This window comes from Somniosus microcephalus, chromosome 2 (genome assembly GCF_052327205.1).
Source record: "Somniosus microcephalus isolate GS21.2 chromosome 2, FLI_Smic_1.0, whole genome shotgun sequence".
Classification (NCBI taxonomy): Eukaryota; Metazoa; Chordata; class Chondrichthyes; order Squaliformes; family Somniosidae; genus Somniosus; species Somniosus microcephalus.
Genome location: NC_140988.1, coordinates 157,416,130 through 157,488,218, shown reverse-complemented (window position 1 = coordinate 157,488,218; position 72,089 = coordinate 157,416,130). Strand labels below are relative to the sequence as shown.

The following is a 72,089-nucleotide window of genomic DNA, read 5'->3' as shown; positions in this document are numbered from 1 at the left end:
AGACTCGGGGAATTCCCCTTGGTGCAGGGCGCCATTGACTGTACGCATGTGGCTTTGCGGGCCCCTCTGGAGCATGGCGAGCAGTATCGCAACAGGAAGGGCTACCATTCTCTGAATGTGCAGCTGGTCTGTGACCACAAGCAGCGCATCATGGCAGTCAATGCCAGCTTCCCAGGCAGCAGCCACGATGCCTTTATCCTGCGGCAGAGTACTGTGCATGACATGTTCCAGGCACAGCCTCCCCCAAGAGGATGGCTACTCGGGGACAAAGGCTATCCTTTGTGCACCTGGCTCATGACCCCGCTCCGCGCGCCCAGGACCGCTGCTGAAGAGGCCTACAACGAGAGCCATCAAACCACCCGCAACATCATCGAGCTAACTATTGGGGTCCTCAAGCAGTGGTTCCGCTGCCTTGATCGCTCCGGAGGAGCTCTCCAGTATTCGCCGGACCGGGTCTCCCAATTTGTGGTGGTTTGCAGCATGCTACACAACCTGGCTATCCGCAGGACTCAGGCACTGCCACCTGACGTTGGACCAGCACCTCAGGAGGAGGAGCAGGAGGAGCATGAGGAGGAGGAGGAGGAGGAGCAGGAGTATGTTCCCAGGAGGGAGCGACCAGGGCCAAGGGCCGCACGACGCCACCTTATTACACAGTACTTCTAAGCCCCCTGTCAGGGAATGGCCAGGGGCCATGAGGGAAGATGAATGCAGCCGCTCCGCAACCCCTCAGCCGGCGAAGCCAACAAGCACTAAGAAGAACAACCATGGAGACTGCATGAATAAAGATAATTTTTTATTACACAAAAATGAAAAGCCCTTCCCACATGAATCCCCAAAAACAATAAACGGGCCCCACAAAAAGCCCAACAAACGACTCACTCCCACAAACTGGGGAGGAGTCACTCCACCTTTCTTCAAACCGGGCCTCAACGTCGGCCTAACGCAAAAAATAAGCCCTCCAACAACACAACCATGGGCAAAATAAAGATGGCCACCGCCATATAAAAGGAAAGCTGCGCACACCCTCTACTGAGTGGCCCGCGAGGGCGAGACCTTGCCCAGCCTTTTGCCTCCCCTGCCCGGCCTGCTGCTCCTTCACAAGCTCTGCCCAGTGGCTGCTGCGAGGCTAGGGGAAGGTGCCTGAGGCTCAGATGCCCTTCCGCCAGATGCCGCTGGGGGGCGGCCTACACGGCGTTTGGGCCTCGAGGGGCCGTCTGCTGAGTGGCACACCTGAGCCTGGCCACCATCAGCTGCAGCCGCTTGCCCTTGACGCCCCAGTGGGGGAATGGCGGCGACGGATGGCGCAATGTGGGCCAGCTGGCGTGTGGGATGCGCTGGCTGGTGCTGTGGCGCGGTGGCACTCGGCCGGGCCCGCACTGCAGGATCCGCAACAATCAGCCGAGGGGCGGCTTGCTGGGATGGTCCAGCGCGGCGGCTGCCCTGGCGATGCCTGCCTGAGACAGCGCGTGTGGCAGCAGTGAGTGCCCCTGTGGTCCTGGTGTGCGCGCGCATCACAGCCGTCAGGGTCTTGACGGCATCAGTCAGCATGCGGCCACTCGCGGCAGTTGCTGCCCCGAACTCGCGCACACTGGTCGCCAGCGACTCGATGGCCTCAGGCATGCGCCCCACCACGCTCATGAGCTCCGTGTGGCGCCGGTCCGAATCCTCGGCCATCTTATCCAGCTTCCGCACCTCCTCCGAGGTGAAGATGTCCGGACTGGAGTCGCGACTCTCCCGCTGGGGAGGAGGGGGCCGAACTAGGGGACCCTTGCCGCGTTGGTGGCGGCGAGTGTGCCGAACAGCAGCACTCCCCTCTGATCCTTCCCCCCTTTGGGGGGAAGGCCGCGGGCCACGCGCACGGCTCCTGGGTGGCTGGACGCCACTGGTCCCAGAAGCTGCATTGCCCTGCGACAGTTCCTCCAGGCACTCGTCCAGTGAGGAGGTGTCAAGCATTTCCTCCTCTCCTGCGGGATGTGACTGTTCCCCCGAAGGTCCGGCTTGCTCCTCCTCCTCCTCCTGGTCGGAGGTGCTGTCACTGGCAGCTTCAGGGTCCTGGTCGTCACCAGCTGAAAGCAGGAATGCACAAGAGTAGCTTCAGAGTGAGCAGACAGCGTCAGCGAGGGAGTTAGGACTGGTGGCATTCAGCGCATTGGTGGGACAGTGGCAAAGGAGGTAGCTCGGATGGGCCAGTGCGATGCGAGAGGGCCAAAAGGCGAGGTCCTTACCATTGCCGGGCAGTGGAGGGTCGGATACTCCGCACGCTGTGGGGACAATCACACGGGCTCCCATGAGCACACACACGCGCTCCTCCAGCCGAGTGAGCTTCTGCAGCTTGGCGCGGCCACCCCTGGCACGCGCCTGGCGATTAAACGCTACTTTAGCCTGCAAGAGAAAGGACGGGCTGTAAGTGCGCAGTGAAGCCCTGATGTAGTGTGCACTGCCTCCCATGGTGGAATAGCTTGGACAGAGTGAAGCCCTGATGTAGTGTGCACTGCCTCCCATGGTGGAATAGCGTGGACAGAGTGAAGCCCTGATGTAGTGTGCACTGCCTCCCATGGTGGAATAGCTTGGACAGAGTGAAGCCCTGATGTAGTGTGCACTGCCTCCCATGGTGGAATAGCGTGGACAGAGTGAAGCCCTGATGTAGTGTGCACTGCCTCCCATGGTGGAATAGCGTGGACAGAGTGAAGCCCTGATGTAGTGTGCACTGCCTCCCATGGTGGAATAGCGTGGACAGAGTGAAGCCCTGATGTAGTGTGCACTGCCTCCCATGGTGGAATAGCGTGGACAGAGTGAAGCCCTGATGTAGTGTGCACTGCCTCCCATGGTGGAATAGCGTGGACAGAGTGAAGCCCTGATGTAGTGTGCACTGCCTCCCATGGTGGAACAGCTTGGACAAAGTGTAGAGTGCCGAATGGCCATGTGATGCTCATGACTGTCCCAATGCTGCTGGCTGAGGGCTGGCCAATAGGACTTTCAGCTCCCTTTGCCCATCATGTCAGGTGTACATGCAAGAATGAGGAGGAGACTGGAAAGGCTACTCACCTTCACAATCCTGGTCAGATCGTTGTATTTTTTACGACATTGTTTGTGGGTCCTGGGGGCATCGCCAGTGAACGTCACCCTCTGGGCGATCTGCTTCCAGGCTTTGGTGTAGTCGTGGTGGGTTGGATTCCTCCCACTCTCTGGGAACAAGATCTTGCGCCTCACCTCCAGAGCTGTGACCATTATGTCCAGATCACCCTCTGAGAAGCGCAGGGCACGCTGACGGGCCTTCTCTGGCGTTGCCATGACTCCCTGGGGCTGAGCAGCAGTGTTGAGGCCTCTTTGCAAGGCTGCAGTGTGCAGGGCGTGGCAGCAGACCAATTCGTCCCTTCCCCCTTTAAGAGCTGGTCGGCGCCACGGGGTCTGCTGTCAGTCCAAAAATGACCGCACCCGCGCTGCGCCCCGCCTGGGCGCTATCCCTCTGGACCGCCGGCTTAGCGCCTAAAGATAGGAGTGGAACGCCTCTTTTAGCGCTCCACCAACCTCTTAGGGCGAAGCCACTGAATTTCCGGCAACGGGGCGCTACTTTGGGGCGGGCGCTAACTTCGGGCGGGCGCTAAGGTTAGCGCCCCAAAACTGCCTATACTGAAAATCTGGCCCTAAGGTCAGTGCGGTGTGGGCACCAGGACCAAGGTTTAGAGTGACAGACGATAATGATGACGTTGACTGGGGAGAATTAGAGAAGGAAGCCACAGATTACGACAGACAGGACGATGACGGGGGTTGGGAGCCCCCACCTAAATATGACGCAGAGGAACCATCAGCCCCGCCATTGCCCAAAACTGGGACGAAGGGCGTAATGGCCATGGCCCCTATTACGACGGAGATTAGACAAGTGGGAAATGGGCAGGCTCAGACTACAGTACAATATGTCCCGTTCACCCCAGCTGAGAAACAGATGATGACAAGGGACCTCCCGACCTCTAAAACAAACCATGCAAACACCGACTTTTGGAATAAGTTAGAGGAGATGATAGATGTACACTCACTTCAGGAAGATATACACGTCCTCATAAAGTCCAAGGTACACCGGCAAACCTGGTTAGGGATGCCCAACTTAATCCTTAGTGGAAATTGGAAGGATGCACGGGGATTGAATCAGCTAGGAAGATATAATCGTTTAAAAAGAATAGTAAAAGAAGGGTTAGGCGAGGCCCGATCTAATTGATCGGCGGTCGTGGGAGTAACCCAGAATAGGGGCAAAAGTGCCCATGAGCATGCGGAGCGAAAATATAGTACCTACTGCGATTTCTCAGGATTAGATGATCCAGGCAGAGATGATCCGATGTTCCTAAAAATGTTAAAGGAGGGTTTGAGCCCCGATCACCAGAAGGTCCTTGAGTTAGGGCTGCCAGTGGGAACAAATTATGACGAGATCATTGAGTGGGCCACAGAGGTAGATACGAAGGGAGGGAAAGACTATTAAGGCTGGCCAAGGGCACTGCCATAGGCAGTGAGGATGTGGGACCAGCCCAGGACAGGATTAGGCGGTTTATTAAGGAACTATGCAAACAACTGCATGATCTGAGACAGGAAGTCAGGGATATGGAATTGGAGGAAACAGAGGAAGAACAAAATTTACCAGTAGTAGGGGAGAGGGTGATGGTAAGAGTCTTACCCACCAGACCAGGATGGGCACCTCACTGGCAGGGACCCTACGAGATCCTAATGACCAGCAACACTTGCGCATGCGTAAATATGAAAGGAAAAGGTCGGTGGAAACACTGGACGCAACTTAAGAAATTCGAAAGCACATTAAATAATAAGGACTAAACCAGTGACTACTGGCGTCCACTGTTTATCTCCCTCTATAGGACTCAGATATGGATGACCTTACTGATATGCCTGGCCACGGTGACCACAGAAGGAACCACATCGGTCGACCGAAGGGAGCAACAAGGCCTGTATTACAGGAACTCGAGCGATGTCACTTGCGATCGGGAACGTGGGGCGTTAACTGTCACGGTTGATAAAACAGTGTATTTAAATTGTAGCTCCGGGTTAACGGGTGTAAGCATATCTGACAACAAGCCAGGCGGTACAGGGGATGGGGTAACACGGGGATGGTTGTTAAATGGACAAACATGAGCACGGTATGCTTCGGGAAGAAGAGTGATGATACATTGACATGCGTACAGGGAGGAACCTGGTAGATGACGTAGCCACTGCTTACAGTGCAGGGACATCTGCAGTTAATTCCCTGGCTATAGTGGAAATCGATAGTAAGGTGAATCATCTAACATCCAAACTAAGGGACCTCATGTTAAAGGCAAATAAGTTGGAGGGACAACAGGGACAGACCGGAAAAGACTTGGCTAAAACCCCATTAGAGTCCATGCAAGTTTTGGAAAGCCATGCCCCATACAGTTAACCACATCACCGCCACCCTGTATAGTCACCGCCACCCTGTATAATGTAACCAATCAGGCCTCTAGGGAACGAATGTGCGTGGCCTACGGGGCATGGCTAATGGGGGCGGTGCGACATAATCTAGCACAGCTCCACAATGGAGATGTGCTGGATTGGATTACGGATAGTGCACTGCAAGACTGGGTGCCAGAGAGCGGCAATTGCTCCTCGTGCACCCTACGAGGACTTATAAGGGTCTACCCGACAACTAAACACTGTGTTACCACTCACCTGAGGCTGATAGGAATGGTATTAGCTGTACCCAGTCTGCAGGAAAGGGAATCCAAGCCCCTCTACGAGGTAGAGAATGTCGGGATTATAAGAGATGGCAATTGGCTCAGGTACCACCACGCACCCAGTTATGCAACCCAGAAAGGTTCCTTCCTGACGGGGATCTCGCTAGAGGGATGCAGAAAAAGGGGGAGTAACGTAGTCTGCCCACATCCCGTGGGGCCGGGGCCAGGAGCCATGTGCGGCTTCAACACAACCCTAAACTGTACCCTTGAAATTTTCAACACACCGGGGAAAAAGAGAATACTGTGTGACCACCAGTGAATCTCAATACCAGTATGGTAACATTCAGTGCCCAGTGACCAGCTCAAGTTTCTGCTTCCGCCCCCGGGCCCCAACAACGATCAGACATGCAACCATAACCTACCTACGGTCACCCCGCGAGGAACGGGTGAGTCCAACTGAGGACCTAAAGGACAGCATGCTCAAATATGTACTCCCTGAGGGGAAGGACATCCCAAAACTACCAGAACACCTACCGGAACTGAGGAAAGAGGCCGGGGTGATAATTAAGCAGTATCACCGAATTGAGCAAGAGGTCAAACAACTGGGGAAGGATGTGGAGGCCAAGCTGGAAGATGCCTCATGGTGGCAGACACTTTGGGACTGGGGTATTATGGTGGACATACACCCCTGGATCAGAATTGCATCTCATGTATTGGTGGTGGTGCAGGTGCTAATTGTCATCATACTTATGTTTGAGTATTGTACTCGATGTAAACAACGCCATAACCGAACCATTGCTAAAACCATTGTTAAAACAAAGTATAGATTGGGAGAGAAGCAGGGAATGTTAGAGGTAGTTCAAGTAGCCACACCTGTGCGAATGCAACCAACTGCCTGGCCAGCAGTGATTTGGTGAGGAGAAGTTACTTGCTCATCTTGGGCTATCACCAAGGGCCAAAAGAAGGGACTGAAGGGGTTAAAAGTGCAATTAGCTGCTTAACTGACTAGCTGGCTGATGTAATAAAGGAGAAGTCTGGCCGAACAAAGACAATTGGAAAAAGCATATTACATGATGATTGGGGGAGTGAAAGAAGGCAAAGAGGCCATACATTGAACAATGGGCTGACAATGTGATTTGCGAAGATGTGATTAAGTGTACATGACTTGGACAATTAATTGGCCAAGTCCCGAAGATGTGAAGGAAACAAGATGTAAAATTGTATGTAGGCCAACTGCTCGAATGTAAAAATTAGACTCCCATCTCAGCTCAGACTGAGAGGGCCTCTCCCTGCACGTGCTTGAATAAAGATCACTTGGAACCAGTACACGCTGGTCCTCGTGTGCTCTGGGGCAGAGGGAAATCCCACAACAAGGGTAAAACAAAAATAACTCAAATATCTTAGTGGCAGCCTAAATAAAACCTGCAAAAACATACAAAAACAGATTAAAAAGAAAATCTGAAAATAAAAGAGACAATGCTAATAAAACACAAAAGGTCGATTGGCATCTGAAAGACAAATTTAAGGTGCAGACCTTTGTCAGAACTAGTATAGGGAGGAAAGAGAGCCTCTTTATAGAGTTGACCAAAACAAAGAACAGTGACGACAACAACAGTACAGATGTAAATACAATCCAAAGCCAACATTTATTAATCAATAGAAATCCTTAATTCATTAATTACATTTTCTTTGGAGTCAGGATATTAATGGACAAGTTTGAGCTGAAATTGTTTTCCTCTTTATATTACTCCCATTATTCTCCATTTTTGACTTTGAGTGTTTCTTAAAACTAGGGCGACTAGGGATTGGCAATTAATGTTGGCCTTGCCAGTGACGCCCAATCCTGAGAATTAATTTAAAACAAAGGAGAAAGCACGGAACAAGGAAAGGCCATTTGACAAATTGGGGTCAATTTTCAACATTGCCACCTGGGCGGTGACGCAACAGAATGGATCGCCTGCCCATTGCAGAAACCGCTTGATTTCCGTTCCATTGAAATTGATGTAAAGGAAATTGGGCAGCTTCTGTAATAGGCGGCTAATCCCCATCAAGTCCACTGTTTCTAAGGCTATCGACAGTCTGCCTTATCATTGGCTTTGCAACACGTATTTATTTTCCTGAGCAACAATGCTGAAAATGTTCTCCAGACTCAGATAATCAAGCATATGTCCACAATATCGATGCACAGTTACACCATCATTATTCAGACTTGGCTGGCTCCTTTCTGCAGATGATATTTCCATAGTCTCAACAGTACAGAACTACTATGTTTCAATGAGTATTTGATCATCTCAGTCTTTACTTAGCCCTGTAACCAAAATTCCAATTGCTAACAAGCTCTATTTTGATGGAATTAATCACCACGTTATTTTAATTTGCTGCTATTTTGCTACTATGATAGCTAGGAGAATCTGTAGTCATAAACCTATCTCTCTGACAATAATGACATTTTTTTTTCTTGTTAAGAATTCCAGGTAAAATGGTATCGATTGTTTGCGGGTGGGAGAAGGTCTTAACCCGCGAGGGTGAGCCTGTTTTTTTCAAGTGAGCTCTGTTCTGACTGGAGTAGGCAGTCAGAACGGCTCAAATTACACTTTGCAAAGTAACTGATAACGTAGGCAGGGAGGATCTAATTACACATTTCAGAGAGACTGCTGGGTGTGTCTTGTCCTCCAAGGGGACCAATCAGCAATCAGGACTTTTCATCCAAGCGGACCAATCAGAGCTTTTGCTGTTGTGAATAAACAGGTCCCTGATAAACATTAATGCAATAAAGCTGCTCAAACTTCAGGAATCGCTACCGCAGTTTTTAAAAACTTGCCAATTTTTCTCTACTCCTCCTAGGGTTATGGTACAGTGCCTCCGTGGTCATTCTTTCGTGTGTTAAGCAGGCTACTCAGCTGTGGGGGTATCACAGCTGAGCCTGATTCTATCCTTACACACGCACTTTCAATCAGTGGTCATCAATTAGTGAGCAGGAATAGAAACCCAGACTCATTTTCCCCCTTATGCAGAGTCTTAATTGTAGCATTCCTACTTACAGTTAGGCTGCTGAGATATTAAGGGGAACTGATAAGGTAGATGGAGAGAAACTATTTCCAGTGGTTAGAGAATCTAGGACTAGGGGACATAGCCTAAAAATTAGAGCCAGACATTTCAGGCGTGAAGTTAGGAAACACTTCTACACACAGAGGGTGGCAGAAGTTTGGAACTCTCTTCCGCAAACAGCAGTTGATGCTGTAATGATATCAGCAAATAGAGATGGTATTTGCCTGTTCGATTATGATGCCTTAATAGCATGATTGCATGTATTGATTGCTTGTGCCTGACCAGCAGAGGGCATGTGACCAAGAGAAGCAAGGCAGTTAGTTTAGTTTCGGTTTCGTTCTAGATGCATCACAGCATCGTGTCTCCTGTAAAAGCTGTATAAAAGAGTTGAACAGACTTTAGATTAAAACTCATTCTCTTTCATAAATGTCTCATCATTGAACCCACAAAGAAATCAATACATGGTGTCAGAAGTGGCTGAAAGAGATGAAGAGAAAATATCTGAAGTTAAATCAGCTCTCCACAAATTAGCAAGCCAAAAGAGAACATCGTTGCTTACCATTAGAGAATAGCTAACGAAGTGAAAAATGGAAGGTTTACTCCCACCGGCGACGCTTCAGTTGACAGGTAATGTGGCTGAAAATTGGAGGAGATTCAAACAACGTGTAGAGTTGTATTTATCAGCCATCGGAGCTGACGAGAAAAGTAATAAAAGGAAATCGTCACTGTTCTTACATGTCGTGGGTGATGAAGCGCTGGAGGTGTATAATAACTTCACATTCGCTGCTAATGGAGACAAAATGAAGCTAGATAAAATAATGGAACAGTTTGAGGCCTACTGCATACCTAAACGTAACGTGACGTTTGAGAGGCACAGATTTTTCACATGTGTACAGAAAACGGGTGAGACTATTGATCAGTATGTGACTGAACTGAGAAACCGAAGCAAAACATGTGAATTTGGGGGACTGACAGACTCGCTGATAAAAGACAGACTGGTGTGTGGTATTCCAGATAATGGTCTAAGGGAAAGACTGCTAAGAGAGCAAGATCTAGACCTGGGAAAAGCCATAGCACTGTGTAGGGCTACAGAGACTGTGAAGTCGCAGGCAAAGGAGCTGTTCAGTGACAAAAGCTGCAACGTGGATGCAGTGAGAAAGAACGGATACAAACCGTTTAACAAAAAGAGCGCCAATGTGAAAAAAGAGGCGTGGTCAGCGAACGAAAATGAAAGGGACAATCGAAAGACATGTAGTCGATGCGGTATATGGTAAAACATGCAATAGTTGCAACAAAAACAACCATTATGCCCGTTGCTGCAAGAACCAAGTGCAACAAAGCAAGGTCCATGCAGTAGATGAAAGCGACATAGAGGAGTTCTATGTAGATGTTGTGTCTGAAAACAAAAAAGAAGAAAGAGACTGGATGTTGACACTAAAAGTGAATGACATACATATTCCATTTAAATTGGATACTGGAGCACAAGTTAATGTGATGTCAGAGACTGATTTTAAGAAAATTAGACCCAGACCAAAGATACATGGAATAAAAGTGAAAGTGACAGGATACTCAGGTACTGAAATACCAGTGAAAGGAAGATGCATTGTCAAAGTAACACACAAGGACAGAGAGCACACGCTAGCATTAATTGTGGTGTCAAAGGATGTGCAAGCCATACTAGGTTTAAAAGCCTGTGAGAGACTGAACCTGGTAAAGAGAGTCCTCGTTGTGGAAAGCGAAGGAGAGACAGACTATGATGAACTGAATGTTGCGTACACACCGGGTAAGCTGATGTATACAGCAGACACGTTGTCTAGAGCTGTTGACCCAGGAGAGCCCGCAAACAGAGTGAAAAGACTGATGTACAAGGCAAAAGACAGTGGAACTGACTTCTACCAGAGCATGCTTGTATACCGCACAACGCCGCTCGAGTGTGGTATGTCACCAGCCCAACTCCTTATGGGACGTCGGCTAAGGTCAAACCTACCCATCCCGGAGAACCTCCTGAAAACAAAAGAGGGGGAGAAAGTGAGGAAGTTCAAAGAACAGAAAGAAAAGCAAAAGTACTACTATGACAGAGGAACACAAAACATATCTGAACTCCACACTGGTGACCAAGTAAGGTTCAAAGACAAAACAAACACATGGACTCAGAAGGGAACTGTCCTGAGTGAAGTTCAACCAAGATCATACACCATTCAGACAGATGAGGGTGCTGTTCTGTGAAGAAATCGTCGAGATCTTCTCATGGGACCAGCCACAGCAGGTCAAGAGACTGATACTGTTGAACAACCTGATCACACAGCTGAGAACCAATCATCTGAGGCAACAACTCAGATTCAAGGACAATCAATCAGAAAATCCTCAAGACACGTGAAGCCCCCTGAGAGACTCATTGAGCAAATTTAAGGACTATTGTTATAAAAGGAAGTAATGTTATCTTATTCTTTCTTCAAGTTCTAGTGTATTGACATATTTCATGTGAACACACAAAGCAAGGTTAAAAAACCTTGATCATGATAATGATAATGTAAGTTCATTAAGTGTTACAGTTAAAATGCAGATTAATACAAAGAAAACATGTTGTTAGTTAAAAGTAAAATACTTTTGTTTTAAGAAAAGGAGATATAATGATATCAGCAAATAGAGATGGTATTTGCCTGTTCGGTTATGATGCCTTAATAGCATGATTGCATGTATTGATTGCTTGTGCCTGACCAGCAGAGGGCATGTGACCGAGAGAAGCAAGGCAGTTAGTTTAGTTTTGGTTTCGTTCTAGATGCATCACAGCATCGTGTCTCCTGTAAAAGCTGTATAAAAGAGTTGAACAGACTTTAGATTAAAACTCATTCTCTTTCATAAATGTCTCATCATTGAACCCACAAAGAAATCAATACAGATGCTGGGACAATTGTTAATTTTAAATCTGAGATTGATGCGATTTATTTTAACCAAAGGCATTAAGGGATATGGGCCAAAGGCGGGTACATGGAGTTAGGTCACAGGTCAGTCATGATCTCATTGAATGGCGGAATAGTCTCGAGAGGCTAAATGTCATAGAGTTATACAGCACAGAAAGAGGCCCTTCGGCCCATCGCGTCCGCGCCGGCCATCAAGCCCTGTCTAATCTAATCCCATTTTCCAGCATTTGGTCCGTAGCCTTGTACGCTATGGCATTTCAAGTGCTCATCCAAATGCTTCTTGAATGTTGTGAGGGTTCCTGCCTCTACCACCCTTTCAGGCAGTGAGTTCCAGATTCCAACCACCCTCTGGGTGAAAAAGTTTTTCCTCAAATCCCCTCTAAATCTCCTGCCCCTTACCTTGAATCTATGCCCCCTTGTTATTGACCCCTCTACTAAGGGGAAAAGTTCCTTTCTATCCACCCTATCTATGCCCCTCATAATTTTGTATACCTCAATCAGGTCCCCCCTCAGCCTTCTCTGCTCCAAGGAAAACAACCCCAGCCTGTCCAGTCTTTCTTCATAGCTGAAGCGCTCCAGCCCAGGTAACATCCTGGTAAATCTCCTCTGCACCCTCTCCAAAGCAATCACATCCTTCCTATAGTGTGGCGACCAGAACTGCACACAGTATTCCAGCTGTGGCCTTACCAGCGTTTTGTACAGCTCCATCATAACCTCCCTGCTCTTATATTCTATGCCTCGGCTAATGAAGGCAAGTATCCCATATGCCTTTTTAACCATCTTATCCACCTGTTCTGCTGCCTTCAGGGATCTATGTACATGCACACCAAGGTCCTCTGATCCTCTGTCTTTCCTAGGGTCTTACCATTCATTGTGTATTCCCTTACCTTGTTAGTCCGTCCAAAATGCATCACCTCACACTTTTCAGGGTTAAATTCCATTTGCCACTGTTCCGCCCATCTGACCAACCCATCTATATCGTCCTGTAGCCTGAGGCTTCCCGCCTCACTATTTCCCGCCTGTCCTACTCCTGTTCCTATGATGGTTAACTTTGCAATCTTCAGGGAACAAACCTGGGACTTTCTGGTCTCTGTGGCTCAGTTACATGCTCATTTATTACCAAAATAGTAAACTTAAGTAACAGTGTTGGGGGGAGGGGATGGGGAGGGGGTTGGGGGGAGGGGAGGAGGGAGGGGGTTGGGGGAGGGGAGGAGGGGGGGTTGGGGGGGAGGAGGGAGGGGGTTGGGGAGGGGAGGAGGGAGGGGGTTGGGGGAGGGGAGGAGGGAAAGGAGGAGGGAGGGGGTTGAGGGAGGGGAGGAGGGAAAGGAGGAGGGAGGGGGTTGAGGGAGGGGAAACATAGAAACATAGAGATAGGAACAGGAGTAGGCCATTCGGCCCTTCGAGCCTGCTCCGCCATTCAATGAGATCATGGCTGATCTTCGTCTGAGATCATAGCTGATCTTACCAGTTCAGTACCCCGTCCCCGCCTTTTCTCCGTAACCCTTAATCCCCTTAGCCTTCAGAAATATATCCAATTCTCTCTTGAAAATATTTATTGAATTAGCCTTCACAGCCCTCTGTGGCAGGGAATTCCACAGGCTCACCACTCTTTGAGTGAAGAAATTCTTCCTCATCTCTGTTTTAAATGATTTGCCCGCTATTTTTAGACTGTGGCCCCTGGTTCTGTGCTCCCCGGCCATTGGAAACATTCTCTCTGAATTCAGCCTGTCCAGGCCTGCCATAATTTTATATGTTTCGATGAGATCCCCTCTCAATCTTCTAAACTCCAGTGAGTACAAGCCCAAACTATTTAATCTCTCTTCGTAGGTCATTCCCGCCATTCCAGGTATCAGCCTGGTGAATCGCCGTTGCACTCTTTCCATGGCAAGAACATCCTTCCGCAGATGGGGCGACCAAAACTGTACACAATACTCCAGATGCGGTCTCACCAGCACCTTGTACAGCTGTAGTAAGGTATCCCTATTCCTATACTCGAACCCCCTTGATATGAAGGCCAACATACCATTTGCCTTCTTAATCGCCTGTTGCACCTGCATGCTCTCCTTCAGTGACTGGTGCACAAGAACACCCAGGTCCCTCTGCACTTCCCCATCTCCCAATCTATTGCCATTTAGGTAATAATCTACCCTCCTGTTTTTACCCCCAAAGTGGATAACCTCGCATTTATCCACATTATAGTGCATCTGCCACGTATCCGCCCATTCCCCCAACCTGTCCAAATCGCACTGTAGCCTCCTGACATCCTCATCAGAGCCCACCCCTCCTCCTAGTTTAGTGTCGTCAGCGAATTTGGAAATATTGCATCCAATTCCCTGATCCAGATCATTTATATATATTGTGAACAGCTGGGGTCCCAGGACAGATCCTTGCGGCACCCTGCTGGTCACTGCCTGCCACTCCGAAAACGAGCCGTTTATTCCAACTCTCTGTTTTCTATCCGCCAGCCAGTTCTCTATCCACGTTAATACTTTGCCCCCAATCCCATGAGCCTTAATTTTGCATGATAATCTTTTGTGTGGAACCTTATCGAAGGCTTTCTGGAAGTCAAGGTACACCACATCCACTGGCTCTCCCCCATCTATTTTACCAGTTACTTCCTCAAAAAATTCCAGCAGATTAGTCAAACACGATTTACCCTTTGTAAATCCATGTTGACTCTGTCCGATCCTTTCCCCATTTGTCAAGTGCTCCGCTATTTTATCCTTAATAATGGACTCTAGCATTTTGCCCACAACCGATGTAGGGAGAGGGTTGGGGAGGGGAGGAGGGAGGGGAGGAGGGGAGGGGAGGGGGTGATGGGGAGGAGGGGGGGAGGAGGAGGGGAGGAGGAAGGGGGAGGGGGGAGGAGGGAGGGGAGGAGGGAGGGGAGGAGCGAGGGAGGGGAGGAGGGAAGGAGGAAGGAGGGAGGGGTTGGGGGTCGGGGTGGAGGGCAGAGAGAGATAGGACAGAGAGAGAGAGAGGAGAGAGAGAGGACAGAGAGCGAGAGAGAGAGCAGGAGAGAGAGAGAGAAAGAAAGAGAGAGAGGACAGAGAGAGAGAGGAGGACAGAGAGAGAGAGAGGAGGACAGAGAGAGAGGAGGACAGAGAGGGAGAGAAGGACAGAGAGGGAGAGGGAGGACAGAGAGAGGGAGGACAGAGAGAGAGAGAGAGGAAGATGAAGGGCAGGGAAGGGGAGGGGAAGGGGAAGAGGAGGGAAGGGGGAGGGAAGGGAAGGGTGTAACATTTGCATACTGAATAGTCATTGGCCTGCAGGCATCTGTAAGGACTGCTATTGTTTAGAAGACCCAGTAGGGGTCCTGACTCCATCTTGTCCACACGGTGCTGTATTGATTGAGAAAGCTTACAGACCTGATATTTCATTAAAAGAGTTTAAACTGTAATACTCCGTTGTCCTGCAATCTATTATTTTTGTACAAAGTGTGCAAAACAAGACATGGTGTCAGAACAGGGATTTGAAATGGACATCGTTGGAGCTCCCTTACCTCGAATGAATTGGGAATCTTTGAACTTACATAGAGAATGGTGCAAGTTCAAGCAACACGTGGAGTTAATGTTTTCAAGTCCACTGAAAAGCAAAGGGGAGGAAGAAAGATGCAGCTACCTACTCCTGTGGATTGAAGAAAAAGGGAGAGACATTTTTAACACATGGTCTCTCACCGCGGGTGAAGCAAAGGTACTGAAAAGTTATTTTGACCGTTTTGAATCATATGTGATGCCCAAGACAAATACGATACTCGCTAGGTACAAGTTTCAGGCGAAAGTACAAGGAGCTAGTGAGTCATTTCAACAGTTCGTGACTGAGTTAAAACTGCTGGTAAAAGACTGTATATGCAGATAAAGATGAGATGGTCAGAGACCGCATCGTGTTTGGAATACATTCAGCTAAAGTGAGAGAGAAACATTTGAACGTTGGGTCCGGGCTAACACTGGACAAAGCTATGGACATAGCTAGATCGCACGAGATAGCCCAAGCACAGTTGAAAACCATAACCGGCGCCACGAGCAGCTCGAGTGAACAGACAGTGCACGCAGTTAATAGACACACATCAAAGAACAGTGCCCAGAGAGCGTGTTTCAGAACAGAAAGAACAGCGAGGGTTCTAAAAATGGGCAACACAGACATAAAACGCTTCAAAAACTGTGGATATTGTGGAAACAACTGGCATGGAGAAAAGGAGTACTGCCCTGCCAAAGGAAGGCAATGTACTAAATGTGGTAAACGGAACCACTTTGCTAAAGTTTGCAAGACTGTTTTCGGAACAGCAGTACACACAGTGAGTGACAGCCAAATGCCAGATAGAGAGCCAAATGCAGAGGAACTGTTTATTGATTCTGTGTCACAGAAAAAACAGATTTCAGAGACTGAGCAAGCTTTTGCCGATATTGAGATAGGAAAACAGGGCAAAGAGCTTAAGTTTAAACTAGACACTGGATCTCAGATTAATGTAACTCCTCTGAGTGAGTATCACAGCTTGAAGGATGAGTGCGAGCTACAGCCCACCTCACGCAGACTGACCAGCTATGGAGGTGAGCAGCTCATTGTAAAAGGCACATGCGTGATGAAATGTAAGTACAAAGAAAGCGACTTGATGCTGGACTTTTACATTGTTGACACTCAAGCACCTCCAGTGCTAGGTCTAAAGGCATGTTTAGACATGGACCTCGTCAAGCTAGTGCTATCATTGACAGCACCAGTTGAGAAGCAGACAGTCATGGAGGAGTTTGCTGACATTTTCAAAGGAATCGGACTATTCCCAGGTGAATGCACTATTCACCTTGACCCAGCAGCAACCCCTGTGGTTTGCACACTGAGAAGGATACCCCTTGCTCTACGTAGTTGCCTGAAGGAGGAGCTGCAGAGCATGGAGAATACAGAAATCATCGTCCAGGAAACAGAACCGACAGAGTGGGTCAACGCGTTAGTAATGGTTGAGAAACCACGTACAGGCAAGCTCAGAGTCTGTCTCAGCCCCAGAGATTTGAACAAGGTTATCAAACGCCCTCACTACCCTCTACCAACGCTAGATGACATCACACCCAAGCTAGTGGGAGCACGTTACTTCAGTGTAATGGACGCACGATCAGGATACTGGACTATCAAGCTCACGGAAGAGTCATCTAAGCTAACAACGTTCAACACACCATTTGGACGCTACCGATTACTGCGTTTACCATTTGGTCTTATCTCCGCTCAGGATGAATTTCAGCGGAAGATCGATGAAACCTATGAAGGCCTCGGCGGAGTAGTCGCAATCATAGACGACATCCTCATCTATGGCAGGAATAGAGAGGAACATGACAGGAACCTCCGTGCGATGCTACAAAGATCATGGGAGAAAGGTATCCGGCTCAACCCCGAGAAAAGCATAATCGGATCCACCAAGATCAGTTAGTTCGGGCATCGCCTCTCAACTGATGGCATTAAGCCGGATCCAGAGAAAATCTCCACTATCAAAAAGATGGAGCCGCCGAAGAACCACGCAGAGCTAAAGACAGTACTAGGCATGGTTAACTACTTCAAACCCAACAAAGAGCTCAGACTACAAGTGGACGCATCAAAGTATGGACTAGGTGCAGTATTACTGCAAGAAGGAAAGCCCATCGGCTACGCTTCCAGATCTCTCTCAGACCGTGAAATCAACTATGCTCAAATCGAGAAATAGCTATATGCAATTCTGTTTGGATGCAAGCGTTTCCACCAGTACGTCTATGGTCGACAAGTCGTTGTGGAATCTGACCACAAGCCCCTTGAGTCAATCATGAGGAAACCACCAGCCGCAGCCCCACCAAGGCTACAGAGAATGATCCTTCAGCTAGAGAAGTATGACTTCACAATCATTCATCGTCCAGGCAAAGACATTCCTGTCGCAGACACGCTCTCCAGAAAGTCTCTTAGCGATCATTTGGAGTGGTGCAAATTGTTAGTGGCAATTGCCAGTAGTTTCTTGCCAGTAGTTTCTTAATAAGATTATTTAAGCAGTTTAAGTAAAGGGGAAAAGTTAAATATTTGGGATTCTGTTGGTTTAAGAAGAGTAAAACAAGGTAACACTGCAGTAGGAGTTAATTGGCAGGCAGTAAAAACCAGTTCTCTAAACAATTGACCAGGGGTGACTCATTTGGCTACGAACAAACAGTATAAAAAGACCAGTGCTAGTGCGAGCAGCACGGAGTGTGAGCAGCAGAGAGTGCCATTTGAGAGTTTGGGTAAGTGAGAGAGCTAGGGTAAGTGGGGTGTTAGGTGCTGTTTTTGTTTTGTTTTTTGCCTTGTTTTTCCTGCCAGTCTCAGGACTAGCAGACATCGCGGAGGCAGAGCAGCAAGGCGAGACCCGGTCGAGGCAGCTGGGAGCAGCAGCAGGTGTCGAGTCGGAGCAGCGAGGTGAGGCAGCCTAAACAGGCTCGACAGGCAACATTCCAAGGGGAGGTCAGGATTCAAAAGTGACATCACAGCCAAGCTGGTAGGTGATTGGCTGGTTGGTGAGTACTTTTCCTTCCCTTTTAAACCTTTATAAGTTGGTAAGTTCAATTAAATAGAGGTGTGATATTCATTATCTAGAATCGGGGCAGAGGGTATTTAAAAATAATAATAATAAATTTAATTAATTACATAGAATGGGAGAGCAGGTGATGTGTTACTGCTGCAATATGTGGGAGCTGGTGGACACCATTGATGTTCACAGTGATCACATTTGCAGTAAGTGTTGGCTGCTCGAGGAACTCCGGCTCCGTGTTGATGAGCTGGAATCCGAGCTTCAAGCACTGCAACACATCAGGGAGGGGGAGAGTTACCTGGACTCTGTGTTCCAGGAAGTAGTCACACCAATTAGATTAACTACTTCAGATGTATTCCGTGGTCAGGGACAGGAGGGTGTGACTATGAGTGAGGCAGGTACGGGGATCCAGGAGGTAGTGTTGGAGGAGCTGCAGCCCTTGCTCTTGTCCAACAGGTTCGAGGCTCTTACTCCCTGTGAGGACGGGAACGGGGACTGCAGGGAGGATGAGCAACCTGGCCACAGCACTGTGGAATGAGGGGCCATTCAAATGGGGGGGGGGTAAAAAGAAATGTTGTAGTGGTAGGGGATAGTATCATTAGGGGGATAGATAGGGTTCTTTGCAGCACAGAGCGAGAGTCCCGAAGGCTGTGTTGCCTGCCCGGTGTTAAGGACATCTCCTCTGGGCTGGAGAGAAACTTGGAGTGGGAGGGGGAGGATCCAGTTGTCGTGCTCCATGTTGGTACCAACGACATAGATAGGACAAGGAAAGAGGTTCTGCTGAGGGAGTATGAGCAGCTAGGGGCCAAATTAAAAAGCAGAACCACAAGGGTAATAATCTCTGGATTACTACCTGAGCCACGAGCAAATTTGGCTAGGGTAAATAAAATCAGAGAGTTAAATGCGTGGCTCAAAGACTGGTGTGGGAGAAATGGGTTTTGCTTCTTGGGACACTGGCACCAGTACTGGGACGGGAGAGAGCTGTTCCGTTGGGACGGACTTCACTTGGCCAGTGCTGGGACTAGAATCCTGGCGAATCGAATAACTAGGGCTGTAGAGAGGGCTTTAAACTAATTAGTTGGGGGGAGGTTTCAAGAGAGCGAAAAATAAAAATGTCAGCGGAGAAGGCAATAGAGCAAGGTAGCAGTGGGGGAATTAAAAACCAGAGCGTATCAGGAAGGGACAGAATGAATAAAGATAAAGATACAGTAGTAAAGGGGGTAAAAGCAGGAATAAATTGTCACAAAACATATTTAAAAGTTCTTTATCTGAATGCACGCAGCATTCTTAACAAAATAGACAAGTTGACGGTACAAATAACTACACGTGAGTATGATCTGGTGGCCATTACAGAAACATGGCTGCAAGGTGACCATGATTGGGAACTAAACATCCAGGGGTATTTGACAATTAGGAAGGACAGACAGGAAGGAAAGGGAGGTGGGATGGCTATGTTAATAAAGGATGGAATCACTGCAATAGTGAGAAATGATATTGGGTCAAAGGATTAGGATAGTGAAACAGTTTTGGTGGAGATAAGGAATAATAAGGGGAAAAAGTCACTAGTGGGCGTAGTCTATAGGCCTCCTAACAGTTGCAACTCTGTTGGTCGGAGTATAAATCAGGAAATAGTTGGGGCTTGTTGTAATGTATGTAATGTATATATACCTTAAGGGAGAGAACTACTTTTTACAGCTCCTGTATACTGTAGTACCGGCAGTGACCACACCTGTATATAAACCCTGAGTAGTGATCTGTAGAGTTAGTTCTAGAGTAACCCTCATTCAGTAAACACCTGTTGAATCGTTCCCTGCAGTCTGTTGTCTGATTATTGAAGGACACAACATTAAGATACACGGACATAACAGTGGCGACGAGCAAGTTCGAACCTACCTGCAACTCTGCATCACCTTCCAGGGATTCGCTCCTGGAGAACAGTGGAAGAAGGTCGAGTCCAGAAGCACGGGCGTCGACCACGGGCAACCGCCCAGTCATCCAGCGCAGATTTGAGCATCGCAGGGGAGGCTGTCGAGAGCCAGGCTTGGCTTTCCAGTCACGGTGGTCCAGCGAAACGGGCTGGCAACAGGTACTGCGCAGACCCTTCCCGGACAGCGGTGGGCTAGAGCCCGACCGAGCGGCACAGAAAACGGCTGAGCAGCGTCGACGGGAGAGAGAGAGAGGGCAGAGCGCGCAGAGCGCAGCCGGTGTTCAAGGGCCGAGCAGCGTCAACGGGGGAGAGAGACGAGAGAGAGCAGAACGCAGCTGGTGTTCAAGGGCTGAGCAGCATCAACGGGGGAGAGAGGCGTGCAGGAAAACGCGAGGCGCTGCCATTGCCACGAGGACCACAGAGAGCGGCGTTGGCAGCAGCACAGGAGCAGCGTACGAAACCCACAGGGCGTCGCCATTTGCCACGAGGACCGCCGAGAGCGGCGTTGGCAGCAGCGCGGGAGACGCCATTTTAAGCCGCAGTGGGGAAGAAAGGAAAGCGCGGGAGACGCCATTTTAAGCCAGTCTAACCACACCCAAAAATGCCGAAGAGTGGCAGTATCACAGCGTTCGACAATGAAGTCGAAGATTGGACGACATATGTCGAACGCATAGAAGTATACTGCAAGGCGAATGAAGTGCCAGATGACAAGAAAGCGCTGGTATTGTTGAATTCAATGGGTGCAAAAACGTATGGCCTACTACGAAACCTAGTAACCCCAGAGAAGCCAGTAGAAAAGGATTTTGAAAACATAGTGTCAATCCTACAGGACCACTTAAACCCCACACCGCTGCTGATAGCAGAAAGATTTAAGTTTCACAAAAGGAACCAGCATAAAGATGAAAGTAATGTCTGAGTATTTAACAGAACTGCGCAAGCTATCGAAACACTGCCAGTTTGGAACGGGACTAGCAGATACTTTAAGGGACAAGTTTGTGTGTGGGCTTCAAAGTGAAGGAACCCAGAAACGGCTTCTATCAGAAAAGGATCTTACGCTGGACAAGGCTTTCAGCATTGCAGTATCACACAAAGCAGCAGCACGGGGCGCTGCAGAGATACAACGGAGACCGCAAGAATATGGCACAAATGAAATGTCATACGGAACAGTGAAGTGCTATCGCTGCGGCAGAACAACACACGACCATAATGATTGCTGGTTCAAGGACAAAGTGTGCAGATAGTGTGGAAAAGTAGGACACACAGCAAGAGTCTGCAGGTCGGGAAAGAAAACCAGCAGCAAGAAATCTCCACAGGAGAAGTACAAGAAGGTACATAAGGTGACGGAGAGTAGTTCAGACGAACAGAAGAGTGATACAGACTCCGGAAGCAAGGAGCTGGGTTGTCTGAAACTACATAATGTGATCAAAATGGAGGGTCACCAAACTATCTGGGTCACGCTCAAGATAGCAGGAGTCCAAGTGAAAATGGAATTGGACACAGGATCAGCCCTAACAGTCATAAACCGAAGGGACTACAAGCGGCTATTCTCACATATACCCTTGAGAGATACAAAGATTGTCTTGAAGATGTACACGGGGCAAAACGTCTACCCCAAAGGAAAAATAAGGGTGAACGTTATATATAACGGCAAGGAAACACCAAAAATGAACCTATATGTATTGCCAGATGGAGGACCACCACTACTAGGACGTGAATGGATCCGGAAGATACAGCTAGATTGGCATTCCATACAGGCACTGACTGTGGCTGACAAAAAGGATGACGAAGTCACACCTGGGCGACTGTCAAAGATCCTAACTGACGCGAAAGAAGTGTTCCAGCAAGGACTCGGAACACTGAAAGGCAAGACAGCGATGATTAAAATTGAAGAAAACGCAAGCCCAAAATTTTTTAAGGCCAGGCCAGTACCTTATGCGATCCGCCCAGCCGTCGAAGCAGAGCTGGAGAGTCTGGAACGTTCAGGTGTACTGTCCAAGGTAGACTGGAGTGAGTGGGCTACACCCATCGTCCCTGTGATGAAAAAGTCGTTAAGCAGCACACCTGGGGAACCAAGGAAGGTTCGCATCTGTGGGGACTTTAAGGTAACAGTGAACCCGGTCCTTCACACCGCACAATATCCACTTCCGCGGATTGAAGATATTTTCGCCTCGCTATCTGGAGGGAAATGCTTCACTAAGATTGATCTGGCCCAGGCGTATCTGCAAATGGAGGCAGAAGAAGCATCAAAAAAATACCTCACAATCAACACCCATAAAGGTCTCTACCAATACAACCGGCTGGTATTCGGGGTAGCATCAGCTCCGGCTATTTGGCAGAGGGCAATGGAACAAGTCCTGCAAGGGATCCCAGGGACCCAGTGTTATTTGGACGATATCCTGGTCACGGGCGAAAATGACAGTGATCACCAAGCCAACCTGGAGCAGGTGCTCACTAGATTGCAGGAATATGGGCTCTGAGCTAACCGCCACAAATGCGAGTTTTTTAGAGAACAGATCTCGTATTGTGGCCACGTTATCGATAAAGAGGGGTTACATAAGTCCCCAGAGAAGATTGAGGCAGTAGTCAAGGCTCCAGCACCGGAAAATGTGTCACAACTGAGGTCGTTCCTCGGGCTGGTAAACTACTACCATAAGTTTTTGCCAAATTTGTCTACAATACTACACCCACTGAACACCCTACTGCAAACTGGGGTGCCATGGAAATGGAGTGACGAATGTAGACGAGCTTTCCAGAAGAGCAAAACACTAATCACATCGAAAGAGGTATTGGCCCATTACAACCCGGCATTACCAATTCGGTTGGCATGTGATGCGTCACCCTACAGCATTGGAGCGGTGCTGCCGCACAAATTCTCGGACGGCTCAGAGAGGCCAATAGCCTTTGCGTCAGGATCACTAACCTCAGCCGAGCGTAACTACGCTCAGATTGACAGGGAGGCCCTCAGCCTAGTGTGGGGAGTGAAAAAGTTCAATCACTATCTGCATGGGCAGAAGTTCACCTTGCTGACTGACCACCAACCACTTGTCTCCATCTTTAATCCAAAGAAGGGCGTTCCGGTGATGACTGCGCAACGGCTACAAAGATGGTCCCTTTTTCTAGGGGCGCACCAATATGAAATCGAGTATAAGGGCACGAAACAGCATGGAAACGCTGATGGGCTATCACGCCTGCCACTGCCTACTGTGGAGGAAGCACCAGCAGTGGATCCTGTCGAAATATTTCATTCGACTATAATTGAATGCTTGCCAGTAACTAACGCTGGTATAGAGAAGGAGACCCGAAATGACCCGACACTGTCTCGGGTATATGATTTGACGGTGAAGGGATGGCCAGCACATGGCGACTCACTGTTGCCAGCATTCTCATCCAGAAGAGAACAGCTGTCAGTATGCCAGGGGACAGTGATGTGTGGATCCAGAGTGGTAATTCCACCCAAGTTAAGGGAGAGAGTGCTCACTGAGCTTCAAGAAGGTCATCTGGGAGGGGTGAAAATGAAAAGCCTTGCTAGGGCTTATGTGTGGTGGCCGGGGATCGATCAGCAAATCGAGGACCTGACAAAGAGCTGCTCAGGATGCCAGAAGGTCCAAAATGCACCACCACATGCCCCTCTACGCCCATGGGAGTGGCCCTCATCTCCATGGCAACGGGTGGATATTGATTTTGCTGGTCCATTCATGGACTCAATGTTCTTAATAGCAGTGGATGCGCACTCGAAATGGCCTGAGGTGATCAAAATGTCCTCCACCACCACGGAGAAAACTATTGCAGTCCTACGGACCATTTTTGCCAGGAACGGCTTGCCAGAGCAGATTTGCTCTGATAACGGACCACAGTTTGTGTCCGAAAAGTTTCGAAGATTTATGAAAAGGAATGGGGTAAGGCATTACACATCCGCCCCGTATCATCCAGCCACAAATGGATTGGCTGAGAGGTTCGTACAAACCTTTAAAAAAGCAGTAAAGGCCATGTGCGATGACGACATTCCACTGCAGCATAAGGTGGACAATTTCCTGTTAGCCTACAGAAATGCGACACATGCAGTCACCAACCAGACCCCGGCCATGATGTTCTTTAACCGAAGGTTGAGATCTCGTCTGGATTTGCTCAGACCAAATGTACGAAGAGATGTTGAGAGTAAGCAATTCCAGCACATCAATGGGAAGCCGACAAGGAGCTTCAATGTAGGGCAACCAGTCTTGGCCCGCGACTACCGAACAGAGAAATGGCAACCAGGAACGATATGCACACGGCAGGGGCCACTAATGTACACAGTGGATGTTGGGGAGTACATTGTGAGACGCCATGCTGACCAGATCCTAGAGTCACAGGAACGAGTCAACCCCATGTCTCGGCCATACGTACCTGGTGAGGAACCCAACGTACAGGTCGCATCTACCTCAGAAATAATAGCATTGGAAACTGATGAATCAACTGACGACAGGGTGCTAGAATCGCCTCCGCACCAAGAGCGAGACACTCGGGAAAGGTGTTATCCAGAAAGAATCAGGAAGCCTCCCCAGAGACTGAATATATGAACGGACTATTTTCATATAACATTGTATATTAAAAATGTTAATTGTTAAATGAGTATTATGGTACTGTTAATCTAAAAGGGGAGGAATTGTAATGTATGTAATGTATATATACCTTAAGGGAGAGAACTACTTTTTACAGCTCCTGTATACTGTAGTACCGGCAGTGACCACACCTGTATATAAACCCTGAGTAGTGATCTGTACAGTTAGTTCTAGAGTAACCCTCATTTAGTAAACACCTGTTGAATCGTTCCCTGCAGTCTGCTGTCTGATTATTGAAGGACACAACATTAAGATACACGGACATAACACTTGTAATAAGGGAACAGCTATAATCATGGGGGATTTTAACTTTCATATTGACTGGACAAATCAAATTGGACAGGGCAGCCTTGAGGAAGAGTTCATAGAGTGCATTAGGGACGGGTTCCTTGAGCAGTATGTAACTGAACCAACCAGGGGGCAGGCAATCTTAGATCTGGTCCTGCGTAATGAGACAGGATTAATAAAAAATGTCCTAGTAAAGGATCCCCTTGGAATGAGTGACCATAACATGGTTGAATTCCAAATTCAGTTGGAGGGTGAGAGAGTTGGATCTCAAACCAGCGTACTGAGCTTAAATAAAGGAGACTATGAAGGTATGAGAGCAGAGTTGACTAAAGTGGACTGGGAAAATAGATTAAAGTGTAAGACGGTACATGAGCAGTGGTGTACATTCAAGGAGATATTTCACAACTTTCAAGAAAAATATATTACAGTGAGGAAAAAGGGGCGTAAAAGAAAAGACAGCCATCTGTGTCTAAGTAAAGTAATAAAGGATAGTATCCGACTGAAAACAAGGGCATATAAAGTAGCCAAATCTAGTGGGAGGATAGAAGATTGGGAAGCATTTAAAAGCCAGCAAAGAATAACTAAAAGATTAATTAAGAAAGGGAAGATAGATTATGAAAGTAAACTAGCAAAAAATATAAAAACAGATCGCAAGAGTTTCTACAGTTATATAAAAAGAAAAAGGGTGGCTAAAGTGAATGTTGGTCCCTTAGAGGACGAGACCGGGAAATTAGTGGTGGGGAACATGGAGATGGCAGAAACGCTGAACAAATATTTTGTATCAGTCTTTACAGTAGAGGACACTAAAAATATCCCAACACTGGACAAACAGGGGGCTATAGGGGGGGAGGAGCTAAACACGATTAAAATCACTAAGAAGGTGGTACTCGGTAAGATAATGGGACTAAAGGTGGATAAATCCCCTGGACCTGATGGCTTACATCCTAGGGTCTTGAGAGAAGTAGCGGTAGGGATTGCGGATGCATTGGTGGTAATTTTCCAAAACTCCATGGATTCAGGAAAGGTCCCAGCAGATTGGAAAACTGCTAATGTAACATCCTTATTTAAAAAGGGAGGCAGACAAAAGGCTGGAAACTATAGACCAGTTAGCCTAACATCTGTGGTTGGTAAAATGTTGGAGTCCATTATTAAGGAAGCAGTAACAGGACATTTGGATAAGCATAATTTAATCGGACAGAGTCAGCATGGTTTTACAAAGGGGAAGTCATGTTTGACAAATTTGCTCGAATTCTTTGAGGACGTAACAAACAGGGTGGATAAAGGGGAACCAGTGGATGTGGTGTATTTGGACTTCCAAAAGGCATTTGACAAGGTGCCACACAAAAGATTACTGCACAAGATAAAAAATCACGGGATTGGGGGCAATATACTGGCAAGGGTGGAAGATTGGCTATCTAACAGAAAACAGAGAGTTGGGATAAATGGTTCATTCTCGGGTTGGCAATCAGTAACTAGTGGTGTTCCGCAGGGGTCAGTGCTGGGACCCCAACTCTTTACAATCTATATTAACGATTTGGAAGAAAGGACCGAGTGCAACATATCCAAGTTTGCCGACGATACAAAGATGGGAGGGAAAGCAGTGAGTGAGGAGGACATAAAAAACCTGCAAAAGGACATAGACAGGCTAAGTGAGTGGGCAAAAATTTGGCAGATGGAATATAATGTTGGAAAGTGTGAGGTTATGCACTTTGGCAGAAAAAACCAAAGAGCAAGTTATTATCTAAATGGAGAGAAACTGCAAAGTGTTACAGTACAAAGGGATCAGGGGGTCCTGGTGCATGAAACACAGAAGGTTAGTATGCAGGTACAGCAGGTGATCAGGAAGGCCAATGGAATCTTGGCTTTTATTGCAAGGGGGATGGAGTATAAAAGCAGGGAAGTCTTGCTGCAGTTATACAGGGTACTGGTGAGGCCACACCTGGAATACTGCGTACAGTTTTGGTTTCCATATTTAAGAAAAGATATACTTGTTCTCGAGGCAGTTCAGAGAAGGTTCACTCGGTTGATTCCAAAGATGAGGGGGTTGACTTATGAGGAAAGGTTGAGCAGGTTGGGCCTCTACTCATTGGAGTTCAGAAGAATGAGAGGCGATCTTATCGAAACATATGAGATTGTGAGGGGGCTTGATCGGGTGGATGCGGTGAGGATGTTTCCACTGATGGGTGAGACTAGAACTAGGGGGCATAATCTTAGAATAAGGGGCTGCCCTTTCAAAACTGAGATGAGGAGAAACTTCTTCACTCAGAGGGTAGTAAATCTGTGGAATTTGCTACCTCAGAGAGTTGTGGAAGCTGCAACATTAAATAAATTTAAAACGGAGATAGACAGTTTCCTAGCTGATAAGGGAATAAGGGGTTATGGGGAGAGGGCAGGGAAGTGGACGTGAGTCTAAGTTCGGATCAGCCATGATCCTATTGAATGGTGGAGCAGGCCCGAGGGGCCGTGTGGCCTACTCCTGCTCCTACTTCTTATGTTCTTATGTTCTACCAGGACAGCAGCCTCAGTGAAGGCATGGATGTGCAGCTGCACACGATGTACAACAGCTTACCTGTGAGTGACTCAAAACTGAAGGAGATCCGAGCAGGAACAGAGAAAGATGCACAACTCACACTGCTGAGAAAAGTCATACATGAAGGATGGCCTGAGGAAAGGAGGAAATGCCCTCAGAGCATATCTGAATTCTGGAACCACAGAGACGAACTGTCACAAATCAACGGAATCATCTTCAAAGGGGAGAAAATCATCATTCCTACCAGTCTCAGAGAAGAGATGTTGACAAAAATTCATGCCGGACATATGGGCATGGAAAAATGCAAACAAAGAGCACGTGACATTATGTTTTGGCCCGGAATGTGCGAACACATTGAGGACATTGTCGGAAAATGTTCCATTTGTCTAGAACGCCGCCCATCAAATGTCAAAGAGCCCATGATACCTCACCGTATCCCAGACAGGCCCTGGCGGTCGTGGCAACGGATCTGTTCACATGGAACAACGAGGGCTACATAGTGACTGTTGATTACTACAGCAGATTTTTTGAATTGGACAAGCTTCACAGCACCACATCTGCAGCTGTGATCCACAAGCTAAAGGCAGCCTTTGCCAGGCATGGCATGGTAGAGACTTTAGTCTCAGACAATGGCCCCCAATACAAATCAAAAGAGTTCGAGTCATTTGCCAAGGCATGGGATTTCACACATGTCACATCAAGCCCACATTACCCTCAAAGTAATGGTCTTGCTGAAAAAACTGTCCAGATTGCAAAAACACTCATGGACAAAGCCAAAGTGGACAAAAGAGACCCCTACATCAGTCTCCTTGAGTACCGCAACACTCCGGTTGACAACCTCAAGTCACTAGCGCAGTTGTTGATGAGCCGCAGACTTCGCTCAATCCTTCCAAGCACCAACCAGCAGCTGCAGCCAGAGGTCGTCAGCTGCAAGCAAGTGCATGCAAAACGTGTACAGAGACAGCAACACCAAAAGAGATACTATGACAGGTCAGCTAGACTACTGCCGCCGCTGCACAATGGAGAATCCGTCAGAATCCAGGAGCATGACTACTAGAAGCCAGCAGTCGTCATCCAGCCAGCTGACACTGAGCGATCGTATCACGTCCGCACCCCAGAAGGACAGGTGTACCACCGCAATCGCAGGCACCTCCTGAACACCAAGGAACAACACCGTCATTCCGACGAGAGGATCAGTGCAACAGAGTGTGATGAACAGAGCAATACACAAAACACATCATACTTACCTGAACCTAAACCTGAACCTGATTTGTTGACCGATTCAGGAGCATGCTCAGTTCCATACCACACAAGGTCGGGACGAGAGGTCAAGCCTAGAGTTATCCTTGACTTGTGAACTGTCAAAGGGTGTAGGCAGATCGCTGCACTAAAAAAAACTGTACATCGTTATTGAAACGTTGAGATGTTTTCAGTGCTAGTTAAATGTTGAGCTTACTTATATGTTGATGCTACTGAGAACATTATGTAGTAGAAGGTTTAAAAGTTATGCATAACATTTTTCTTTTAAAAGGGGATGTAACATTTGCATACTGAATTGTCATTGGCCTGCAGGCATCTGTAAGGACTGCTATTGTTTCGAAGACCGAGTAGGGGTTCTGACTCCATCTTGTCCACACGGTGCTGTATTGATTGAGAAAGCTTACAGACCTGATGCTTCATTAAAAGAGTTTAAAGTGTAATACTCCGTTGTCCTGCAATTTATTATATTTGTACAAAGTGTGCAAAACAAGACAAAGGGGAAGGGGAAGGGGAAGGGGAGGGGAAGGGGGAGGGAGGGGAGGAGAAGGGAAGGGGAGGGGAGGAGGAGGAGGGTAGGGGAGGGGGAGGAAGGGGAGGGGAGGAGGAGGAGGGGGGGAGGGGGAGGAGAGGGGGGAAGGGGAGGGAAGGAGAGGAGGACAGACAGAGAGAGGAGGACAGAGAGAGAGAGGAGAGAGAGGAGGACCGAGAGAGAGCGAGGGGACAGAGGGAGGGGGATAGAGAGAGAGAGAGGCGGACAGAGAGAGAGAGAGACAGAGGAGGACAGAGAGGGAGAGAGAGGATGAGAGAGAGAGGGAGGACAGAGAACAAGAGAGAGGAGGGGAAGGGGCGAAGGAAGGGGTGAGGGAAGGGAAGGGGGGAAGGGAGGGAGGGGGAAGGGAGGGGAGGAGGGAGGGAGGGAGAGGGTAAAGGGAGGATGGGGGAAGGGATGGGGAAGGGGGGAAGGGAGGGGGGAAGGAAGGGAGGGGGGAAGAGAGGGGGTGGAGGTCCTGTTTATCCCATCTGTTTCCACAGCAACAGGCCACGTTTGTGACGTGCTCAAGCCCTGTGTTCCATTGTTCTGCCCCTTTGGAACGTTTGTTTTCAAACGGCGGGGTGACGGTTGAACTGTCAATCCGCCTGGGGCCCGGGGAGGGGGTGGGGGGGGAGGGGGGTGGGGGGAAAGACAGGAGCTCCGGGGAGAGGGGTGATTGTGCACAGACATTATTACGACTGGGTTTTGGTGACATTGTTACTACACAGTGGTGCTACTTTTTATTTTTGACACCTGTCTTTACAATTTTACATACATAGGATTACATAGGATATATGGCACAGTAACAGGCCATTTGGCCCAACCAGTCCATGCCGGTGTTTATGCTCCACTCGAGCCTCCTCCCATCTCTCCTCATCTAACTCTATCAGCATAAGCCTCTATTCCCTTCTCCTTCATTGCGAGGGCAGACCAAGTTCCACCATGCCACACTTTCAATGATGCAACTCCTGCTCAGAACTTTTTGGGCTAAAATATCCAAATTTATTTCACCAGCAGAGAGGATGCTTTCATCCTACCAGATGTGAAAGTTCATTGTCTAACTCACTGCACCATCCATTCCCCCTTCAGGGCCCTTTAAAGAATCCTTCCATGTGTACGTGTCCTTCATGCTGACATCTGTACTTTATCTGAATTATTTTCTTGCTCTACTGACTGAGGCGAGACTTGACATGCAGAGTATAATAAAGCAGTAGAGCTGTGCACAAAGCATTATGTGCAGGACAACTTGTTCTTAAAACATCTGTTGTGATGTCAGCTGACATTACTCAGCTGGAAACTGAGAAAGACTGTCATCATTTACATTTAGAGATAATCCCAAATGAGGACTGAGATAATAGAAACATTAAAGATAGGAGCAGGAGTAGGCCATTCGGCCCCTCGAGCCTGCTCCGCCATTCAATGCGATCATGGCTGATCATCCAAATTCAGTACCCGGTCCCTGCTTTCTCCCCATACCCCTTGATCCCTTTAGCCTTAAGAAATATATCCAATTCCTTCTTGAATATATTTAATGAATTGGCCTCTACTGCCTTCTGTGGTAGAGAATTCCACAGGTTCACCACTCTCTGGGTGAAGAAATTCCTCCTCATTTCTGTCCGAAATGGCTTACCCCTTATCCTTAGACTGTGACCTCTGGTTCTGGACTCCCAACCATCGGGAACATCCTTCCTGCATCTAGTCTGTCCAGTCCTGTCAGAATTTTATAAGTTTCAATGAGATCCCCTCTCATTCTTCTAAACTCCAGCGAGTATAAGCCCAATCGACCCAATCTCTCCTCATACGTCATTCCTGCCATCCCAGGTATCAGCCTGGTGAATCTTCGCTGAACTCCTTCCATGGCAAGAACATCCTTCCTCAGATAAGGCGACCAAAACTGCACACAATACTCAAGATGTGGTCTCACCAAGCCCCTGTACAACTGCAGCAAGACACCCTTGTTCCTGTACTTGAACCCTCTCGCTATGAAGGCCAACATACCATTTGCCTTCTTAAACGCCTGCTGCACCTGCATGCTTACCTTCAGCGACTGGTGCACAAGGACACCCAGGTCTCGTTGCACTTCCCCTTCTTCCAATCTATTGCCATTCAGATAATAATCTGCCTTCCTGTTTTTGCCACCAAAGTGGATAACCTCATATTTATCTACGTATAATGTTCTTACATTTAAAAAAATTACTACCTGATCAGAACTTTCTATTTTATTCAGTGTGCTATAAATAAAGGCATTTTTCTTGTGCCCCTTTGCTTTCATTGAGTTCTGTAAAATTCAACATTATGCAGTTTTCCAGTTTAACCATAAATAGTATTGCAAAAATATAAACATGGGATCAAAGGTCGGGCATCCAACTTCAGAGGCATAAATGATGGAAGTAGTAAAAATTATATATTCCAGTGGTACAGAAAAACAGTTTAGATTAATAGTGATTTTTGTCTCACCACTGTAGCTTTATTATATATATATAAGGGGCACAGAGTACAAGAGTAAAGAAATAATGATACACTTCTACAAAACATTGGTTAGGCCACAGTTCAGAGTACTGTCTGCTGTTTTGGGCACCCCATTTTAGAAAGGATATTAAGGATTAGAAGAGTGTACAAAGTAGATTCACCAGGATGATGCCAGGGATGGGAAACCATAGTTATGAGGAGAGATTTGAGATACTGGGACTACTTCCACTGGAGCAGAGTAGGCTTTATAGAAGATTTAATAGAAGTTTTTAAAATAATGAAGGGTTTTGATGGAGTGAATAGGGAAAAACCATTTTAGTGTTGAAGGGTCATCAATTCAAAATTATTGCCCAAGAGACTAAAGAGAGAGCTTAGGAGAAATGTCTTTACACGGAGGGTTGTTGGAGCATGGAATGCTTTGCCACAGTGTGTGGTTAAGGCAGAGACCATTGCACCATTTAAGGAAAAATTGGATAAATATTTGAAGCAGAGAAAGATACAAGGTTATGGGAAGAGAGCAGGGTAGTGTAATTAGATTTGCATTGTTCCAGCAAAGAACCTGCATAGACACAATGGGCAAAATATCCTCCTTCTGTGCTGTAAACTTCAGGGATTCTACATGGGGTGGGGTGTGTTACGTCCGTGTGTAATTGAGACACGGACTGCAGGAGTTGGTTATAACAGGTGTTTACTGAGTGGAGACAAAACTGGAACTACTATGCAAAGTTACAACACAGGCTTATATACAGGGGTGGTCACTACAGGTACTGCAGTATACAGGGGCTGCAGAATATAGTTCCTTCTTCAAAGTACATACACTACAATTCCTCCCCTTTTAGCTAAACAGTACATAACATTCGATTAATAATTAAATAACATATTTACAATTACAGTTGTCATACATTAGCTGAAGTTAAGCAATTATAAGTTCAGTCTTTGAGGAGGCTTCCTGATTCTGTCTGGATAACGCCTCTTTGGGGTATCAGGTTCTTCTGGCCGAGTTGATTCGGAATCAACGTCGTTGTTGGGTTCGTCTGCTTCCAATATTCCCGAGTCTGAGGTAGATGCAATTGGTACTTCGGTTTCATCACCAGGTGTATCGGATCGTGGTGTGGATTTGACGTTTTCCAGTGACTCTAGAATCTGGTCAGCATGGCGTCTTACAATGCTCTCTCCAACGTCCACGGTATACATTAGAGGTCCTTGCCGTGTGCAGATCATTCCTGGCTGCCATTTCTCTGTGCGGTAGTCCCGGGCCAAAACTGGTTGACCTATCTTAAAACTCCTGGTCGGCCTTTCATTCATATTCTGAAACTGCCTGTTCTCCACATCTCTTCTGATGTTTGGCTTAACCAAATCCAAGCGGCATCGTAGTCTTCGATTGAAGAACATCGTGGCTGGAGTTTGGTTGGTAACCGCATGTGTCGCATTCCGGTAGGCAAACAAGAAGTTATCCACCTTGTGTTGTAGGGGTATGTCTTCATTACACATTGCCTTGATAGCCTTCTTGAATGCTTGAACGAACCTCTCAGCCAATCCATTGGTGGCTGGATGATATGGGGCGGATGTGTAATGCTTAATACCATTGTTCTTTAAGAACCTCCGGAACTCTTCAGACACAAACTGGTCCATTGTCGGAGCAAATCTGTTCAGGCAGCCCATTTCTGGCGAATATGGTTCGTAAGACTGTGATAGTTTTTTCTGTGGTGGTTGAGGACATTTTTATTACCTCTGGCCACTTTGAATGTGCATCCACCGCAATTAAAAACATCGAGTCCATAAATGGACCAACAAAATCAATGTGCACCCTTTGCCATGGAGATGAGGGCCACTCCCATGGATGTAGAGGGGCTTGTGGTGGAGCGTTTTGGACCTTCTGGCATCCTGTACAGCTCTTGGTCATCTCTTCGATTTCTCTATCGATTCCCGGCCACCACACAAACGCTCTGGCTAAGTTCTTCATTTTTACCCCTCCCAGATGACCCTCATGAAGCTCATTGAGCACTCTATCCTTCAATTTGGGTGGAATTACTACTCTGGATCCACACATCAAGGTTCCTCTGCACACTGACAGCTGTTCTCTTCTCGGCGAGAATGCTGGCAACAGTGGTTCGCCATGTGCTGGCCATCCCTTCACCATTAAATCATAGACCCTGGAGAGTGTCGGGTCATTTCGTGTTTCCTTTTCTATGTTTGCATTCGTCACAGGTAGACATTCGACTATGGTCGAGTGGAATATCTCCACAGGATCCACTGCAGGTGCTTCTTCCACCGTCGGCAACGGTAGGCGCAACAATCCATCAGCATTCCCATGCTGTTTAGTTCCTTTGTACTCGATGTCATATTGGTGTGCCCCTAGGAAAAGGGGCCACATCTGTAGCCGTTGTGCTGTCATTATCGGGACCCCCTTCTGAGGGTTGAAAATGGAGACAAGAGGTTGATGATCAGTTAGTAGAGTAAATTTCTGACCGTGCAGGTAGTGATTGAACTTCTTCACCCCCCACACCAGGCTGAGGGCCTCTCTGTCAATCTGGGTGTAGTTACGCTCGGCTGAAGTTAATGAGCGTGACGCAAAAGCTATCGGCCTCTCTGAACCATCAAGGAATTTATGTGACAGTACCGCTCCAATGCCGTAGGGAGACGCATCACACGCCAGTCTTATCGGTAGTGATGGGTTGTAGTGAGCCAATACTTCTCTTGAAGTGATTAGGTCTTTACTCTTCTGAAAGGCCCGCTTACATTCATCGCTCCATTTCCATGCTACTCCAGTTTGTAGTAGGGCGTTCAGTGGGTGCAGAATTGTGGACAAATTCGGCAAAAACTTATGGTAGTAATTCACCAATCCGAGGAATGACCTCAGTTGCGACACATTTTCAGGCGCTGGAGCCTTAACTACCGCTTCAATTTTGTCAGGGGACTTATGTAACCCCTCTTCATCAATCACGTGGCCACAATACGATATCTGTTTCTTAAAAAACTCGCACTTGGGGCGATTGGCTCATAGCCCATGTTCTCTTAGTCTAGTGAGCACCTGCTCTAGGTTGGCAAGGTGTTCACTGTCATTTTCACCTGTCACTAGGATGTCGTCCAAGTAACACTGAGTCCCCGGAATCCCTTGCAGGACTTGTTCCATCACTCTTTGCTACTCCGAATACCAGTCGATTATACTGGTAAAGACCTTTGTGAGTGTTTATCGTGAGGTACTCCCTAGAGGATTCTTCAACCTCCATCTGCAAATATGCTTGTGCTAGGTCAATTTTTGTAAAACGCTTCCCTCCAGATAGTGAGGTGAAAATATCTTCTATCCTCGGGAGAGGATACTGTACTGTGTGAAGGACTGGGTTCACTATCACCTTGAAGTCCCCACAGATGCGAACCTTTCTTGGCTCCTCAGACTTATTGTTTAACGTTTTCTTCATGACAGGAATGATGGGTGTCGCCCACTCGCTCCAGTCTACCTTAGATAACACGCCTGCATTCTCCAGATTCTCCAGCTCTGCCTCGACGGCTGGGCGAATTGCATACGGTACTGGTCTTGCTTTGAAAAACTTGGGAATTGCATTCTCTTCTATTTTTATCGAGGCGGTTACGCCTTTAAGAGTTCCCAGTTCTTGTTGAAATACCTCTTTAGCATTAGCTAAGATTTTTGACAATCGTCCAGGTGTGATGTCGTCATCCTTTTTACCAGCCACAGTCAGTGCCTGAATGGAGTGCCAGTCTAAACTTATCTTTCTGATCCATTCACGTCCCAATAACGGTGGTCCGCCATCTTGCAGTGTGTACAGATACAATTTCTGTATTTCCTTGCCGTTGTATTCGACAGGCACCCTTATTTTCCCTCTGGGTTATACTTTCTGCCCCGTATACATCTTCAAGACAATGGATGTGTCTTTCAAGGGTATGTGTGAGAATAGCCGCTCATAGTCTCATCGATTCATGACGGTCAGGGCTGATCCTGTATCCAATTCCATTTTGACTTGGGACCCTGCCATCATGAGGGTGACCCAAATGGTTCGGTGATCCTCTTTTGCGATTACGTTGTGAAGTTTGAGACAGCTTAGTCTCTTGTTCCCGGATTCACTATCGCTCATCTGGTCTTCGGAACTACTGTCCGTCATCTTTTGTACTTTCCTGTACTGTTCCTTAGTAGCCTTTTTGTTGTCGTTAGTCTTCTTCCCGGACCTGCAAACTCGTGCAATGTGTCCCATCTTTCCGCATTGCCTGCATATTTTGTCCATGGACCAGCAGTCCTTCTGGTCATGGGTTGTTCTGCCGCAGCGATAACATTTTTCAAATCCCCGTGTCATTTCATGGGTGCTGTATTCCTGTGGCTTTTGCTGTATTTCCGCAGCTCCCCTTGCTGCTGCTTCGTATGATACTGCCACGCTGAAAGCCTTGTCTAGCGTCAGCTCTTTCTCTGAGAGTAACCTCTTCTGGGTTCCTTCACTCAGGAGTCCACAGACAAATTTGTCCCGTAGGGTATCTGCCAGTCCTGCTCCGAACTGGCAGTGCTTTGATAGCTTGCGTAGTTCCATAAGGTAATCAGCATTGCTCTCATCTTTATGCTGATTTCTCTTGTGGAATTTAAATCTTTCTGCTATCAGCAGCGGTGTAGGGTTTAGGTGTTCCTGTAGGATATCAACAATTTCGTTAAAACTCTTCGCCATCGGTTTGGCTGGAGTGATCAGGTTCCGCAATAGGCCGTACGTTCTTGCGCCCATTACGTTTAGTAGTACCGATGCCTTTTTCTCATCGGCTACTTCATTTGCCTTGCAATATACTTCGACTCTTTCTACATACATGGTCCAGTCTTCTATTGCATTATCGAAGGCAGTGATATTGCCAGTCTTCGGCATCTTGGAAATCTAAGATGGCGCCTCCCGCGCTTTGCCTTCTTCCCCGATTGAACAAAATGGCGCCTCCCGTGCTTTGCCTTCTTCCCCACTGGATTAAAATGGGGCCTCCCGCGCTTTCTGTCTTCTCCGCTGCTGCTAGCGCTGTTGCTGGCATTTTATGCCTTGATGGCGACGCCCTATGGTCTTCGCGCACTTCCCCCCCCCGCGCTGCTGCTAACGCCACTCTCCGCAGTCCCCGTGGCAAACTGCAGCTCCTCGCGGCTTTCTGCGCTTCTAATTTCTTTTATTTTAATTACTGTTCCCGTCGTCAGAGCAAACCCTACGGGACACTTTCCTCCCTCTTCTCAGGTCCGTACGCTGCCCGGCTTCATAGCATCGGCCGCGCCCTGTGTGCTCCACCCTCTCTCTCTCTCTCCTCTTCCCGACAACGCTGCTCGGCCCCGTTGAAAAGCCACCCGATCGAGCTCTAGCCCGCCGCAGCCCAGGAAGGATCAGTGTACTACCTGCCACCAGCCCGATTAGCTGGAACACCATAGACAGGATAACCAAGCCCTGCTCTCGACAGCCTCTCCTGCAAATCTTCAAATCCGATGAATCAGAGGCGGTTGCCCACGGTCAACGCCCGTTTCTTCTGTTTTTTTTTTTCTTTTCTTCCTTCTGGCCTCGACCTCTAACAACTTCGCTTCAGGGATGGATCCCCATGAGGTGCTGCAGAATTGTAGGTAAGTTCGGATCTGTTCGTCGCCAGTGTTACGTCTGTGTGTAATTGAGACACGGACTGCAGGAGTTGGTTATAACAGGTGTTTACTGAGTGGAGACAAAACTGGAACTATTATGCAAAGTTACTACACAGGCTTATATACAGGGGTGGTCACTACTGGTACTGCAGTATACAGGGGCTGCAGAATATAGTTCCTTCTTCAAAGTACATACACTACAGGGTGGATGCGAAAGTTTTCAGGAAGTCAATATTTTGAAATTTAGTGATTGAGCACAAACATTATTTAAGAGTGGGTTTTGGTGACATTGTTACAACACAGTGCTGCTACTGTTTATTTTTGATTTTGTGTGTGTTATTTTAAGACTCTTACCACCAATAAAACTGCCCAACAACAAAACTGATTTGCTTTAAAAATAGGAAACATTAAAAACAACCCTCAGGAGAAAATCCCTTTTACTGATCTATTATTCCTCTTCAGTGCTGTGAAAAAAATGTGTTCAACAACACTTTAGGAAAGATCTCCCCTGTATGCTATACCGGTGATTCACAGATCTTGCACCTGCAGAGGAGAGCCTCAATCTGTGCAAGCACTGATGAAAGATCATCGACCTAAAACGTTAACTCTGTTTCTCTCTCCATAGATGCTGCCTGACCTGCTGAGTATTTCCAGCATTTTCTGTTTCTTTTTCAGATTTCCAGCATCAGCAGTATTTTGCTTTTGTATTGATGCAAGCACTGGTTGGAGTTAAGGATACAACACTGCAGTCCTGATTCTCCGACCTCTGCTTCTATTGAGTGAGGCTCCCTATTGGGGGTGCAGGATTGGTGAATTGAACCGTACATGCAAACTCGTAATTGTTCTCTCTATACACCTGTGTTTACAATTTTGCTACAAAAAAAAACAAAGAAATCCAGGGACACGAGCATCACAACTTCCACCCAACCTGAGGTCAGTTAACTCTGCACAGACCAAACACAGATAGCATCCTAGCTTCGATTGCTTGTGAACTTCTCGATATTGGAAAATGTAATATCACAGAAATCACAGAAACCCCACAGTGCAGATAGAGGCCATTTTCGGCCCATTGAGCCTGCACCGACACATATCCCACCCGATCCCCGTAACCCCTACACCAACACATATCCCACCCTATCCCCGTAACCCCACGTATTTAATCCCCCCTAACACTAAGGGTCAATTTATCATAGCCAACCTAACCCGCACATCTTTGGACTGTGGGAGGAAACCGGAGCGCCCGGAGAAAACCCACGCAAACACGGGGAGAATGTGCAAACTCCACACAGACAGTCACCCAAGGCCGGATTCGAACCCGGGTCCCTGGCGCTGTGAGGCAACAGTGCTAACCACTATGCCACCGTGCTGATGTTGATTTAGTTCCGTGAAGAGGACTTTACACCAGAATCAATATTCAGAGGACCTACTTTGATAGTTCAGTTGGTAAATGAGCTGCCTGTATGGTACTGAGCTATATAGACCAATAAGGTACCAGGTTTAACCTTTGGTCTCTGTCGACAGACAATTTGAACACAGACAATTAAAGCTTTTGCACTAAAAACAATGTGAATGTGTGCAGCAGTCTGCTGAAAAGTCATGCAGACTAATCATTACACTTCAAGGAACATGTTGTTACAGGTCATTGTCTGGCTTAATGTATTGGGAGTTTGACATTGGCCCAGAAATTTGGGTCTCCACGGGTGAGTACGCACGGGGTACTCACGCGTGGGCCCGACGGAAGTGCCGGTTTCCTGCATGCATTGCGCATGTGCGGGAAACCGGCACTTCCGTTCCTCTGAACGAAGGGGTTCAGAGGTCGAATGCGTGCGCTGGGGAGTCTGCGCATGCGCTTTGAACTTACGTTTTTTTTACAGGTTTCTCCGTGAGGGTAAGTCTTTAGAATTTAGAAATGTAAAAAGCAGGCGTAAGGCCTGCTTTTTACAAGGTAAGTGGTCAATTAATTAAAATTAAAACATTTTTTCCACAGGTTTATTATTTTTAAATACTTTAAAGCATGGTAAGTTTATTTTTAGCCCCGTTAGAATATAAAATTATTTTTTTCAAAAATTTAAATTATTGTTTAAAATAATTATTTAATGTAATTTATAGTTTATTTAAAAAGTGTGATTTAAAAAAAAAATTATTTGAAGGCTTACTGCTATTTTGGGGCAGTAGTATTTATAAGTCTTGACAGGTCTTCCTGTCAAGACTTATGAATGGGCTTTTCCCTCCTCCGATTGGCTGCCCATGGCCCACATGATCCCAGGGGACGCATCGAACTAACTGCGCCCCTGGGACACGCAAGCACTGCGCGCTGGAAGCTGGGCCAGGCCCCAGATCGGAATTCCACGGGGGCCCACAGCTCAACTGCCGGCGCGCAAGGTAAGTGCAGGTCAGGGGCTTACACCCGCGGGAAGCCCCCGACCCGAGTTTCTGGGCCCATTATTTAAAAAGACCAAAGTGGCTTTACTCTCTTCAGATTGCTAAATCATTTTGGCTATTTGGGCAGGAGGGGGGTGGGGTGCTATCCTTGTTAATGTTAGATAAATCTAAGTAGTGGGAATCATTAAAACTTTATGGGCAATAATCTACAGAATCTCCTGAATGCATTGAAACAGAAAAGGGTCCTCATACAAATAACAGAAAAATAGTATTTCCCATTTGCGTTTCAATGCCTGTGAGGATTGACCTTGTTATTAGATAACTATCATTTCAATAGTTGTTAAATGCCTGCTGAGGACCGAACTCTTTAAAGGGGGAAACAACAACAGAAAATGCTGGAAAAACTCAGCAGGCCAGGCAACATCCATGGAGAGAAAATAGAGTCAATGTTTTGGGTTTGACCTGAAACGTTGACTCTATTTTCTCTCCACGGATGTTGCCTGGCCTGCTGAGTTTTTCCAGCATTTTCTGTTGTTATTTTGGATTTCCAGCATCTGCAGTATTTTGCTATCTTTAAAGGGGGGATTGTTTCTCACCTTCACAGCCTGGGCAGTAATCTGGCAGAGTGGATTGCCTGCCCATTGCAGAACCTGCCTAATTTTCATCCTATTGATTTGGAAATGTGTAACAAAGGAGACTGGATTTACATCCCAACACATTACTGAGCTGTTCCACCATTGTCCCACTTCTAGTTTAAGTTAAATCTCTATGGCCAAAGTCTGGTAAGTATGTTTGGTGTTGATTACCACCCAGATGATAAAGTTGAAAATGAGCCTCGAGGTGTCTCGATTTCAGCAATCGCCCATATGCTGAAATCTGCTTAAAAGCAGGTGGAATCTTATTTTGTTGAGGAGTGTGAGGAAGAGGCGATGGGACATTTAATAGATACAATTCAGTGGTGTGATTTTGAGAGCAGTCTCTGGTTGACCTTACCAACTTTGTAATGATAAAAATGGAGGACTGGAAGACAAAAGGTAATTTCTCTAATTAATTTATTTATTCTGCAATAATGCATCATTAACTCAATGTGTACTAGTAAGAGAAGCAGATTTGAATTGCTGATCACTTTCACACCAAATAAAACACACCTGTACATCAGGTAACAAATTCAATAATGAGAGGAAAACCCAGGCCATAATTACTAATTAGAGGTGAGCCTGAGTGAAATAGCTGGATTGTTTTCATGAGATTTGAATAATTTCAAATTACAATTAATGCTGTTCTCGTGTGAATAATTAATGTGCTGGTACCAAATTCCTCTCTATGCTACATTACCGTGAGTGTTTACTCCTTTAATATAATGGTTTGTAAGCAGCTTTCTATGCATTACTGGGCTCTTGGTTAAAAAGTACTTCTTTGTACAAACTCCTTAGGGTGATGATCTGATTATTGCTCTGAAAAGCATTCCGTTTTATATAAGTAATTATTTCTACCTTGCGATATTATCCTTTTATGCCAAGTCATTTAATTGCACAATGGGCACTGGGGACACTATTAAACAACAGGATATGGTGAGGGAATGTTATGCAAGGTATGATTTTATTAATAATGTAATTAAACATTAGAAAGATTATTTTCATTGATTGATAAATTAAAGGCATGCAGCCACAATTTAAAAATAAACACGAGATGCATTAAGAGACAATTAAAATAAACTTTTTCATGCAATTGGAATGGGGAATACTTTGCCACAAATGGTGTTTGATGCTAAATAAATGACAGCATTCAGAAAGGTACTGGTTAATTAATTAAAGCAGATAAATATAAAAGGGCATGGGGAGATAGAAGAAAAATGGATCTGTGTAAAATCAACCTGCAACAGGGAGCTACATTCAGTGCAGACAAGAAGCGCCAAATGACCTATTCCTGTGCTAAAAAGTCTTTGTTTTATTGTTCCCTATGATAGGCCCCACAAATTGACTGGGGCCTCCAATAGCCTAGAGAACAAGTCAATCGCCAGAATTTTGCCTACCTGGGCAGAACAGGTGCGGGCGGTGGCCATGGCGGGTCACGACCTCCCCAGGAGACCAAAACAGCCTAGTTGGAGATTGCAGAGGTCACCAGCAGGGATGTGGTCCGGAGGACCTGGGTGCAGTGCTGCAAACTTTTTAATGATCTCATTAGATCAGGAAACGGGAGTACAAAGCCACACTCACCTTCATCCTGCTGTGCCTCTCATCACATCCCCAATCACTCTGCCTTCCCAACCCTACTCCTGCACATCATTACTCACACCAACATACCTTGCACATCCACCCATCCCTCTCACTATCTACATTATCACATCCCCATCTCACTAGCCACCCATCACCCTAGTGCAGTTATACCAACTAACAACACACAAAGAGGCCACTTGGCTTTGGCATCCCACTCCATCATAGGCACCCTCTATCTAACCCATCCATTCCTTACACTCATTCCATCACTCTCACTCAACCTTCTCTTCTTTCCGTCCTTGCAGGAAAAGAGAGCCCACAATAAGAGGGAGAGGGGGAGAACCAGCAGTGGCCCTCCATCATTTGCAAACCTTACAACAGCAGAGGAGCCTGCTTTAGAAATATCTGGAGTCGCCGAGCAGCTGGAGATGGGTGATGGAGAGGGGGACATCGCAGCAACCCAATGTCAGAATTACATATCATACAGCTACATGGCATACATCAGTCACTCATATGGGCACTGATGTCAACAGCCACTGAATGGTCATCATGCGCATAATAGCATCTGTACCCATTCTTCATATGGCATGTCTAACTCATCTCTTTACTCTCCTACATGTCCATCAAGAGGCATCACCACCTCCCCACCCCACCTCGCCACACTGTTCAGAAGGAAGAGGAAGACGACTTCTCAAAGGGGCCTCCAGCCTCTGAGGGCGCACCATCACCAGACATAGCGCACCCAACACGAGCGCAGATACACACACCTCGGTGGGTGCCACGCAAGATAGAGTGGTGTTGTCACCTGGTGTCTCACAACTCACAAATGAGCAAGAGCAGATGGTGGAGACAGGGACAGCAGTGGAGATTCCTCGCCGGAAGGCTCCTACATCTGCTCAGCTGCATGCAGATGCTGATCCTCGGGGGCCATCCAGAAAGCGGGCGATCCTAGAGCTGCAGGGGGCTATGACAGGTTTTGCAACCGCGATGTCTGCAAATGTGCAGAGAATAGAGGAGTCCATCTCCAACATGAGCAGCACCGTGTCGCAGGCGATGGCGACTGTAGGCTCCTCCATGGATAGGATGGCCACCTACATTGAGCAGCTAATGCATCACTCACAGGAGCACATGGTCTCTATGGAAAATAGATGGCAGAGGCTCATAGACCTCCTCTATTGGAGGGATGTTAGTGTAAACGTGGGTCCTCATGGCCCCACTGATGTGCAGTAAGGTGCTCTCCAGCTCCTTGGCAGCAGGAAAGTGAGCAGACTGCCTCTACCTCTGCTGAAGCCACAGGGCTAGCACCTCGTAGAAGCACGCAGAAAAAAAAGACATACAAGTAGATTCACAAGGGTAGCCACTTGGGTGTTTTATCCAATGTTTATGTAAAGTTTCCGTTAATTAGCTGTCAAACATAAAAATCTTTAATTTCTACACTTTCCGGTCTTGGACAGATTTGTGTGCACTGTTGTAAGTGGCTTAGTGAGTTGCAGTGAATGGTGAGACATAACGGTACCTCCAGCAATGCTGGTGAGTGTGAAAGGAATGGCTTGGTCATTGCAGGGATGCTTTATGGTGTTGGTGTGGGGTGGTGCCAACCTGGCACATCATGTGGCAGCCACATGGGAGTACAGCATCAAGTGAAGTAAATCTGGCCATGATGAGGCCATCCCTGGTCTCCTGGGCAGCAATGTGCTCAGCTGCTGATGCCCTCTGTCCGGTGCAGCATCAGGTGATTACACAGAAGGTTGATGGTGTTGTTGTTGGTGCTGCTGGTGTGCCTGGTGCTGCTGGTGTTGGGGCTCATCGTGGTCAGATTGTGAGGACCAAAGTGATACAGTATAAACGGTATCCATGCTGATGGAATAGATGGCAGGTAAAGTAGAGATGACAGAAGCGATCTGTCAGTGGTGCGAGAGGTTCTTCCAATGAGGCGACACTGGATGGAGACTTTGCTGGAAAGACTGCAGCCTGCAGAATCTGTACTGGGAATGCAGTGAGAAACAGCTTCTGCTGATGAAACTGATCATCTGTCAAGTGGGAGCTTTTATAGTACATTTGATGCTGTCAAGTAATCAGCTGGAGCAATGGCCACTGAACTCCCACCTCAGGTTGACAGATGTGGTTCCCGAGCAGCATGTTTCCCATGGCCATCCAGTTAAATTTAAAAGGTAAGGTTAAGACCACTCTTAAGGGTCTGACAACTAGCTACTAGCTACTCTGCCGTGCACCTGTGGGAAAGGCATGTGGGAGCGGGATGACAGCGGGTTCCCGCTCCCAAAAATAACAACTTTCCCACCCGACCCGCCTCGCCTCCGATCATGCCCGCTACCACCCCGGAAAATTCCAGCCATTGTTTTCCTTGGATGTAGCTGTGCTTGGAGTAAGTGCATTTGGCATGGAATTGTATGCTTTCTTTAACCAACTATTTAATGAAAATAGATTTAGGGTTGGTTTATTTATGGGATTAAACAAATAGGGCGGGATTCTCCATAGATGGTTACAGTGTATAATGGACTTATTATCTGACAGCTTGTACTGAGCACTGAGATCTGTCATTAAAAATTCAATGTTTTGTTTCAATATATAATATTTAATGTTGCCAAGGCCTCAATAGAGAAGTTTCTGAGTTTCCAATATCCAGTTCAAATGCAGTTCATTTTTTTCTAATTTTGTTTATAATCCAGAAAACCATCTGCAAATCTGGCTTACTTTATAAAACACTGCAAAACAAAACAAGGGATATTCAGGGTAAAACAAAAACTCAAATATCTTGGTGGTAGCCTAAACAAAACCTGCAAAAACATACAATAAAAGAGATTAAAAAGAAAATCTGAAAATAAGAGACAATGCTGATAAAACACAAAGGGGGAGAAATTCAGTTGGTAGCGCCAGCCGTTTGCGCCTTAAGAGGGCGATAAGTGGGGTGCGAAGTGGCTAGCGCCCGGGCGCGGTGAGACCTGCGCCTCTCGCGAAATTGAGCGGACATTTAGCGGTGGCGCAAAACCATAACGCCCGCTCAGCTGCGCGCGCAGATCCTGACGTCATTTCATGGTGCAACGCCCTTGGTGCGCCCTGAACCGGAACTTCAGTGGCGCCCCCCTTCTTTCCGCCTGGCGCTCCCAGTGACTGGTTGACTGGAACGGTTCCCAGTCGCTGTGGGGGCACTATTTAAAGGGGGCTCTTCCTGGCTTCTTAGTGGTAGCCATTTTTGGACCACTCCTTCTGTGTGAGGGAGAGATTTGCAGAGAGACAAAGGGAGAGAGCTTTCTGCATTGACTCAGCGATCGCACAGGTACTTCTGGCTTCAGCTCAGAACTTTGCAGTTGGATTGATTTTTCAGTGCCATAGCCTTGAGTGGCCACATATTATGGGGGCTGCAATGGGTGGAAACATTGGGTTTCTCCATTGCATTGAGAGGGCTCAGAGACGCTGAGAGAGAGTGTCAATCATGGCCAGACGGAGGAGGGCCAACAGGCGTCGGCACAGAAGGCCTTATCCTCCCAGGGTATACCGCCAGCAGTTCTCATACCTCAACATGTCTGAGGAGCAGTGTATTCAGAGGCTTTGATTCAGAAGGGAGGTGGTGACTGAGCTCTGCCACCTGCTTCAGACAGATCTGCAGCCTCAGCTGAGGAGCAGGACGTCTCTGTCGGTGGCAGTGAAGGGGACAGTGGCTCTCAACTTCTATGCCACCGGCTCCTTCCAATCTGCTACTGGGGACATTGCCAATGTCTCCCAGTTCGCGGTGCATTGCTGCATCCACCAAGTCACGAATGCCCTCTTCAAAAGGAGACGTCAGTACATTTCCTTCCCCATGACCCTGGACAAGCAGCAAGAGCGCGCAATGGGATCCGCAAGAATAGCGGGCTTCCCCATGGTCCAGGGCGCCATTGACTGCACGCATGTGGCTTTGCGGGCGCCTCAAGAGAATGCCGAGGATTGCCGCAACCGGAAGGGGTTCCATTAGTTGAATGTGCAGTTGGCGTGTGACCACAGACACCTGATACTAGCTGTCAATGCCCGCTTTCCAGGCAGCAGCCACGGCGCCTTCATCCTGCGCCAGACTTCTGTGGCAGACCTTTTCGAAGCCCCGGCTCACCCAGGAGGCTGGCTTCTCGGGGACAAGGGCTATCCTTTGTGCACCTGGCTGATAACCCCGCTCCATGCGCCCAGCACCCCTGCTGAAGAACGATACAATGAGAGCCATCAAGCGACCAGGAACATCATTGAGCACACAATCGGCGTGCTAAAGCAACGGTTCCGCTGTCTGGACCATTCTGGGGGAGCCCTTCAATACTCGCCTGAGCGAGTCTCCCATTTCGTTGTAGTGTGCTGCATGCTGCACAACCTGGCTATCCTCAGGACTCAGCCACTGCCAGCAGACATTGGAGGACCACCAGAGGAGGAGGAGGAGGAGGAGGAGGAGCACCAAGACGGGAGGGAGGCACAAAGTGCAAGGGCCGTCCGTCAGCGGCTTATTGCAAGTCGGTTCTAGGCCCCCTCTGGGGAATGGCTTGTGCCATTGAAAGAACATGAATGGAACCGTTCCGCAAACCCTGAGCCGGTCAAGGCAACAAATAGTTCAAAGAGCAAACATGCACAATCTGAATAAAGACAATTATTTCTTTAACAAACTCTGTGCCCTTCCCGCATGACAAACAAATACAGAGAAACCCCCCAAAAAAAACAGTCAGACACATAACTGGCTCTCACAACCTGGAGACAATGAACAAAAGAGTTAACCAAAAATGACCATGATTCTCGGCCTTCACTAAAAAAATTCACAGCATTTTGCCACACCTCCTACTTTTTGGCCTGCGAGGGTGATCTGCTTCACTTGCGAGATTGGCCCCTTCCCACCCTGCAGCTCCTCCGCAATGGAACCCCAGTGGCTGCCGCAAGGCTGGGGGAAGGCTGCTGAGTGTCAGAAAGTGAGTCGGCAGATGCCCTTGGGGGATGACCTGGACCAGCTCTGGGCCTTGAGGGCCCGGCTGCTGACTGCTCCAACTCTGCATGGGCGGCAGCAGTCTGTCCTACGGGTGGTGGCAGCTGCAGTGGAGGAGCGACAGTGTTGGCAGCAGGATTGCTGCCATCCTGACAGAGCACAGGCACTCCCTGATCGGACGACACACTGGCACTCGCACGGGGCAGCACTGAAGCATGCGGAGCAATCTGCTGAAGCACAGACTGCTGGCCTGCTGTGGCGCGGCGAGGGCCCTGGTGAATCCTGCCCAATCCAGCGAGGGTGGCAGCAGTCAGTGCTCGTGTGGCCCTAATCTGTGTCTGCATCAGACCAGCCACTGGCTGCATGGCACGACTAAGCACTTGCGTGGAAGCTGCCTGTGCTGCACCGAAGTCCTGCAGACTCCTTGCCAGTGCTGCACCGGAGTCCTGCAGACTCCTTGCCTGCGCTGCACCGACGTCCTGCAGACTCCTTGCCTGTGCTGCACCGGAGTCCTGCAGACTCCTTGCCAGTGCTGCACCGGAGTCCTGCAGACTCCTTGCCTGTGCTGCACTGAAGTCCTGCAGACTCCTTGCCTGTGCTGCCCTGAATTCTTGTACACTCCTAGCCAGTGACTCTATGGAGTCAGGCATCCTTGCCACTGCAGCCATGAGCTCAGTGTGCCTGTGCTCCGCCTGGGCGCCCATTTTAGCGCGGGGCCACACCTCCACTGCGCTCACTGTAGCAGGACTGGAGGTCAGACTCTCCCTCTGGGGAGAAAGCCGCCGCGCTTCCCTACCACCCCCCCCCCGCATTGCTGCAGCCCGCTGGGTCCCGGAGCTTTACCCTCCTCAGACCCTTCCCCCCTGCTTCCCTCCAGGGAAGACGTGTCCCCATTATGGCCATGGGCTGCCTCGGCTGAGGGTGGCACTGATGGTCCGGCTTCCTCTTCCTCCTCGCCTTCAGAATCACTCACAGTGGCAGCTTGAGGGCCCGCCTCCTCACCTGGCGAATCAGCATCTGAAAGCAGGGAGGTACAAGAGTTGCTTTAGCGTGAGGACAGGGTGGCAGCAAGGGAGGCATGAGTGCTGCAATGCACTGCATTGATTCGATAGTGGCAAAGGATGCTGGTGTGAGGCACAAGTGGAAGGAGAGAGGTCAAAAAGGTGATGACCTTACCATTGCTGTCCAGAACGAGGTCGGCATCTCCAGTGGCGACGGGGCCAATCATCCGGCCTGCCATAATCCGCTCCACTCGCTGCTCCAGATCGCTGAGCTCTTTAAGGTCAGGACGGCCTCCCCCGGTCCGTTGCTGCTGCCTCCTATTGTACGCCTGCTTGCCCTGCAAGAGAAAGGACGGGCTCTGAGTACAGTGTGAAGCCCTGATCTTGGCTGCACTGCCTCCCATGGTCGAATAGCCCTTACAGTGTGAAGCCCTAATCTTGGCTGCACTGCCTCCCATGGTCAAATTGCCCTTACAGTGTGTAAAGTGGTGAATGTGCATGTGAGTTTCATGAAAGGCCCATAGGTGTTGGATGAGGGCTGGGCATTGGGGCTTTCAGGACCCTTTGGCCATAAAGTGAGGTGCATATGCAGGGATGAAGAGGATACTGGAAAAGGTACACACCCTGACAACCCGAGTAAGGTCGTTGAACTTCTTCCTGCATTGCACAGGGGTCCTAGGTACCATGCTGCTGGAGGTCACTCTGTGTGCCACCTCCCTCCAGGCTTTTCGATATTCATTGGGCAGTGGCCTCCTGCCAATGTCCGGAAACAGGATAGATCGCCTGCTGCGCTCCACTGTGCCAACCAGAACCTTCAGGGCCCCCTCACTGAACCGCTGCACTCACTCCCTGGCCCTCTCCATGGTCCTAGGCGTTAGAATGTCGCAGCAGGTCTGTCCAGGCCGAGAATCAGAGCTCCAATGCGTTAGTTGATGACCATTGGTTTGCTCCTATGAAAACCAGAATTCTTTTTTTTTAAGTTATCTGCCATTGATCAGTCCATAACACTCTCGCCTCTGAGTCAGAAGGTTGTGGAATCAAGTTCCACTCCAGAGACTTGAGCACAAAAATCTAAGCCGACACTTCAGTTCAGTACTGAGTGCTGCAATGTCAGAGGTGCCGTCTTTTGGATGAGACGTTCATAGAATCATAGAAATTTACAGCACAGGAGGCCATTCGGCCCATCTTGTCCGTACCGACTGACGAAGAGCTATCCACCCTAATCCCACTTTCCAGCACTTGGCTTGTAGGTTACGGCACTTCAAGTGCATATCCAAGTACTTTTTAAATGTGACAAGGGTCTCTGCCACTACCACCTTTTCAGGCAGTGAGTTTCAGGCCCCCACCAATTTCTCCTCAAATCCCCTCTAAACCTCCGACCAATTATTTAAATCTATGCCCCCTGGTTATTGACCCTTCTGCTAAGGGAAATAGGTCCTTCCTATCCACTCTATCTAAGCCCCTCATAACTTTATACACCTCAATTAGGTTCCACCTCAGCCTCCTCTGTTCCAAAGAAAACAACCCCAGCCTTTCCAATCTTTCCTCATAGCTAAAATTCCCCAGCCCAGGCAACATCCTCGTAAATCTCCTCTACACCCCCTCTAGTGCAATCACATCCTTCCTGTAACGTGGTGACCAGAACTGCATGCAGTATTCCAGCTGTGGCCTAACTAGTGTTTTATACAGTTCAAGCATAACCTTCCTGCTCTTATATTCTATGCCTTGGCTAATAAAAGCAAGTATCCCGTATGCCTTCTTAACCACCTTATCTACATGTCCTGCTATCTTCAGGGATCTGTGGACATGTACTCCAACGTCCCTCTGATCTTCTGCACTTCTCAGTATCCTACCATTTATAGTGTATTCTCTTGCCTTGTTGGCCCTCCCCAAATGCATTACCTCACACTTCACAGAAATCACAGAAACCCCACAGTGCAGATAGAGGCCATTTCGGCCCATCGAGCCTGCACTGACACATATCCCACCCAATCCCCGTAACCCCTACACCAACACATATCCCACCCTATCCCTGTAACCCCACGTATTTAATCCCCCTAACACTAAGGGTCAATTTATCATAGCCAATCAACCTAACCCGCACATCTTTGGACTGTGGGAGGAAACCGGAGCACCCGGAGAAAACCCACGCAAACACGGGGAGAATGTGCAAACTCCACACAGTCGCCCGAGGCCGGATTCGAACCCGGGTCCCTGGCGCTGTGAGGCAACAGTGCTAACCACTATGCCACCGTGCTGCTCCAGATTGAATTCCATTTGCCACTGTTCTGCCCACCTGACCAGTCCATTGATATCTTCCTGCAGTATCCAGCTTTCTTCATCATTATCAACCACACGGCCAATTTTTGTATCATCTGCAAACTCCTTAATCATACTTCCTACATTCAAGTCTAAATCATTGATATATACCACAAAAAGCAAAGGACCTGGTACCGAGCCCTGCGGAACCCCACTGGAAACAGCCTTCCAGTCACAAAAACACCCTTGGATCATTACCCTTTGTTTCCTGCCACTGAGCCAATTTTGGATCCAACTTGACACTTTGCCCTGGATCCCATGGGCTTTTACTTTTGTGACCAGTCTGCCATGCAGGACCTTATCAAAAGCCTTGCTAAAATCCACATCAAACGCATTACCCTCATCGACCCTCCTTGTTATACCTCCTCAAAATCAAGTTAGTCAGACATGACCTTCCCTTAACAAATCCATGCTGACTGTCCCTGATTAATCCGTGTCTTTCTAAATGAAGATTTATTCTGTTGCTCAGAATTTTTTCCAATAATTTTCCCATCACCGAGGTTAGGCTGACTGGCCTGTAATTACTTGATCTATCCCCTTCTCCCTTTTTAAACAATTGTAAAATGGTCAGAACCTCTGCTATTTCCTCTCTTACTTCTCTTAACAGTCTGGGATACATTTCATCCGGGCCTGGTGATTTATCCACTTTCAAAGATGCTAAATACTGCCTCTTTCATTATGTTTATTTCATCTAATATTTCACACTCCTCCTCCGATTGCAATGTCTGCATCGTCCCTGTTTTGTGAAAACAGACGCAAAGTATTCATTAAGAACCATACCCATGTTTTCCGCTTCCACACACAGATTACCTTATGGTCCCTAATAGACCCTGCTCTTACTTTAGTTATCCTCTTACTCTTAATGTATTTATAAAACATCTTTGGGTTTTCCTTGATGTTACTTGCCAATACTTTTTCATGCTCTCTCGTTGCTTTCCTAATTTCCTTTTTAATTTCACCCCTGCACTTTCCATACTCCTCTAGGCTTTCTGCAGTATTGAGTCCTCGGTATCTGTCATAAGCTTCCCTTTTTTTCTTTATCCTACCCTGTATACCCCTTGACATCCAGGGAGCTCTAGATTTGTTAGTCCCACCCTTTTTCTTTAAGGGAACATACTTGCTCTGAACCCTCACTATCTCCTCCTTGAATGCCTCCACTGCTCTGACACTGATTTACCTGTCTCCAGTCCACTTTGGCTAAATCACATCTCAGCTTAGTAAAATTAGCTTTTCCCCAATTGAGAATTTTTATTCCTGGTCTGTCCTTGTCCTTTTCCATAATTACCCTAAATCTCACTGAATTACGATCACTATCACCAATATGTTCTCCCACCAATACCCTTTCCGCTTGCCCAGCTTCATTCCCTAAAACTAGGTCCAGAACCGCCCCCTCTCTTGTTGGGCTTGCTATGTACTGGCTAAAAAAGTTCTCCTGAATGCATTTTGAGAATTCTGCTCCCTGTATACCATTCACACTAATTTTATCCCAGTTAATATTAGGGAAGTTGAAATCCCCTACTATTACTGCCCTATTTTTGCACGTCTCAGAAATTTGCCTACATATTTCCTCTTCTATCTCCCTCTAACTGTTCAGAGGTCTATAGTACACTCCCAGTAGTGTGATTGCCCCTTTTTTGTTTTTCAGTTCAACCCATATAGCCTCATTTGATGATCCTTCTAAGATATCCTCCCTCCTCACAGCTGTAATTGATTCTTTAATCAATATTGCGACCCCCCCCTCCATTTTTATCCCCCTCTCTATCGCGTCTGAAAACCCTGTAACCAGGAATGTTTAGCTGCCATTCCTGCCCTTCTTTCAGCCATGTCTCAGTAATAGCTATATCATCATACTCCCACGTGTCTATCTGTGCCCTCAGCTCATCTGCTTTATTCCCTAGACTCCTTGCGTTGAAGTATATACCATTTAGCACTGCCAAACTCCCTTGTTGTCTATTTTCTAGCATTTGTTTCCTCGGTCATCCAAAATCGCTTACTAATTTTCTTCCTTCCATTTCCAGCTTTGCTTCTCACCCTTCTGAATTCACTCTCCGGTTCCTATCCCCCCCCGCCCCCCTCGTCAAGCTAGTTTAAACTCTCCCCAACAGCACCAGCGAACCCAGCCGCGAGGATATGATTCCGGTCCTGTTGAGGTGCAACCCGTCCGGCTTCTACAGGTCCCACCTCCCCCAGAAATGGTCCTAATGTCTCAGGAATCTAAAGCCCTCCCTCCTGCACCATCTCTCCAGCCACACATTCATCTGCTCTATCCTCCTTCTTCTGTATTCACTAGCACATGGCACCGGGAGTAATCCGGAGATTACTACCTTGAGGTCCTTTTTTAATCTCTTTCCTAGCTCCCTAAAATCTGCCTGCAGGACCTCATCCCTCTTTCTACCTATATCGTTGCAGGACCTCATCCCTCTTTCTACCTATGTCGTTGGTTGCGAAGTTAATCCGAGGCCCAGTCTGCTCCCTCAGATGGACGGAAAAGATCCCATGGCACTATTTCAAAGAGCAGCAGGGGACTTATCCCTGGTGTCCTGGCTAATATTTATCCCTCAATCAATATCACTAAAAAATTATCTGGTCATTATCACACTGCTGTTTGTGACAGCTTGGTGTGTGCAAATTGGCTGCCACGTTTCCTACCTTACAACAGTGACTCCACTTCAAATACTTCATTGGCTGTAAAGCGCTTTGGCATGTCCTGAGGTCATGAAAGGCGCTATATAAATGCAAGTCTTTTGTTCTTTTTACAGCATGTTAGCAGTTTACATTAAATGTGATAATAGAAATACTGCAAGAGACAGGATTCGTTTTTGAATCAGATGCATTCTTGTATATATTTATCATGTACAAAGGGCACATTCACAGAAGACACATTCAATCTGGGGAATAAACTGACCTAGCTTTTCAACCTAGTCAGTGACTTTGTAAAGCAATTAGGAATAGCTCTGTGCACAATCTAGACAGAATTCATTAGGCTAACCCAAAGCAACTAAAGTTACCAATATGAAAGCTGGCACTGACTGCAGGCATTGCAATTTTAAATTCCAACAACTATAACAAACGGTAACTAGTGGGGTGCCACAAGGATCGGTGCTGGGGCCCCAACTACTTACAATCTACATTAATGACTTGGATGAAGGGATCGAGTGTAATGTTGCCAAGTTTGCAGATGATACAAAGATGGGTGGGAAAGCAAGTTGTGCAGAGGACTCAAAGAATCTGCAAAGGGATATAGACAGGCTAGGTGTGTGGGCAAACATTTGGCAGATGGAGTATAATGTCGGAAAGTGCGAGGTTATCCACTTTGGCTAGAAAAATAAAAAAGCAAACTATTATTTAAATGGAGAGATTACAAAATGCTACAGTTCAGAGGGACCTGGGGGTCCTTGTGCATGAACACAAAAAGTTAACATGCAGGTGCAGCAAGTAATCAAAAAGGCAAATGGAATGTTGGCCTTTATTGCAAGGGGGTTGGAGTATAAAAGCAGGGAAGTCCTGCTACAACTGTACAAGGTATTGGTGAGACCATACCTTGAGTACTGCATACAGTTTTGGTCTCCTTATTTAAGGAAGGATATACTTGCATTGGAGGCAGTTCAGAGATGATTCACTAGGTTAATTCCAGAGATGAGGGGTTTGACTTATGAGGAAAGGTTGAGCAGGCTGGGCCTATACTCATTGGAATTTAGAAGAATGAGAGGTGATCTTATCGAAACATATAAGATACTGAGGGGGCTCGACAGGGTAGATGCAGAGAGGATGGTTCCCCTCGTGGGGAAATCTAGAACCCGGGGGCAGTCTCAGAATAAAAGTTCACCCTTTTAGAACTGAGATGAGGAGGAACTTCTCTCAGAGGGTCGTAAATCTGTGGAATTCTCTGCCCCAGAGAGCCGTGGAGGCTGGGTCATTAAATACATTTAAAGTAGAGATAGACACATTTTTTTCAAGATAAGGGAGTGAAGGGTTATGGGGAGCAGGCTGGGAAGTGGCTTTGAGCCCAAGATCAGCCATGATCTTATTGAATGGCGGAGCAAGCTCGAGGGGCCAAATGGCCTATTCCTGCTCTTATTTCTTATGTTCTTATAACACAATGATTTACAAAGTCCAGTAGAGTCATTAACATAGAAACAACTAGCAACCTTGCTTAAAATATTTTAAATGAATCAAATATGTTGTCCAAAAATATTTCTCTGAACTCACAGCGACTTAAGTGTCACAAGAGACAAGAGACAAATGCAAGTGTTATGAGGCCAAATCAAAAGTCCTGCCTTTGGATCATTTTCCATACAAAGTAAAACCTCGAAACAACGGTTAAAGTATTTAATCAAATAGAGACAGTGCTACGTTTCACCATCCATTTCTTCACTAATTTTTGTGTGTCTCGCTTCACAATTTAATTCACTGGGCTGCTGGTCCTCTTGTGCAAGAGCTTCCGATTCTGCTCCCCCATTCTCCGTGGAATCGCAAGTGTCAGAATCACCGTCAGGCTCATTTTGTTCGGAGCTGCCGGGCTGGCCTGCAGGAACTGCTCCTTTGCGTTGTGGCAGTATAGTGAAAAAGGCTTCCTGCCAGTTCTGCTTCTCTAAATAGGCTAGGATTATCTCAAACACTGTGGAAAGGAAAACAATCCCCATTTAGGTATCAGACGCCAGGATGGATGGGGCATTTTACTTGTGCCCGACTTTAAAGTTGTCGACACTTAGTGGAGTGGGTACGCACCGAGAAACACCGAAAGTGACTTCTGTTCTTGTTTGAAAGTATATTATGCATTAATTGTACTTGTTTGTTATCTCACTGAGCCATGTGGGTCCTAAGGGCCGGCAAGAAGATTTGTTCCCACACCTTTGCCTACATTGCTCAAGTCAACTGCATGGCCCAATGATTAGTCTCCCTTTACTCTATCGCCTCCCCCCTCCCTCATTTTCCATCCTTCTTTCCTTGTGGATAGGCATCTGTGCAAAAAGGATGCAACTGAGATTATAGACTCAGCAAATCAGATTTGTATCTCACCACTCCATCACCTTACCTTGGTGCTACAATGCGATACCTGACTTTATATTGTCATAGAATTTTACAGCACAGAAGGAGGCAATTCAGCCCATCGTGCCTGTGCCGGCTCTTTGAAATTAGTCCCACTCCCCCCGGCTCTTTCCCCATTATAATAGCAATTTTCTCCCCTTCAGGTATTTATCCAATTCCCTTCTGAAAGTTACTTCTGATTCCACCGCCTTTTCAGGCAGTGCATTCCAGATCACAACAACTCGCTGCGTAAAACTATTCTCATCTCCCCTCTGGTTCTTTTTTCAATTACCTTAAATCTGCGACTTCTGGCTACCGACCCTTCTGCAAGTTTCTCCTTATCTGCTTTGTGATTTTGAATGCCTGTATTAAATCTCCCCTTAACCTTCTCTGCTCCAAGGAGAACAATCCTAGCTTCTCTAGTCTCTCCCCATAACTGAAGTCCCTCATCCCTGGTACCATTCTAGTAAATCTCCTTTGCACCTTCTCCAAGGCCTTAGCATCTTTCCTAAAGTGCGGTGCCCAGAATTGGACACAATACTCCAGCTGAGGCCTAACCAGTGATTTATAAAGGTTTAGCATAACGTCCTTGTTTTTGTATTCTATGCCTCTATTTGTATTTCTGGAAGAAAATCTGTAATCGATATTTTCATGTCAAGTATATTTTTGCTCCCTTAACTAGATTATACTTCTGTTGATTAAAAAATGTGAAATGATTAGCGACATACTGTGTTGAACACCAGTCTTCCGCACAATAGCTTTCGGAGCACTTAAAATGTCGCGTCGGTCTCATTTTGCAAATAAAACTAATTTATAAAAAGGCCAATTTATTTGCACTGTGTCATTTAAACAAATTATTGCAGATTATCTGCACAAAACACACGAGCTGTATATTAAAAAATTACATGTCCTTATCACAGGCGAAAACTCGGCTCATTATAGCACATACCGTGATTTACAGTCAATACTTTCCGGCTATCCATTTTCACATAGTTTCCAAGAGGAAGCTGGGCATGTGCAATTCCCAACTCCAGTGCATTATTGTACGTTAGACCCTGAAATGACAGCCATGGAAAAGTCAAGATAAAGTAATGTTGAATCCATTTTCTCAAAGTGCTTAAATTTTGTTTTTATGGGACTGCAGCTGTATTGAGCAACCTTCTACAACAACTTGAATTTATATTGTACCATTAAAGGATTGCACACGGCTGCAATCTTTCAGTTATCTCTAATCACCAAATGATAGCTTTAGAGTGTGGAAGATGCGCAGAGTACCTTGTGGTGATTATGATCCACCAAGCCACCTATGATGTAAGCTTTTGTTGCATCCAGCTCATTCAGCACGTTAGGAGAATCAGAGGTGAGATAAACCAGGTCTTCCTTCTTCATTGCTTCACTGAAGTGCTCGGAGGTAACGGTGATTCCCTAACAAAGTCAAATTACAATAAAGCATGTCATTGCCATTAATAATTCAACAACAACTTGCATTTATACAGCGCCTTTAATGTAGTAAAACGCCCCAAGGCGCTTCACAGGAGCGATTATCAAACAAAATTTGACACCGAGCCACATAAGGAGATATTAGAACAGATGAGAGGTAGATTTTAAGGAGCGTCTTAAAAGGAGGAGAGACAAGTAGCGGGGCGGAGAGCTTTAGGGAGGGAATTCCAGTGCGGAGGGCCTAGGCAGCTGAAGGCACGGTCGACAATGGTGTGCCATTAAAATCATGGATGTGTAGAAGGCTAGAATTGCAGGAGCCCAGAGATCTCAGAGGGTTATATGGCTGGAAGAGGTTACAGAGACAGGGAGGGGCGAGGCCATGGAGGGATTTGAAAACGAGTATGAGAATTTTAAAATTGAGGCGTTGCCAGACTGGGAGCCAATCTAGGTCAGCGAGCACAGGGGGTGATGGGTGAGCGGGACCATATGGGCAGCAGACTTTTGGATGAGTTCAAGTTTATGGAGCGTGGAAAACTGGGAGGCCGCCCAGGAGAGCATTGGAATAGTTGCTCCACGAGTATCAACAGAGCATAATGTCTTAACACACAGCCCTACGGAAACAACAGCTCCTGATCACCTGGCCAATCACTGCTATGTTAAAAACCCGAGTCAGTGTTTCCTCGTTTCCAGTTTAACAACTATTTTGTGTGAAGTTTCTTCGTACCTTCCAGTTGACCCATCCTTTGTCATTCTCATCCATATTCTTCTTCAACTGTCCACCATGACTGGTCAAATACATCTAATGAGAAAAGAAAACTAGAATTAATACCTACTCAAAGTCCACAGTCAGGATTAAAATAAAAGAATGGCGCTGTTATTGAAGCCGGAACAAACCTCAGTTACAATGCTAGGAAGACGGTACATGATCGGGAATCTGATTGGTGTGATCAGAGCAGGAACATTAAGGAAAACAAGTGTGGTACGTGCTGGTTGGATTAGGCGGTGTGTAGTTCTGGTTTCTGGTGTGTAAAGGATAAGCTCTCGAGGCTGTTTAGTGAAGAATCCAGAAGTGAGAACAAACGTCCAAGAGGAAGGGGACAGACCTACCGCGTAACATCAAGAGGCACACTTCTAACCAGGACGGAGCAGGTGATATACTTTCTGCTTGGTTCTGTAAACTTTTGTTCATGTATTGTAATGTGTTAAGTTTTACAAGTCTTAGATAAAGTATCATTGGCCCGTAATTTCCGACAGAAGGCTTCTTGCGTGCGGATGTCTCCTATCGGAAAAAAATCTACGAACTTACCCGAGGGCTCCCAAGGTCCGGACACTTCCGCTCCTGGGCCTCTCCAAAGTCGAAATGCGCAGGGCCCACGTATCTCAGAGGCGCATGCAGTTCGCAAGTGTCCCTGGGATCACGTGGGCCAGGCCAGCCAATAGGAGAAGGGAATCTCCCTTCATACTTTTGACAGATAGACCTGTCAAATATATGAATGGAGAGCACCCCGAAAAGACACTAAAACATGAAATAAACTTTTAAAAAACCATCACATTTTTTAAATGAGTTAAAATTACATTATTAAATTTAATATTTTAAACAAAAATGTAATTTTTTGAAAAAAATAAAGTTTTTTACGGGGCTAAAAATAAACTTACCTTTTTAAAAGTATTTTTAAATTATAAATGAGTGAAAAAAAAAAAATATTTTTTACTGTTTTCAACTCTTATGCTGGTAAAAGAAGGCCTTACACCTGCTTTTACCAGGCGTAAGATTTCTAAGGGTTTTCAGCGGGCGGAGGTTCCGCAGAGGCCCTTCTGTAGGGCAGGCGTCCGATCTGTCAAGAGCATTCTTGACAGATCGGAAATGACGGTTTTCAGCGCATGCGCGTCGCATGTCCCTACGGGTGTGTACACAGCCCATACATACCTATAAGGCATCGGAAAATACGGGCCATGGTATCCAATTGGAGTTGAGTCGAATTCCCTAGAGGGGTGCAGTGGGAGTGGTCGGCTAAGTACAGAGCCACCATAACTGAATGTCTCAGTGTCTTAAGCAATTTAAAAGGCAAAACAAGAGCAATGTGGAAAAGGGAACCTCTGATCAGAAAGTTAGTTGCATTGAATACATTTTATCAGCGTTTCGTAAGAATCAGACAGCTGAACATGGACTGCTCCTGGACAAAGACTGCTGCTGGTATTTCAGGTCGGAAATGTCATGTTTAAGAGGATGATGCCATTTTCAGTTTTGTTTATTCTCGTTCTCCAGAGACGCAAATCAAAATGGACGTCAAGACTCACCTTTACAGGATGTGTTGCTTTTCGATTTTCAGCATAACACCTCTGAATCTGTTTATGCAGCTTTTTGACATCCTAAATTTAAAAAAGCAATTTTGACCATTATGCACATGCTTTAGTTTTGTACATTTAACACTGTGAAATATATCAAGGCCTCAGCAGTGAAATAGAAAAAAAAACACAATGCACTTTACACTTAAAAACTCCCATCACTTACTGTTAATTCTCACACAAAAACCATTTAATAATGGAAGAGGGGAAGAGAACGAGGGGATAACACAGCACGTTCAAAATGCAAGCACAGCGCATTCCTGTCAATTATCTGGCTGATGTTCATTTTTTATACCTGATGGGCCTTCAATAACCACAAAACTAGAAGTTATAGACTTAAACAAGTTGGCTTCTAATCACTAAGATCAGAGCTAACATCTCAACACGCCGACTGGTTCACAGGAATGAGTCATAGAGATCCTGGGATCTTTATGTAAGAGAAGTCAGGGGCGGAGCCAAGAGCCAAGACCTGGAACCTTCCAGGTTAGTCGGGAAAGAGGAAGTGAAACTATACACCGTGGGGGAGGGTAATATACATGAGTGCAAAACGAATACAGAATCAAGACAAACAGATTTCATTACATTCACCCCTTCTATAGATTTAGTCCATCGGGGTGATGTTTCTTAAAAGTTGGTATAAGTGAGTCTGTCAGGAGGTTTTGCAGTTCTCAGGGATCGGCGCAAAGCCGGTTGGGGTGCCTCTAGGGGAGTGGATTCTGGTTCCTCCGCTGTCCGGGCCTCCGCAGTGTCTTCCAGGTTATTTGCAGTGTCTTCCAGGTTAAAGTTGGGTATTGATACCTCTGGGCGTCCTGTCTCTTTGTAGTGTAGGTCTTCATCGGGTAGTCTCCCATCGTTCTCTCCGCTCCCCGAGGGAGCGAGGTCTTTTATGGAAACAGTGTCCTCTCGCCAGTCAGAGTATTTGATATAGGCGTACTGAGGGTTTGCATGGAGGAGCTGTACCTTTTCCACAAGGGGGTCCGTTTTATGGCCTCTCATGTGCTTCCGCAATAGTACTGTCCCCGGAGACGTCAGCCACGTGGGTAGAGATATGCCCGAGGGGGATTTCCGGGGGAAAACGAACATCTTTTCGTGAGGGGTAGCGTTAGTGGCAGTACATAACGGAGACCTTATGGAGTGGAGCACGTCTGGGAGGACTTCCTGCCAGCGGGAGGTCGGAAGGCCTTTTGACTTTAAGGCTAATGTGACAGCCTTCCAAACAGTAGCATTCTCCCTTTCCACTTGCCCATTACCCCGGGGGTTGTAGCTAGTGGTTCTGCTAGTGGCTATCCCCTTCGAGAGCAAGAACTGGCGCAGCTCGTCACTCATGAATGACGTCCCCCTATCGCTGTGTATGTAGTTCGGCATGCCAAACATGCAGAATAGATTACAGAGACACTTGATGACCGTGGCACTGGTCATGTCTGGGCAGGGAATGGCGAAGGGGAAGCGGGAATATTCATCAATGATACTGAGGAAGTATACGTTACGGTCGGCAGAGGGAAGGGGTCCCTTGAAGTCCAGACTTAGGCGCTCGAATGGCCGTGTGGCTTTGATAAGGTGTGCACGGTCAGGCCTGTAGAAACGAGGCTTGCATTCCGCACAGATGCGGCAGGCTCTGGTCATTGCCCTGACCTCCTCGATGGAGTGGGGCAGATTGCGGGACTTTATAAAATGGTATAGTCGGGTGACCCCTGGGTGACAGAGGTCGTTGTGGAGACCCTGTAATTTGTCCGTATGAATGCTGGCACACATTCCCCGCGATAGGGCATCTGGGGGTTCATTAAGGGCTCCCGGCCTGTACATAATATCATAGTCGAACGTGGATAGTTCGATCCTCCACCTGAGTATTTTGTCATTCTTGATTTTCCCCCTTTGTTTGTTATTAAACATGAAAGCCACCGACCGCTGGTCGGTGAGCAGGGTGAAACGTTTGCCGGCTAGGTAGTGTCTCCAGTGCCGCACTGCCTCCACTATAGCCTGTGCCTCCTTCTCGACAGAAGAGTGCCTGATTTCAGGTCCCTGAAGGGTTCGGGAGAAGAAGGCCACAGGTCTCCCAGCCTGATTGAGGGTCGCAGCTAAGGCAAAGTCTGATGCATCGCTTTCGACTTGAAAGGGAATGCATTCGTCCACTGCACACAGTGCAGCCCTTTCAATGTCCTGTTTGATACTGGTGAAAGCCTCCCGAGCTTCAGCTGATAGTGGGAAGGACGTCGATTTAATGAGGGGTCGGGCCTTATCAGAGTAATTGGGCACCCATTGGGCATAATACGAAAAAAATCCCAGGCACCTTTTTAAAGCTTTGGGATTGTGTGGCAGGGGCAGTTCCTTCAGGGGGCGTAATCGGTCAGGGTCCGGTCCAATTACCCCATCTTCCACCACACAGCCGAGGATACAGAGACGGGTTGTGTTGAAGACACATTTGTCTTCGTTGTAGGTTAGATTCAGCTTTAGGGCAGTTTTTAAAAATCTCGCAAGATTTAGATCGTGGTCTTGCTGGTTGTGCCCGCAGATAGTGACATTGTCCAGATAGGGGTAGGTAGCTTGTAGTTTATTCTCGTCAACCATGCAGTCCATCTCATGTTGGAAGACCGAGACCCCATTTGTTACCCCGAAGGGCACTCTGAGAAAATGGTAGAGGCGCCCGTTCGCCTCGAAGGCGGTGTATGGGCAGTCCTCCGTTCTAATGGGGAGCTGGTGATACGCGGATTTGAGGTCGATAGTCGAGAAGACTCGGTATTGCGCAATCTGGTTGACCATTTCTGATATGCGGGGTAAAGGGTAGGCGTCCAGCTGGGTATAAATATTAACAGTCTGGCTGTAGTCAATTACCATCCGTTTCTTTTCGCTATTTTTAACTATGACTACTTGGGCACGCCACGGGCTGGTACTGCATTCAATAATGCCTTCCCGCAGGAGTCTGTCCACTTCCACCTTGATAAAGTGTCTGTCTTCCAGAGTGTACCGTCTACTTTTGGTCGCTACGGGCCTACAGTTCGGAGCGAGATTAGCGAATAAAGAGGGCGGGCTGATTTTTAAGGTTGATAGGCCACAGACTGTGAGTGGCGGCTGGGACCCGCCCTATGCTAGCGTGACACTTTCGTGGTGGCACTGGAAGTCCAGGCCCAAGATTACATTAACACAGAGTTCTGGCATCACGAGGAGTTTAAAATCCTTGTAGTCCGTGCCTTTTACAGTCAGTGTTACCACACAGTAGCCCAAAATGTCCGAAGTGTGGGGCTTAGCAGCCATAGCAATTCTGCTCCGTGTAGGGGTTACCGTTAATGAGTGCCGCCGTACCAGGCTAGGGTGGATAAAACTCTCGGTACTCCCACAGTCAATTAAACATTTCGTTAAATTCCCGTTTACCTGTATGTCCATCATGGATTTTGTCAACGGGTGTGGCCTGGATTGATCCACCGTGATCGAAGCCACTGTTAGGCCCTGGGCGGCCGTTGAGTCGGGAAAAGATGGCGGATCCCAAGATGGCGGCCCGCACAGCACGCACGAGGCGGTGACGGAGTTGGAAATCGGATTCCCCCTGCAGACTTTGCTAAAATGCCCCTTATTCTTACATTTGAAGCATGTAGCGTCCTTCGCTGGGCATCGTTGTCTGGGGTGCTTGGCCTGGCCGCAGAAGTAGCATTTCGGGCCTCGAGACATTGCCGCTGTAGTAGGACTCCTGGGTGAACTTCTGTGTGGGGACTCCGGCGGCGTAGAGCTGGTCGGAGACCTGGATGGGGAAAATGGCTGATTCCAAGATGGCGGCCCCCTCGGCGCGCACGAGGCGGTGAGGGCCGCATGGCCGGAAGAATAAGAGTCAGAGTTTCTTTGGGCCACGTCCAGCGATTGCACAGTGGCCACTGCCTTTTTTAAGTCCAGGACCTCCTTCTCCAGCAGTCTCTGCCGGATATAATTCGATTTGAGGCCCGTGATGAAGGAATCGTGGACCAATTCATCAGAGTACGCGTTGGCCGTCACGGCCTTGCAGTTACAGTCCCAGACCAGGTCCTTTAGGCCCTGTAAGAAATCGTCCATTGATTCCTCTGGTCGCTGCCTGCGTGTAGCCAGATGTCTGGCGTACACTTCGTTTACCGGCCTCTGGTATTGGGCCTTCAGGATAGTGATGGCCTCCGTGTAAGAGGTGGCGTCCCGGATGAACGAATAAATCCGATGACTTACGCGAGTAGTCAGCAGACTCAGTTTATCTACCTCGCTAGCGGATGAGGCCTCCGCGAAGAGTTCGAAGCATTTGAGCCAGTGTCCAAATTGATTTGATGCTTCAGCAGAATGTGGATCCAAGTCCAGACGCTCTGGTTTTAGGAGTCGATCCATCCTAGTATTCTTTAGTGATTAAAATTGATGGGCCTTCAATAACCACAAAACTAGAAGTTATAGACTTAAACAAGTTGGCTTTTAATCACTAAGATCAGAGCTAACATCTCAACACGCCGACTGGTTCACAGGAATGAGTCAAACAGATCCTGGGATCTTTATGTAAGAGAAGTCAGGGGCAGAGCAAAGAGCCAAGACCTGGAACCTTCCAGGTTAGTCGGGAAAGAGGAAGTGAAACTATACACCGTGGGGGAGGGTAATATACATGAGTGCAAAACGAATACAGAATCAAGACAAACAGATTTCATTACAATACCCATACCAGGAGCACAACCTTAAAAGATCACTTAAAACTGCTGTGAGAAACTTTGTTATTTGGAAAATGTAGTACCTTCAGTGGTGTGGACGGGGCTACAGGCTGCAATTATGAACACTGCAGGAGAAGGAACGTCGGAGGCAACCTTTTATTTAGAAGTGCTCCTTTTCTACAAGAAGACATCAGACTTTTTTTGGTGAGCGTTTATTTTCTTTTACACAAAAAAAGTGAGTAATATAAACAAAAAATACTTTCTCGAGACTTCCCTTTCCCACCAACAGAAACATCACCCAAATATCCAGCTTTGCAGATTTCAGTCATAAAACGTGAAACTTTTTGATTCCTGTTAAGTCCGTGAATGATTGAGACACGGACTAGCAGGAGAGAAACAAACAAGTCTTTACTGGTGGAAGGCATAAATGAATCTAACAAAACAGAGGCTCTCTAGCACCTTTTATACAGGGGTGGTCACTGCCGGTATTGCAGTCTGAGACCAGTTATTCTCTTAAAGGTACATACACAACAATTCCTCCCCTTTTAGATAAACAGTACATAACATTCATTTAACACTAATGATAACGAATTACAATCACAATTACTGTTGCTAGATACATTGGTTAAGTTTAAGCAATTATAAGTTCAGTCTTTGAGGAGGCTTCCTGATTCTGTCTGGATAACGCCTCTTTGGAGTATCAGGTTCTTCTGGCAATGTTGAGTCGAAATCAATGTCGTTGTTTGGTTCATCTATTTCCAATATTACCGGTTCTGCGGTAGCTGCAATTGGAACGTCGATTTCATTACCAGGTGTATCAGATCATGGTGTGGAGTTGACGTTTTCCAGTGACTCTAGAATCTGGTCAGCATGGCGTCTTACAATGCTCTCCCCAACGTCCACGGTATACATGAGAGGTCCTTGTCGTGTACAAATCGTTCCTGGCTGCCATTTCTCAGTGCGGTAGTCCCGGGCCAAAACTGGTTGACCTATCTTAAAACTCCTGGTCGGCCTTTCATTCATATTCTGAAACTGCCTGTTCTCCACATCTCTTCGGACGTTTGGCTTAACCAAATCCAAGCGGCATCGTAGTCTTCGATTGAAGAACATCATGGCTGGCGTTTGGTTGGTAACCGCATGTGTCGCATTCCGGTAGGCAAACAAGAAGTTGTCCACCTTGTGTTGTAGGGGTATATCTTCATTACACATTGCCTTGATAGCCTTCTTGAATGTTTGGACAAACCTCTCGGCCAATCCATTAGTGGCTGGATGATATGGGGCAGATGTGTAATGCTTAACACCATTGTTCTTTAAAAACCTCCGGAACTCTTCAGACACAAACTGTGGTCCATTGTCAGAGCAAATCTGTTCAGGCAGCCCATTCCTAGCGAATATGGTTCGTAAAACTGCGATAGTTTTTTCCATGGTGGTTGAGGACATTTTTATTACCTCTGGCCACTTTGAATGTGCATCCACCGCAATTAAAAACATCGAGTCCATGAAGGGACCAGCAAAATCAATGTGCACCCTTTGCCATGGGGATGAGGGCCACTCCCATGGATGCAGAGGAGCTTGTGGTGGGGCGTTTTGGACCTTCTGGCATCCTGCACAGCTCTTGGTCATCTCTTCGATTTCTCTATCGATTCCCGGCCACCACACAAACGCTCTAGCTAAGTTCTTCATTTTTACCCCACCCAGATGACCCTCATGAAGCTCATTGAGCACTCTATCCGTCAACTTAGGTGGAATTACTACTCTGGATCCACACATCAAGGTTCCTCTGCACACTGACAGCTGTTCTCTTCTTGACGAAAATGCTGGCAGCAGTGGTTCGCCATGTGCTGGCCATCCCTTCACCGTTAAATCATAGACCCGTGATAGTGTCGGGTCATTCCGTGTTTCCTTTTCTATGTTTGCATTCGTCACAGGGAGACATTCGACTGTGGTCGAGTGGAATAACTCCATTGGATCCACTGCAAGGTCGTCTTCTTCCACCGTCGGCAGCGGTAGACGTGACAATCCATCAGCATTTCCATGCTGTTTAGTTCCCCTGTACTCGATGTCATATTGGTGTGCCCCTAGGAAAAGGGACCACCTCTGCAGCCGTTGTGCTGTCATTATCGGTACGCCCTTCTGAGGGTTGAAAATGGAGACAAGAGGTTGATGATCGGTTAGTAGAGTAAATTTTTGACCGTGCAGATAGTGATTGAACTTCTTCACCCCCCCACACTAGGCTGAGGGCCTCTCTGTCAATCTGGGCGTAGTTACGCTCGGCAGAAGTTAACGAGCGTGACGCAAAAGCTATCGGCCTCTCCAAACCATCAAGGAATTTATGTGACAGTACCGCCCCAATGCCGTAGGGAGACGCATCACATGCCAGCCTGATTGGCAGTGCTGGGTTGTAGTGAGCCAATACTTCCTTCGAAGTGATTAAGTCCTTACTCTTCTGAAAAGCACGTTTACAATCATCGCTCCATTTCCATGCTACCCCCGTTCGTAGCAGGGCATTCAGTGGATGCAGAATTGTCGACAAATTCGGCAAAAACTTATGATAGTAATTCACCAACCCGAGGAATGACCTCAGTTGCGACACATTTTCAGGCGCTGGGGCCTTAACAACCGCTTCAATTTTGTCAGGGGACTTATGTAACCCCTCTTCATCGATCACGTGGCCACAATACGATATCTGTTTCTTGAAAAATTCGCACTTGGGACGGTTGGCTCGCAGCCCATGTTCCCGTAGTCTAGTGAGCACCTGTTCTAGGTTGTTAAGGTGTTCACTGTCATCTTCACCTGTTACAAGGATGTCGTCCAAGTAACACTGAGTCCCCGGAATCCCTTGCAGGACTTGTTCCATCGCTCTTTGCCATATCGCCGGAGCCGATGCTACTCCGAATACCAATCGATGATACTGGTAAAGACCTTTGTGAGTGTTTATCGTGAGATACTTCCTAGAAGACTCTTCAACCTCCATCTGCAAATATGCTTGTGCTAGGTCAATTTTTGTAAAACGCTTCCCTCCAGACAGTGAGGCGAAGATGTCTTCTATCCTTGGAAGAGGATATTGTACTGTGTGAAGGACAGGGTTCACCGTCACCTTGAAATCCCCACAGATGCGAATCTTCCTTGGCTCTCCAGACTTATTGCTTAACGTTTTCTTCATGACAGGAACGATGGGTGTCGCCCACTCGCTCCAGTCGACCTTAGACAACACGCCCGCCTTCTCCAGATTCTCCAGCTCTGCCTCGACGGCTGGACGAATTGCATATGGTACCGGTCTCGCTTTGAAAAACTTGGGAACTGCATTCTCTTCTATTTTTAACGAGGCGGTTACGCCTTTAAGCGTGCCCAGTTCTTGTTGAAATACCTCTTTGGCGTTAGCTAAGATTGTTGACAATCGTCCAGGAGTGACGTCTTCATCTTTTTTACCGTCCACCGTCATTGCATGAATGGAATGCCAATCTAAGTTTATCTTCCTGATCCATTCCCGTCCCAATAATGGTGGTCCACCATTTGGCAGTATGTAGAGATACAATTTCCGTATTTTCTTGCCGTTGTATTCGACAGGCACCCTTATTTTTCCTCTGGGGTATAGTTTTTGCCCCGTATACGTCGTTAAGACGATGGATGTCTCTCTCAAGGGTATGTGTGAAAATAGCCGCTCATAGTCTCATCGATTCATGACGGTTAGCGCTGATCCTGTATCCAATTCCATTTTAACTTGGGACCCTGCTATCGTGAGGGTGACCCAAATGGTTCGGTGATCCTCTTTTGCGATTACATTGTGAAGTTTGAGACAGCTTAATCTCCTGTTCTCGGATTCACTATCGCTCATCTGGTCTTCGGAACTACTGTCCGTCATCTTTTGTACTTTCTTGTACGGTTCCTTAGTAGCCTTTTTGTTGTTGCTGGTCTTCTTCCCAGACCTACAAACTCGTGCAATGTGTCCAATCTTCCCGCATTGTCTGCATATTTTGTCTTTGGACCAGCAGTCCTTCTGGTCATGGTTAGTTCTGCTGCAGCGATAACATTTTGCAAATCCCCGTGTCATTTCGTGGGTGCTGTATTCCTGTGGTTTTTGTTGAATTTCTGCAGCTCCCCTGGCTGCTGCTTCATACGATACTGCCACGCTGAAAGCCTTATCTAGCGTCAGCTCTTTTTCTGCGAGTAACTTCTTCTGTGTTCCTTCACTCAGGAGTCCACAGACAAATTTGTCCCGTAGGGTATCTGCCAGTCCTGCTCCGAACTGGCAGTGCTTTGATAGCTTGCGTAGTTCCGTAAGATACTCAGCATTGCTCTCATCTTTGTGCTGAGTTCTCCTGTGGAATTTAAATCTTTCTGCTATCAACAGCGGTGCAGGGTTTAAGTGCTCCTGTAGAACAGCAACAATTTCGTTAAAACTCTTCGCCTTCGGTTTGGCTGGAGTAATCAGATCCCGCAATAGGCCATACGTTCTAGCGCCCATTAAGTTTAGCAATATTTCCCCTCCGCTATTTCATTTGCCTCGAAATATACCTCGACTCTTTCCACATACGTGGTCCAGTCCTCTAATGTATTATCAAAAGCAGTGATACAGCCAGTCTTCGGCATCTTGCAAATCTAAAATGGCGCCTCCCGCGCTTTGCCTTCTTCCCCGATTTAACAAAATGGTGCCTCCCGCGCTTTGTCTTCTTCCCCGCTGTTGTTAGCGCTGCTTTCCACGGTTTCCTGCACGTTAAATATTAATTTGTTTTCTTTTATTATCTTCCCGTCGTGGAGCGGACCCTCTGGGACACTTCCCTCCCTCTTCTGAGGTCCGAACGCTGCCCAGCTTCGAAACACCGGCTGCGCCCTGTATGCTCCACCCTCTCTCTCTCTCCTTGCTTCCCGACTCGCTGCCCAGCCCCGTTGCAGCCCAGGAAGGATCAGAGCACTACCTGCCACCAGCCCGATTAGCTGGGAAACCACGGACCGAGGAACCCAGCCTGGCTCTGGAAAGTCGCTCCTGCAAAGCCTTGAACCCGATGATTGACGGTCGACACCCGTTCCTCGAGCTTCAATGGACTGTTTTTTTTTCTTCCGACCTTCAACGTTGTCGGAGCTGCTGCTGAGTTGCAGGTAAGTTCTTTCTACCTCGTCGCCAGTGTTAAGTCCGTGAATGATTGAGACACGGACTAGCAGGAGAGAAACAAACAAGTCTTTACTGGTGGAAGGCATAAACGAATCTAACAAAACAGAGGCTCTCTAGCGCCTTTTATACAGGGGTGGTCACTGCCGGTATTGCAATCTGAGACCAGTTATTCTCTTAAAGGTACATACACAACAATTCCCATTCTATGCATTTCTTCCTTCCTTCTCCCCTACCTCATGGACAGCTGCAGAAAAATGTAAAATCTCACATGGAATCATGGGCATAAACTACATCTCACTGCAATACGTCACTGCCTTACCATCTCTTTCGCCCTCGATACTCAAAAAACAAAATTTAAGATAGTGTGTCAACAGTACTGTGCTGTGTACAGTTCTGGCTTCCATATTACAAAAAGGATAGAGGCACTGGAGAAAGTGCAAAAAAGATTTACAAGGATGACACCAGAGTAGACTGAACAGGCTGGGGCTCCTTTTTCTAGAAAAGAAAAGGATAAGGGGTGACCCGATAGAGGTCTTTAAAATAATGAAGGGGTTTGATAGGGTAGACGTAGAGAATGTGTTTCCACTTGTGGGGGAGACTAGAACTAGGGTCCATAATTAAAAGATAACTAATAAATCCAATAGGGAATTCAGGAGAAACTTCTTTACCCAGAGAGAGGTTAGAATGTGGAACTTGCTACCACATGGGGTAGTTGAAGTGAATAGCATTGATGCCTTTAAGGGGAAGCTAGATAAGTACATGATGGAGAAAGGAATAGAAGGATATGAGGAGGCGCGTGTGGAGCAAAAATACCAGCATAGACCTGATGGACCGAAAGGCCTGTTACTGTGCTATAATTTCTATGTAACTACTATGCAACTTTCACTCTTCCTCACCTTCAACACCATTGAACTATCAAAGCTGCAATCCAGCACTACACGAACATTACTTGGAGTGACATCTCTCTTGAAGCGTTTCCTGGCAGACTCTTCATTCCCATCCTCGCTCTGAGTTTGACGTTCTAGTCTTCTTTTAAGCTTCTTCTCTTTACGTTTTTGCCTAATCCCAGAGGAAGAGAAAGATTAGTGGAAAGTGATTAGTTTAGAATTTTAATTGTACTGTTAATGAGTAAAAGATGGTGCTAGCATGGCTACTTCTGATCATTCAATATATCCATGCAGATATTTTAATGAGTACTGTCTAAAATAAATGGACCCAATTTTAAGCATCTAACACACAAGGCTAGTGTGATCTCATGTTCCTGACATGTGGCAGAACCTCCAGATAATTCAAACCCTTGGGGTTTGTCATGAATTGTTACTTTCTCCTGTCGACATATTACAGAAAGCACTGCACCGAAGTCTCAAAAATGTTTATTATGTGTGAATGCAATAATGAGGGGCTACTAAAAATGGAAAGCAGAAAGAATGGGGGATGGGAAGGGTAAATTGATCAAGTAGAATTAATGGCCTGGATTTTGTGGTAGAAATAACAGTGACGCTATCAGCGCTCACCATTATTATGGAGTAAATCGGACAGCAATTTCTGGCAACTGCACATGCGCAATTAAATGTGGCTGTCCGAGTTGTCCTGTTCTTCCACAAGCTTTGCTACACCTGTACCTCGCCCAGAGACTCGGCATTGAAAGACACATGGAGTTGTGGGACTTGCGTGATCGATACCCACTAAACACAGCAGAAAAAGTTAGGGCTTGCCTATTCATGAATTTTTAATGGCGTGATCAATCTTAATTACTGCCAAACAATCTCTCTGGTTGTCACAGAAAAATGGGCGGAAATCACAAAATTCGATCCTTAAGTGCCAGCCGTGGTTCAGCTGGTAGCACTTTCGCCTCTGAGTCAGAAGATTGCGGTTCCAGTCCCACTCCAGAGACTCGAACACAAAAATCTAGGCTGACACTGCAGTGCAGTACTGAGAGAGTGCTGCACTGTCGGAGATGCCGTTTTTCAAATGAGACCGTCTGCTCTCTCAGGTGGACGTAAAAGATCCTATGGCACCATTCGAAGAAGAGCTGGGGAGTTATCCCCAGTGTCCTGGCCAATATTTATTCCTCAACCAACACCGCTAAAAATGGATTATTTGGTCATTATCACATTGCTGTTTGTGGGAGCTTGCTGTGCGCAAATTGGCTGCCATGTTTCCTACATTACAACAGCGACTACACTTTAAAAAGTGTAAGGAAGTTATGATGAACCTGGTTTCAGCCTCAACTGGAGTATTGTGTCCAATTCTAGGCACCACACTTTAGGAAGGATGTGAAGGCCTTAGAGGGTGCAAAAAAGATTTACAAGAATCGTTGCAGGGATGAGGGACTTCAGTTACATGGATAGACTGGAGAAGCTGAGATTGTTCTCCTTAGAGCAGAGAAGGTTGAGAGGAGATTTGATAGAGGTGTTCAAAATCATGAGGGGTCTGGACAGAGTAGATAGAGAGAAACTGTTCCCATTGGCGGAAGGGTCGAGAACCAGAGGACACAGATTTAAGGTGATTGACAAAAGAACCAAAGGCGACATGAGGAAAAACTTTTTTATGCAGAGTGTTTATGGTCTGGAATGCACTGCCCGAAAGGGTGGTGGAGGCAGATTCAATCGTGGTTTTTAAAAGGGAATTGGATAAGTAACTGGAGGAAAAATAATTGCAGGGCTACGGGGAAAGGGCAGGGGAGTGGGACTAGCTGAAGTGCTCTTGCAGAGAGCTGGCACGGGCTCGACAGGCCGAATGGCCTCCTTCTGTGCAGTAACCATTCTATGATTCTAAGTACTTCATTAGCTATATTCAATTCAATTCAATTCAATTCAATTTTATTTGTCATATATGCAGCAGACGTGTGTACTGCACAATGAAATGTTGATTTTTACGAGTCCTCCCAACATTGGAATAAATATGGCATAACAATGATAAAAATACTAATAGAAATACTAATAGAAAGACAGTAATAATAAATAAAACAACAGTAATAAATAAATGAATCGTTCACGAGTCTTATGGCCTGGGGGTAGAAGCTGTTTCGAAACCTGTTGGTACAAGACCGTATGCTTTGGTATCTCTTACTGGACGGGAGCAGGGCGAAGAGGTTGTGGCTGGGGTGACTCGCGTCTTTAATGATTCTCAGGGCCTTCCCCCGGCACCTCTCGGGGTAGATATCCTGCACAGCAGGTAGTTTAATTCCTATAGTGTGTTGTGCAGCTTTCACTACCATCTGTAGAGCCTTGCGGTCTGTGGCGGTGCAGTTGCCATACCAGGTAGTGATGCAGCTGGACAGGATACTCTCGAT

The 72,089-nt window shown here is 47.1% G+C and overlaps 1 protein-coding gene across 1 annotated transcript; it reads right to left on the bottom strand.

Annotated features, from left to right (window-relative positions):
- Positions 1 to 54,375: 54,375 nt before the first annotated feature.
- Positions 54,376 to 69,859, bottom strand: LOC147123057 (tRNA methyltransferase 10 homolog A-like). The gene is made up of 6 exons (XM_085964652.1): positions 69,691 to 69,859; positions 58,997 to 59,068; positions 57,423 to 57,497; positions 56,534 to 56,683; positions 56,208 to 56,313; positions 54,376 to 54,848 (listed from the first exon to the last, which is right to left on the bottom strand). Exons 1-6 carry the CDS (start codon positions 69,700 to 69,702, stop codon positions 54,580 to 54,582), a joined length of 684 nt encoding a protein of 227 aa, XP_085820778.1. The 5' UTR covers positions 69,703 to 69,859; the 3' UTR covers positions 54,376 to 54,579.
- Positions 69,860 to 72,089: the final 2,230 nt, after the last annotated feature.

What these genes read in the sequence shown, in the direction of transcription:
- LOC147123057 (XM_085964652.1), bottom strand. An exon ending in AAGGATGGGTCAACTGGAAG is followed by an intron (nt 56,684 to 57,422) that starts GTACGAAGAAAC and finishes TGACTTTGTTAG; the next exon opens with GGAATCACCGTTACCTCCGA. An exon ending in AGTATTGACTGTAAATCACG is followed by an intron (nt 54,849 to 56,207) that starts GTATGTGCTATA and finishes TCCTTTCCACAG; the next exon opens with TGTTTGAGATAATCCTAGCC.